The 72,089-nt window shown below is 46.6% G+C and overlaps 1 protein-coding gene across 1 annotated transcript; it reads left to right on the top strand.

The window, feature by feature from the left end:
- The first annotated feature begins 33,373 nt into the window (after positions 1-33,373).
- LOC129385411 (uncharacterized) lies at positions 33,374-56,091 on the top strand. Its single transcript, XM_055072045.1, has 2 exons — positions 33,374-33,739; positions 55,829-56,091. The coding sequence occupies exons 1-2, from the start codon at positions 33,462-33,464 to the stop codon at positions 55,974-55,976; spliced, it is 426 nt and encodes a 141-aa protein (XP_054928020.1). The 5' UTR covers positions 33,374-33,461; the 3' UTR covers positions 55,977-56,091.
- Positions 56,092-72,089: the final 15,998 nt, after the last annotated feature.

Below are 72,089 nucleotides of genomic sequence, written 5' to 3'. Positions count from 1 at the left end.
TGTCTATTTAATGCTTATCACATAGATACCGACTACAGTTGAATCCACGTAAGATACGGGAGAGCGACAAGGGTTGATGCAGTAAACACGCGTTTCTTCAAGTGGCAGCACTCAGAGTACAGAACGCTTGCTGCATTGAAACATTGTTTGTGAACGTGTTCTGGTGCTTATGCTGCGAGTCTGGCACGTTTATATTGAGATACGCTCCTCGACGGTGTGCTTCTGAATGCGGCGTTGCGAAGGGTGAGTAGCGGCATCTGAAGATGAACAGGAGGCGTAGCCGTGGATCTTGTGAACTGCCCTTGCAACCAAATAATCAATGACACTCTCTGTGCGGGCTGTTGGTAACATGGAAAATTTATCAGGTCGACTCTCAGTGGCTCTTCCATGAACGCTAGATTTGTTCGAAATTTTGATGGCAAAGTCACCAGTAAAAATCATCTGCATATTTTTTTAGCTGTTGTATTGTGATGGTATAACAACACCGCATTGCAAACGTCTCGTGTCGGCACAAACGTTTTTACACCCTTGGATATGTTCTGCTTTCAGGGCTCGCTTCGGGGCATTCGGAGCAATTTCGCGTGCCGATATTTTGATGTCACTCTCTCCAAGGCGCAGTTAGTAACCAACTCTGTATACCGCAGTTTTGACGCCTGCTGTAGCACTAAAACCTGCAGAAAATAAAGCGATGTGCTGCTTTGGACAGCGCGCGACAGCTGCTGCCTCTGTCTTTTCTTTTAGTAAGCTGGGAATAACGCGGTTCACTGTAAATCAAACCTATCTGTGCGAAGGTTGTGGGTTCGATCTCCACGGGCGACAAGTTATCTTGTTGTCCACTTTAATTTTCCTTCACTGCATTTTACATTTCTGCAATAAAACGGCAAGTTGGGCCAGTTGGTTGGGATTCATAGTAAGGTTCGTTACAGCGCAACACAAGACAACGACAAAAGAAGGTATAAAACGACGACACGGCGCTTCTTATACCTTCTTATACCTTCTTTTGTACTTGTGTTGTGTTGCGCTGTAACGAACATTACTATGAATTTTACATTTCAACTGCAACGCCTATGCTTTCCATGGCTTCATTGCCTGATGGTTTTATATGGTCGTAGTACAGTCGAAATATTTTCGCTCTTTTATGTCCCGTTAAGCATTGAGAGTGACCAGTTGTTTCCCGAGCAGCGTCCCATCGTTGTTTTGAATTGACCAACTTTTTCATAACACATCAATGAATTCAAAACATGGCATTTGGTTTTACGAGTGAAACTAGTGAAATCTTTGGATTCTTATCGGAATTTGGCATTTGATTAATTTGATTTATTTCTGGAAAGCCTCAATGTGTGTATGTATACCTACGTTCTTTTCTAAATGGCTCTTTTATCGCTGCGGCTGCATGGGAATCCTTTCAACACAACCCATTCTAGCCTGTAAGTTACGCAACACTTACACAATAGATCAAACAATTTAATTGGTACAGCAGTTTGCAAACGTTTCGGAAATACTTTGTCGTTTGAAAAGGCGGTTGTGTTTGCACGTGCTTCGAAAGATATATAATTGTCGACTGTGTGCTAATGTGCCCTATGTGAGCATACCTGCCATCACGGCTCCATTGTCTTCGTAGACGAGGCTAATCTTGAATGAACCCCGGCAAAAGTCAGTCACCACCTCGTCCAGACTCGAGTAGCCAAGCCCAGGCTCTGTGAGAACACAACACTTAGTTTATTAGCCATCTGCGTGCCGTGCTCGAGCCATATCATGCTTACGTTTACACATCACCCTTTCAACGCACGAAATGTGTTTGTACTCACTCGTTGCTCTCCTCCTAGGGTGTCCGAAGGCGTTAACAAAAGCGAAGCAATATAATTGCTCATCACGCTCAGCCAACTACTGGAGCGCAAAAAATAATTTAATACCGAAATCATAAATTTTTAAATAGTATTTTGTATTCAGTTTAATGTCGTCTGTCCTTGAAAAGCGAGAACTGATTTAGGCTGTGCTGAAGTTAGCTTTTTAATAGTACATTTTTCATCAGACTAATTCACTCCGGAGCTGCACGGATGTCAGCTGCGTCGGGGCCGATAGTTATTGCCGGCCTGTGTGTGGATGATGGGAGTGATGACGTCCCATTTCAGAGCTAAAGCGCTACTCCTGTGGTACAACTCCCAAGGTCAATCTCGGCGCGCTTTGGACCTTCAGCCACCGGTGCGCAAGGTGAAGGTGTGACGTCACGTCACGTGATCCGCTGCGGAGAGGCGTCGCAGATGCGCTCGCTCGAGCCTCGCCGCGGTGTACCACGGCGAGGGTTTAACAGCACCTTCGCCGGTGCTAGGCCGCTCGGTCTCGCCATGGATGAAGCACGCGCCGGTGAGAGCACGTCGACTATTCACCGGAGGCGCCAGGATGAGCCTGAATAGTACAGTAACCCAAGTTACAACTGCAAGCAACTATACTTTACAGGCCATAAATCAGACTTTACCTTAGTCAAGCCAAAGCAAGACAGTGATGAAGCCTTTGGTAGGCAATAAAACATTCGAAGAAGCAAAACCATGTCTAACCATGCTTAACGGAGCTTTCGCTCGTGTAATTACGTTCAAACCACGTTGAACCCCAGCCACTATTTTTTAAGCTGCATAACTGCCACGTGTCCTTAGTATACTTACCTTATTATATTTCATTGACTTACACTGTGTTTTACCTTGTGCGGCTTTTATTTTCGTTATTTTTGGTGCTTCGCATGTTTCTGTTTTTTCTACGAGTCCCCATTGTTTCTGTTAAATTTATTGTCTACGTCACGGCCTGGTTTCTACCGTGGTGCACCTGAGTTTGAATGTATTTTCTAGGATTAAGTATTTTCGATGTCAGGCATTCTTTGGACTTTAGCCATAGCCTGCGAGCGAATGTGTGTCTCAAGTGCACTTGCTTCAAATAAAATAGATAATTCGCTATTAAGGAACAATGTTGCTATAGAAATGAATCACTGTACATGCAACTTATTCAACCAGGTACACCTCTTTCCCTGTATATTCATTGTTATATCGACAAACCTTAGCATTTGTATCGTACCTGCGGCCAGTAAGTTGCAAGAGCGCCAGACGTAACCTATCAACGAATACTTAACTACATAAATAGCTATACTAATTTAAAAGCTAGACTTGCTAATTAGCTCAAGTAATTATGACTAGACTTAATGATAGCTCAAAACTGTGGACTAAAATAGCGTAATAACTTATTGGACTTGATAATACCGAACCTAACTTTACTAAATAACATATAACCTAACTAAACCAACGAACGAAGCTAACTGAACTAATTAAGCAATTAATCATTACCTAAGACAACTAAATACTTCACTAGTTAAATAACTAAACTAATTAGTTAAGCTAGTGAACTAATGCCAACCTAGCTTACTAAACTAATAACTAAACTGATTCCATAACTAATAACAAACAGAGCTAACTAGAACAGTTAATGAACTAGCAGATCTTACTAATTCCTGCTCTAACTAGTTAGCTAAACTAAATAATAAAGAACGTAAGTGCCTACAGTAACAAAGCTGATTGAATGAATTAACTAACTAAACTAACTAGAATGAGCTAAAAAGTAATTACTAAAACAGATAACTTGCTCAAGTAACTAATTAACTAGAGTAATAATCAATCATAGCCTCTGACATCGCACGCACTCGCAGGTATTACGCCAGCTGCTCCATTCGGCGCGTTTCCTCCGCAAACGAAATGTAATCCCGTGAGCGTGCCAGGCCACCCCCCGCTTGGCCTCGTTAGCCGAGGGCTCCGGCCCACGTGGAGGTGGCCCTTGAAGGCAGAGCGCCCCAGGTCTGAACGGGCTGATTATTGCCCCTCTTTTAACGTGTTGAGGAACATGTTCACATTATGTACCCCATACAATTTTTTTCAGCTCTGCGTCGAGCATTTTGATGTCCCAGCTATCCAGTTCTCTAGTGCCCTTATTCTTTCCAGTACTTTTCTATATTCTTATCCATTGAATTTGTAGTACTTATGTTTAATAAATTGTTTTTCTAAACAAATCACGTGCGGGTTCGCACATGATTCATTCTTCTTAACTTGTAACTTATCGCAGATGGCAGCGTTTCATTGTTTTCTTTTTTCTTTCTTTATTTGCACTTTCAATTGCGGCGGTTAAGCAGTTGAGGCTATTACCGCGTTCTGCGAGTACTTCGTATTGCGATGACCTTTGCGTAATATTTAACTAGTCTTTTATCATGCGTACTTTTTCCTTCTGTTAGTTTTCATTGCAATTGTACTTTTTCTATTCATTGTATTGATCTTGCACGCCATTACATTGTGCGAATAAACAGTGTTTCGCTGATGCTATTTCTGCATTGTTGCACGACGCTTGTTCTGCACTCATGTAACCGCACCTTGACCTTACGCAATGATTTCCTAAATACATGTAAGGTATTTCACAATCAATAAGTTTTCTGAAATTAGATGAAATAAACATGCTGTAACCGGGACGCGGATGAGATGAGACACGCGCATGAGAGACATGCTGACTTTTGCGTTCGGTGTAAATGACATTTCAATCGTACTGTTAATAACTATAATAATGTCTGCTTAGCGAACAACTATAAATATAATAATAATAAACGCGCAAATAATTGTATAATTTATCATTTCACGCTTCACGCGCAATTTCGGGCTCCATCCAGCGTTAAGACTACGGCAACCAGCACGCAAATGCACGCCCTAACGCGTGCACCAGAACAGAGACTTTCTTTAATCCGCAAAAAAAAGTTTTAAATGATTTATTCGTCTTACGTGCAGCATTAATTGCGTGTTTGCGCTTTAAGTTACCCTTCACGTTAAATATTTGCATTTGAACTGGCACACTTATGTCTGCGAGTTGGGCTTATTCGGACGCAACAAAGCCAAGGCAAGATACGTAGTTCAGTAAGTGGATGAAAGGAGCCTAGCAGGTATCTATTTTTACTCTCTGTGTCATCACGTACTCTTATTGAAGTGTACCACTTCTACATATCTACGTGAGTGTAGTGGGAGTAAATGTGCACACACACAAAAAATATGAACGCATTTGAGAATAAATAGCTGCTGGCACGCTAACCTCATACACTTTAAACCAATATATAGCAACGCAAAATCCTTTTTTTTCTCGCCACATCCAAGCCTACTAAGCAAATATAACTATACAAAACAAACTTAGTAAACCAATCTTACATAACAAACTGATTAACCAACTAGCAAAATGAGACTGTAGTTACTTACCAGGACACGAAAACCACGAGCTAACCAAATAATGTTAACCAACAAACACCTATGCTATAATTAAACGAAATATCCAACCTAGAACTATGTAAATTAACTAAATTATTCACTTGCTCAACCGGTAACTCACATACTAAAATAACTAAGAAAATATAACTAACCCAATAACTAAACTAAATCAACTAAGTAATTAACTAATAATTAACTAACGCATTAAAGTAACCAACCAAACATATTTGAGTTGTCTAACTGTAGAAAAGTGTAAATAGATTCAGTGAATGGGAATGCTACTAGGGGAGACGTCAGTGACATAACGCGGCCGTGTATAGTTTAAGAACAAACACATGCTTTTAAATTCCACACGGCAGCGTTATGCGATTCACAAGACTCCCCCCCCCCCCTTTTCAATTAACCTACGTAAATGATTTTGTTAAAAGTTCTCGTTGTATGTTCATCTGCCAATACGCTAAAATAAATGTGGGAGGGGCGTCTTTCCGGGGGAAATATTTGCATGATCGCGCAGCCCACGCGTCTGCAGTCGCGGATTGACCCTGACCATGATGACCCCGTTCTATATATGCCAGCACCTCTGGTGCCACGTTCTGTCTCTAGATAAAGCTTTCGGGGAAGTTTCGTGACCAGAAGGAAAGTGTAGAAGTACCCTGGTAATACTCATAAACAATGTGAACGTACATGCACAGAATTCTATGTTTTCGGTTTTAAGCTTGAAACAACAAAAAATCATTAAATTCAATCGATAAAGTTTGCCTTCCAGAGAGTAACATTCGGAGTTCATCACCGTAAGTGGCGGCTGAAGTCACGCAGACTCTCACTTAAACCTCTTCTCAGTACCGCCACTACCCACTGTCCTTCACGTAACAGAATCGATAATCGGCGCTCGCATCAACTGAATGGCTGGATATTCGGTGCCACCCTGCACAGTGCATAGCGCAACACTATTAGACCATCCGAGTATTACTGACGTCACGCAATGGGGCTGAAACGTGCAGGTTTTTATAACGCTGGCGAGAGAAAACTGTGGCGCCACCGTGTGCCCAACTCGTAAAAGGCACTTTGACACCGTCCAATGCCGGAAATGGAACGTTCGACTTGTTTTGAACGCGACCTCGCTTAACTGCGCAAATATTCTTGTCTTGGGGTAGGTCCTTCAAGCAAGCGCCGCACATGTCTTATAATACACCCGGCATTTCTTTTCTCACATGCAGCATCTAAAGACATAGAACACGAAACAAACACAGCTGACTTTTCTAAGTGTAGAATCGCACGATTCAAAGAGACCGCAAACTGTCGCAAAGTAAGAGCAGGCTGCCGCGCCCTTGCGTCAAGTTTATCGAAATGGCGTTCATATACAGTTCCTATATGGCATGTAACATTATACCCAAGTGCGAACACTTATTTATAATAGTACTTTCTTGCATACTAAAGGCGATAGCAAACGCCATTTCAGATGCTGCTTTAGGGCACACGTACGCAGTACTGCGATCGATGAACTCCGGTTTACGCATGCGCTTGACACCAGGCATCGGTTAGAACATACTTTATTATTGAGGCGCACGCTTGCAGCCTCAACTCAGCATAAAGAAGGGAACATATTTATTTTATTTTATTTTATTTATTTGCAGGTACTGTTGGCCGATTGGGCCGTTACAGGGGTGGGGTAAAATATGGCACAAAACGCATCATGGCTTGCATAAAGCAGCACTGTATAGCTAATACATAGATTTGCAAACTCACAGTGTGCCGTTATACATAAATGTAATACAATATCTGACTTAACAACTGTCATGTGAAACAAAGCAGCAATGCCTAGCGAAAAAATGCATCACGATACTATGTACTACAACTTACATGATACATATTACATCACATAGATCGTAACATTATGCATAACCATACTACATTCTACAACTTACACGAGGATTGTTAAATCATGAGGATTCATTTACAAAACATTTTGTAACCTCGGTTTCAATATGTTCTACAGTTTGAGAATCACATGGCGTTCGGTAAATCATTTCAGTCTCTTATGGTTCTAGGGAAAAAAAAATAGTATGCGTATGTGTTCACACAATATTGACACACTAGAAAGTTGCTGCGGTGGTCACTTCGTAGGCTCCGGACTTGTCGCGGAATTAGGTACTGCGCGGCATCAAAGTTTAATAAAGTTTGACAAAGGAAAACAAGAATTTTAGTCTGGCTATGCGACGGCGTTCCAAGAGGAGGGTAAATTTAATTCTTGCAACATCTCTGTTACAGAATCAGTACAGGAGTACCTTGAAAGAATAAATCTAGCCGCCGTTCTTTGCACTCGCTCAATTTTATGAATTAATCCTTTTTGGTAGGGGTCCCATATGGTGCTTGCATATTCCTGTGTAGGCCTTACTATTGTTAAATACGCTCTTAACTTTACGGGGCTGGAGCGAGTTCTAATTTGCGACGTAAGAATCATAACTGTTTTTCAGCGGTACAGCAAATATTAGTGATATGTTGAGTCCAGTTCAGGTCTTCAGATATTGTTACTCCTAAGTATTTACATTTGTTAACGGTAGTTAGCACAGTGGAATCTGGTTGATAATCAAAATTTAGGACGTGCTTAACCTTGTTTGTAACACGTAAAACAACAGTTCTTTTCTTTATTTACTTGCATTTTCCAAGTTTTACACCATTCTTCAACAGACGCCAGTGCATCGCTGAGCATTTCTTTTTATCCTTGTGGTTACATATTTCTCGATAAATTAAACAGTCGTCGGCGAACAGTAGCACAGTTACGTTTTCATTAATACCTGAACAAATATCGTTAATATAAGTGAGATATAATACCGGTTCAAGGACAGACCCTTGAGAAACGCCGGAAGTTACATAACGATACCCAGGCACATTATATACGCACACGCTATCTCTCGGTGCATGCGCAGTAAGCATGAGCTTACGCGCACACAAGAATTCCACTGCGAATGACCGATGATGTTACAACGCTTCTTTTACGCACAATTTTAGAACTGATCATAACTTAGGCGATCTGGTGGGTGCCGATCCCTTGTGCTCCTTCGTAAGGGTACCGGGTGCTCGTCACTGCCGCAACGCAGTGAAGTCATTGCGGGCGATGAATCTGGGCTTTGGTCTGTCGTCGGTGTAGTATCGGTGACGTCAGGTGCATGCGACTGTTCAACTTCAACCACTGGCTCACGCCGTATCGTTGGATCTATGCTCGACAGTCGCAGGTGGTCCGTGTGCACTAACCGCACTTTGTTCCGCCCGTTCACTAGATATATTGAACACGAGTTTACACGCGTCACTTCTCCAGGCCACCAGTTCACCGCTTCGCCACGCACAGATTGCACTAGTACACGATCACCCACAGCAAACACTCGCGGCAGACCCCTGCCCATATGAGCAGATGTTTTTTATTTTGGCAGTCTTAGCGCTCATTGCATCTTTTACGTCTGGGCGTAGCAGCGACAATTGGGTCCGCGGCTTCCTTTGTACAAATAATTGCGCAAGTCTTCTTCCTGTGGAGGTGTGAGGCATTGTGCGATAACAGAGCACGAAGTCATCTATATTGTGTTCAAGTGTTCTATTAGTGCCATTTTCTGCATCTTCTAGCACTTGTTTGAGCACTGCTTTTTTAGTTGTCTGAACTGCACGCTCCGCCACGCCGTTAGACTGCGGGTGGTATGGCGGCGTCAGTGTGTGCCTCACACAATTAGCTTGCAGGAGATCTTTGAACTCAGCTACTCGACACTGCGGCCCGTTGTCCGTCACTACCTCCAAGGAAGGCCATGCGCAGGGAACCAAGAACGCACGACTTCAACTGTCTTCGAGGCGGTCGTTTCGTTCACGATCTTAATTTGCAACCATACGTCTCGATAGCCACAAAAGATGTGTTCCATTTTTCTTTGGCGAAATCTAAATGCACTGGTTCTCACGGATTTTGACATACTTGCCACGGCGATAAAGGTAGGGGTGGCGCTGTAGGGAGAACCAGCCCGGCATATTTCACACTTGCGCACAATGTTTTCGAGGGCCTTGTCCATTCCAAGCCACCATACCAGTTATCTTACTAATGCTTTCATTCGGGTTATTCCAAAGTGCTTTTCACGCAGCAATTGCAGCGTTGCAATGACTCCTGTACTACAACTCTGTTTGCCCATATAAGGCACCCATCCTCTACAGTGAAGTCCAACCGGCGTATTCAGAATGAATTTAGCTCACCGGGCACTGCTTTGGGCCATCCATGTCTTACCGTGTCACGCACAGCTCTCAGCACTTCATCGCGCCTTGTTTCCTGGCTCAACATCCTTTGATGTTAACGGCAAGTCGTTTAGGGCTGAAAAGTAAAAGATTTCTTCAGGATTGCTGCATGCCTGTGTCGAGTAGAGGTAAGCGGGACAATGCGTCGGCATACTGGATAGCCCATCCTGGCTTGTGTTTGGTTACGTAGCTGTAGTCGGCCAAAAATGTCAACCAGCGATGCACTCTCACAGTGGACAGTGCACTGCCCGGTGGTTTAGGATCAAACGAAATTGTAAAAGGCCGGTGATGGGTAATTATATCAATGACACGTCCATGGAGCTACTTGTGAAATATTGTTACAGCAAACATAATACTAAGTGTAGCTTTTTTTAATTTCCCCGTAGTTACGTTAGGACACAGACGGCGACCGTGAAGCAAAAGCAAGTGGATTTTCCTCCCCGTTCACCACGTGCGATAGCACAGCGCCTAACCCATAATCAGATGTACCGTATGTGATTGAAATTTCTCTTTTCACGTCCTAGAGTAGCAGCACACTCTTATCAATCAACATTGTTTTTGCATCTGCCGAATTCATTATCACATTCACGTGACCCGTGCCATTTGGTTGCTTCTCGAAGCAAGTAGTGCAATGATTCCAAGACTTAGGCCAAATTTGGCAAAAATTTCCCACAGTAGTCAATCAGACCCAAAAAGGCCTTCAGCTGGGTCACGCTAGTGGGCCATGGTGCTTTTCTAACGGTTTCTACTTTTTCCGCCGTTAAGTGCAAGCCATTCTTGTCGATTTCATGCCCCAAATATGTGGCACGCTCCTGAAAGAAGCTGCACGTCTTAGCGCTCACTTTTATGCCCTGTTCCCTTAGGCGTCGAAGCACTTGCTCCACTCTGTGGCAGCACTCCTCGCAATTTTCGCCTGCAATGACTGCATCATCTAAGTAGCAGGCGGTTCCTGAGATATTGCGAGCATCACTGCTTGAAATATAGCCGGCACGCACGCTACGCCATGAGGCAAGCGGCGGAACCTAAACAGGCCTAAGTCGGTATTAATGGTGAGCACTTTTTGAGCTTTTTGTTCAGTTCAAGTTGCGCGTACGCTTTCGAGAGACCTATGATAGAACACACTGTTCCACCCTGCAGGTTTGAGAACATGTCTTCAGGCAGCGACAAGGGATATTGATCGACCTTGATTAGTGGATTTACCGTGACTCAATAGTCGCTACACAATCGCAGTTCCTGCATCTTCTTTTTTAGGACAGTAACAAGCGGCATTGCCAGTGTCCTGTGTCGGAACCTGTTGGTGACATCAGCTGGTTCCAGCTTGACCGATTCTTGATCGACTCGCTCGCGCAAGCGTATGGCACTGGTCGCGATTTCATGAATACAGGGTACACTTCATCCTTCAATTCGATGCTGCATTCGAACCCTTTATGGTATCATAAGCCGCGTCGAACACTTCGGTCAATTTCTCAGCAATCGATGTCTCCTTATCCAAAGCCTTTACAGACAAGACTTTAGGCCGATTTATTTTGATTTTAGAAAACCAATCTCGGCCAAACAACGTGAGCATTCTTGCCCTCTGCGCTTTTTTCACTGTGGTTAGTGGCAGTTCGAAGCATTGGTCTTTGTATTGTTCCTTTACTTCCATTACGCCTGCCGTAGGGACTTCGGTGCCATTGCACGTGGCTAATTTTACATTCACTTGTCTGCAAGAGGCATGCGGAAAACGTTTAGCGCACTCTACTTCTGACATTATTGACACTGCTGCACTCGTGTCAAATTTCATGCGTGTCACATTACCATTTATCAGAACCTCAAGTAAAATGGTGGGCGTGCCTCCCTTGCGGCTCGTGTGACACAAAGCGGGTAATCCGTTGTCGCATTCCTCACTCTCTACATTATGGACAAGCTTAGATTTGAACATTTTTGGCACCATGGCCCTTTCAGTACGCCTATAACAGGTACTATTCAGAAATGGTCAACTCACAGGCGAATGCTGTCCTCCTCATCGATGACACATTCGTTTCGTTTCGTTTCTTCTTTCGCTGACCCCCTTGCTTTTGTGAGGCTGGACTTGGCCGGCGATTCTCTCCTTGGAGCTCTGCTCTGTTGCGAGACTTTCTGCAGCCAGTGGATATCTTCCGTTTCTGAAAGCGCTCCTTTGGTGTTGGGTTGCAGCATTTCTTTCGTGTCTTGGGTCACCGCTTCCATGGCTATCGCTACGCTGCACTCGCATTCCAATGTCGTTTCGTCGTCTGGCATTGCCAACAGCCTGCACCGTACTCCCTCGGTACGTAGCCCAGCAGCGAGTCTGTCCCGCAGAGCTTCGGTAAAAAAGTGCCAAATTCGCCTGTTGCAGCGAGTTTCTTCAATTCGACTATGAAATCTGCGACGGTCTCATGCGGCTCTTGCTTTCGCTGGTGAAAGAGATTGCGTTCCGTGACTAGGGAGAGCTTAGGAGGGTAATGCTTCTTCAGGGCGCCCATGACTTTCTTGAATGACGCCTTAGCTGGTGTTTTAGGCAGCAAAAAGCTCCGCAGCGTGACCTACGCCTTCTCACCTATAGCTTTAAGACCGGGAACTTCTTGTCTTCGGCTATGTCGTTGGCTGCGGCAAACGTTTCGAACCGCTCCAGGTACACCTCAAAGTTGCCTTCATCTGGTTGTAAATCCGATAGCTTCACAACAGTGGTCACCATGCTTACGTTCGGCCTGGTTTTGGTGGGCATCCTCGAAACCCGGTGCGAATACCATCCTCGTCGCCAGTTGTAGCTTGGCACCAGGCACGGGTCAGAAGATACTTTATCACTGAGGCGCACGCTCGCAGGCTCAACAAGAACACATAAAGATACTTGGACGCGTACATATGCAAACGCTATCTCTCGGCGCATGCGCAGCTAGCAGTAGCTTGCGAGCATACATATATGACACGCGAATGACTGATGACGTTACATCCCCCAGTGCGACCACTTATTTTTAATAGTACTTTCTTATAAACTAAAAGGGACAACAAATGCCATTTCAGATGCCTGTTTTAGGGCACACGTATGCCGTACTGCGATCGATGGAACTCCGGTTTAAGCATGCGCATTCAAGGTGCATTGGCCTTTGAAGAAAGACTCCAAATTGAAGCCCGGCGACCTGATTAGCATACATGCAACAGAACCGTAACCGCACTTTTTATGAGTAGCTGTCACGTACCCTAATGCGGCAGACAATGGCTTGCAAGCGTGTTTTGTTTATACAAGGACATGTTCCAGCACCCAAGAAAAATGAAGAGAGATGCAGAGACACAAGGACCACAGGAAATGTGGAGCGCTGGTCTTCGACCGTAGTAGCATTTAAAAGAAGGGCGCTTCAAGGTTACTGCACTGCTTTCGAAGTTACTAATGTTGAAGACCAGCGCTCTTCCTTTCCTCTCGTTCTTCTGTCTCTGCACCTCTTTTGTAAGTAACATGTCTGTCTAAATTCCAACTGGCCCAACCCCCTGCTCTAAATATGTTAATTTAATCACTTTGGAACCATTGCTCCAGTTTCAATACCCATTCTTTCTTCCTCTCAACTTTTGGGCTCTACTATCTTCTGCCATACTACCTTGTCTTATAAACATATACAATGATCAGGAGATTCGCTCAGAAAGATACTCTGGGATGAACAAGCAAACTGACAGTACGCTTCGAAAGAAATAGGCTGTCATGAACAGCTCTCGGGCAAAAGGTTTTATTCCCAGCATTTCATGTGCTAAGAAATGGACCGGGTCTTCAGCAGGTATTCGCCAGCTGCGATGGCTGTGCCCGGAAATGAAGGCCACACGAGAAAAAGCGCGAGATGCGACCGGATACGGATAGCCGAACTTAAAGACTAATCAATTATTTCAACAGACCACTTGATGTGCCGTGGGGTAACCCCACACGGATAAGAAAGAGAAAATTTTTTAATTGGTAAGCATCGGAGCACACTCTAAAAACAGAGTTTCGGGAACTCTCTACGAGGGTGTATCTGCTTGTCCCATATTTCCCTCCCTTTTCGAGATCGACCCCCTTTGAAAGAGAGTGGAATAACTCCCCCTAACAGTTTTATTACTCCACCGCAAGGGAGTGCTAGTACCCTTCCACAGAGTGCTAATACTCTCCCCACGAGGGTAATAGTACAGTCCCAGACCGAGTGCTTCTAGTCCTGCAAACCAAGTACTTCTACTCCCCCAAACAGAATACTTGTATTCCTAACCGACAGATTGGACTCCTTCAGAAAAGAGTGCAAGTACTCTTCCAAATAGTGTGAAAGCGCTCACGATGTAGAGCCATGGTCACGTTAGAAGCGATTCGCAATAGTTACATTTAGGGAATATTTGATTCCTTCATAAGCAGCTCTTGCACTTATGCTTGCTGAAGTGGGCGTAATGTATAGTCGCTGAGTTACTCAAATCAAAATTGTTTTCTCTTAAAAGATCAAAATATTTATTGATCAGTCACAAGATAAACTGAGCAATAATTTGATAAACATACTGACATACACATAAAATCAGATTACAATGATGCCCATGAACTTTACAACACATCTTGTAATAAAATATACGTATACTCTGAAGTTTTATCAGAATTACAGTGTGGAAATATCCATTATTTTGAATTGGCTCCATCTTTCCGATAATAAAGTATGCGATGGAAAGTTAAACATAGAACAAACATGTGCAAACTCACAAAGTATTGACACTACGATCGAATAGAAATATCCGCCAAATTACTGGTCAGCAAGCGCATATCTAGCACAAAACACATGCACTTATAAGCCAGAGGTTACCAGATGAGCTGCTAATCATGGGGCTCGTAACGTAGATGGACTGTGAAAGAAATGTTTTAATGCCATAGTCTAAGACAGCAGCTCCTTTGATAACGTCGAACCCAACGTATGCATGTTCCTGACTGAGAGTAGAGTGCATTTAGAAATAGGTCGTATATTCTCCTGTGAGGCCGCAGGTCTAGCTTTGGTTATGAATATTTCACATAAAGTTATTCAAGTATGGGCTGCACCCCATTGATTCTAAGCGTGTCTTGTCGTGGTTCTGCAGCACTATCCCGTCCAGTCTCAAAGTCGTACAGAGGCGGATCATATTTCCTATTCGGTTGGCGTGCTTACAAAAGTAGTTTCCTGGTGCTGTTGGGATTGATCCGTTACACTTGCTCACAAGTAAATAAAATTAAATTTACTATATTATCTAGTTTCTAGCAAATGAGTATCAAACTGCAAGGACCATTAACATCAAAATCGTGCGCATCAAATTTCTTGTCATATATGGTAGCTTTTCATTCCGCATTACGGTAAACGCTATACTTCTGAAGAGCAGCTAGCATAATTACATGATAAATTATTGTGACTAGTTGAAAATGCAATCTAACTAAAGTATAGCATGGCTTGAGATGTGAACCGAAAATCAGATGTGACGAATACGATGCAAAGCGTAAGTACAGGCAGGACAGTGCACAAAAAAAGTCATAGAAGCAAATAATAAATTGGGAAATGCACTATCCTGTTTTACATATGCCTTCCACGCACATGGATTTTGCATGCGGCTATGCATATACTTCCACAATGAACCAACTACCTGAAACCAAAGCTATTTTCCCTACTGAAGTGGCTAAGGTACGATGATGTAAGAAAAATTATTGCGCTTCACAGAATCTTATCGTCTCAAAACAAGTATATATGTGTCAGGGAAGACTAATACAGTGCCTCACTGTGCTCTCTATTTTGTCCAGAAACTTACTATGTGCAAAGATCCTTTAATTTTATTTCGCCTTACAAAAATTATGTCTGCAGAAGCCATCAAACTAAGGGGCTTTTGCTTCATTAAGACTATATGTTCAAATTCACCACTGATGAACAAGTATTCCATGCAGATCCTCTCAGTTCTTTGCATAGAAAACATCCCTGCCTCCACTAGCATACTTGGTTGGCTAGTACATTGAGTCACCCTAATAAACATCTCAAATACCTGCCAGAAGTACTCATACGACTCTTTCACAGAAGGAGAAACCACAATTTTACATGTGCAAATTAATTGTTCAATTGCAAGTGACTCTATGGCTTTTAATTAACCCATAAGGTGCGCACCACGGTGTATACAGTTAAAGGCCTTGTCTTTACTATCGCTTCGGGAGCCGCGAGCAGTTCTAATGAACTGGTTTTGTGAGCATGCACGTAGACGATAATGACATCTTAAACCTGAAGAGCTCTGTCCCTAATGCTTCCCCTTTCTGGAACCTAAAAGAAAGCCATACTCTTAAAGTTAATAGATAAAAGCAAAGACATGAACATCTGTCCGCTTTATGTCAGAGTTTAAAATACAGAACGAGTGGTCTGTATTTGCACTCTTGCATTTACGTGCTGTTATTTTATGTGAGCACCTAACCAAGGATGAGCTGTTGCTTTTTATAGTGGACATAGGCACCATGCTAACTGGAAGTATGTCTTGTATCACTAAGCAAGTCTGCAATGTTACTGCACCACTATTTTTTTGTCACATGGATATATCTTTTCAGAGGCAAGAGGAAAAGTGGTCACTTCTCACAAAACTAATGATCTCTTCTTTAAAGCAAATTTTCAACTTTTCAATGACACTTGCTCCTATGTGTTTGTCTCCAGGGAGCATACTTAATCTTCACTTTTCCATCAGAGACATTACAAAAATTCAATGTTAAGATCACTGCCTAGAGCACGTGAGAATTTTCATCTTGGTGTTGCATACTGTATTTTGAAAGTTTTGGCGACATTTAGTCAAATAGTACACCCATATACCCAAATTCTAGTTTTCTCGTCCAAATTGCGTGGCATTGTATTTGATTCTTTGGAGTGCGCTCCTCTGTACCACGTGGAGTCGTGCTGGGCTGGCTCTTTGACATCCTTGTGTGCTTGCAGCTGCCTTCTCGCGTTTTGTAAAGTGGGTGCCTGAAAAATATTGTGTGCAGAAATCAACACGAGGACATGGTGCAAAAACAACAAGACAGTAAAAAAATAAGGTCGTGGCACTAAAAGAAAGTCTTACCTATTAGTCTTACTACTGAAATGTATCCAAAACATCTAAACAACTGCAATAGTCAACTGCTAACTCCAATTTTAGATTTAAAGGAAAATGAAATAACGTACAGTTCATCCTCGTTCAGCACCAATGTTACAATGCCCCTACTAATAAATAGAATATTGGCCATTGTTCGATGTCACAAGTCTGTCATTAGTCTTTCATTAGTCTGGTGTGTCACACACACCACTTGTTACACATCCTAAGTCCGTGCCCAGTGCGCCCCCCGCACCAGCTCTGGTGGCGCCACTGCTCAATCCTTAATTTGAGATAATATCTGCAAACATGATGCTCAGTACGGTTGAAGATATGCTTCTCCAGTTCAATGGATGTTACTGGATGCGCCGATAAGAATGGGCCACAACGCTTCTTATGGCAAGCTTCCCTACATTTCAAGACCAACAAGAAACAGTTGACTGCGGCCTGCATCTAAGCTTATTAAAAGGCATGAACTCATTTTCATTTATGAGGTACGCAATGGAGTTCATTTTTGACAGACTAAACTATTGCTGCAGTTTGACATCTAGCATCTTACATTCTTAAAGGTATGTAAAAGTTGCAGTTAGATCGCAGTTATTAGTTCATTAGAACAACTCTTTGGTTAGTGTATGCCAGACGACTGGTCAGACAGCATTAAAGCAACGTTTTATTTTGATACTTTATTACTCCAGCAAAAATATTGAAGCGATGAACACATTTTGATCTGCCATTCTGTAGCAAAATCCACAGATTACGCTTGTAACCCCAGAGCAAGGGTTATTTAACTGTTCATATGGCATAACTCTGAAGTGCCAGCTCATATTAGCGAATGCACAGCAAATGCGCTTTACAATTCACCGAGTTCATACACATAAGCAGCCTTTCACGTTCGCACCGTGCTCGAAAACCTCAACACGAGACATAGATCAAACATATATTCACACTATTTCAATACATGAGCGAAAACAGGTAAGTCATATTCAGCCTAAAATACGAACTCCTCTTGCATTTTCAATAAGTTCGAGTTAATGCGCCGAGCTGACATCTTGCAACATGCAGCTGGGCCAAAGTTTCCAACTAGTACTGGCACTGTACGCAACTTCAATGGGCGCTGATTACTCATGGGCGAATGACACCGTCAAGCGGGTGGCTTACAACGAAAGCATGCCGCCACCAAAAAGACGCTTCTTTTTATGTGACTCCTTATATCAACTGCATTCCGTATACGGGAGACTGCCAAACTGAATAGATTCAAACACGCAACACGCACGCTAAGCACGCACCCCATAGGCTCGGAATCATGTGCTGGTAAACAAACCATTTGATGCGTTCCCTCGCCTCAGGTCTCATTGAACATACCATGGTTCTGGCAGCATTTGCGATTTTCAAAGCTCTTACGGATAGCGGCCAGTGATAAAATCGCATGCAGTTATCGCAACGATTGACTTTTTCGATTGACATCGAGAGAAACAGCGCGCTTGCCTAGTCCGTTGTCAATCGCGTCGGCTAAACGTCGCGACCACTTCCGGGCGATAGCATGTCATATACACAGAATGTGCACCTAAGTTAGAATTCACTTACCGTGGACGATTTGTTGTTATATCCAACGAATGACGAACAAATTTCCTGTTTTCGCGCCAAAGCGAGATGGCTGACACACGGTATTCCTTGGATGGCCTTCGTTTCTGCTCGCTGGACGGATCACCTTTCTGCGGTGCTGTGGTGTTCCGCAATGTTGTGCGCTCGCGCAGTGGGGCAACTCCAAGAGAAAAAGCCGAGCGCTGGCTCTACTTGCCTTTGCACTGTGGCGGCTGCCTGTTGTCTTAGAAGTAAAACGGTAGGCTCTTTGCTCAGCGTTCGTGAGTCATACATCGCCATGTTCGGGGCCAGCCTCCTACAGTTTAAGCAGTACCTTACGGTACGTTTTGTTTTCTGTTGCTGCAAAAGTAGAACGGGGGTATTCTACTTTCTCTCAGAAGGGCAGAATGAAAAGCACATTTCCCTCTCTTCTTGCTAACGTAGTGAACAATGCATTTCACTCCACTTGACATTTTGAGAGAGTAAAACAATGCTTTCAAGAGTAAATCGGCCCCTTTACTTCCGCGATATTCTCCCTAATATTTACAGTACATAACCACCTATTTACCTCTAAAAAAGCAGCTTCTTTTTCTTTCCTGTTCTTTTTTTTTTATATCGCCTGCAAAGCAATGAACGGCTGATTGCTTTTGTTGTTCTTCATTGACCTCTCCCCGTTCTTTTCTTTGTCTATTTTCGCTCCTTCCCAATATCGCTCCTGTTCACCGTTCACAATTCCTTTTCTATGTAGCTTTACTGTTTAGAGCTGGCAGGTGTTGTGACCCTCCTCATGACAGTTGCAAGCTAGCTCTCTTTTTCTCTGCAGTTCTTTTTACGCATGTTTTTCAGTGGAACGCCAGAGGGCTTAAGTCACGCATGTCTAACTTTAGACAGTTTGTCTTTACGCACTAATTCCCCATTATCGTGATTTGCGAGCCCAATTTGTCAACCCACATCAGACTGTCCGGGTTTGAGTGCTTTATGTCCTCTACCCACGGAAAGTGCAGCAAGGTTGTTGTGTTTATACGCCGTGACTTGACTTAAGTATATCACCCAGTGCCTCCTCACGAAGCAAATCAATACGTTTGCTTAACAGTGAAGAAGAAAAAGCTCACGTTCACAATTCTTGGAGCCTTTTTATCTCCAAGAAGCCGTTTAGATTGTGAGAGCCTAGGGGGAATTTTGACATCAACTCCACAGCCGTGGGTGCTCACTGGTGACTTTAACGCCCACCATTACTTATGGGGAAGCTGCAAAGTGAACTCTAGAGGCAGAAGGTTGGTGTTCTTTGCCTCTGAACGGGAATTTTCTCTGTCAAATGACGGAAGCCCTACTTATCTGCGTGGACCAGCGTTAGCAGCTGCTTGGACCTTACCTGCATTTCACGTACGCTTTCGAGAAGAGTGCACTGGTTTTCGAATTTAGAAACACGGGGTAGCGACCACATCCCAACCTATTTAAAGATCGAAGGTTTGACTAGCTCCAAGTCCTCCAGAACCGTCCAGTGCACCGAGTGGCCTAAATACAAAATAATAATGGAAGACTGTTGTCGTGACGGCACCTCCTATAACCTACAGGGCGCGATAAACGATGCCATACAAACAACCACGCATTTGCTTTCGAAGAGCCCTTCCCGCACCGATTTCGACATCGAACTAGCGAAACATCGAGCAATTCGCCGTCGTGCGGAGCGAAGATATAAACGCACGAAGTCCAATCATGATTTGAGATTGGCTAGACGAACACAAAAGAAAATACAGCGTCACATGAGCAAGCAGGTTTCGCGACAATGGGTATCCTTTTGCGAGTCGCTGGATCCGCGAAAACTTTTGTCGCTTATATGGAGGACTGTTCGTGGCCTTCGCACAACCTTTGGTCAGCGCCACCCGCTTAAATCTCTGGCACTTTATCTACAATGTAGAGATATTGACGTCGCTGAATCTTTCTGCAGAAAGATTGCTGGCGAAGCAAATTCCCATGGAACGGGTACCGGAACGCACGACCACCCACTGTTCTCACGCGATCCCCGCATGGAATGTCCTTTTTCTATGGAAGAACTAGAAGCTGCGCTGGCTTTGTGCAGGCGTTTTTCAGCGCCAGGACCTGACGGCATTACACCATGCCCTGTGTCACCTATAAGACCAAGCTCGGAAGGCACTCTTGCTCCTCTACAACGACTCCTAGCAGACGGGTCCGGTTCCGCAAGAATGGAAGTCAACTCGCCTCATTCCACTTCTAAAAGATGGCAAGCTGCCTTTGGACATTTCCTCATACCATCCGATCGCACTTGCCAGCTGTGTCGGAAAAACAATGGAAAGAATGATTTTAACACGTCTGGAATCGTACTTAAGTACTATGAAATATATCCAGATGCTATGGCCGGATTCAGACGTGGGCACGTTCCGAAATCAGAAACCTTAAAATGTCATCAGAAAAGTAACATTTAAATGTGCACTCTCATGCACCCGAGATTGCACTTTGGAAAGGTCACCCGAAGAAGACTGTATAAACACGCGTTTGCTCGTGCATGGCCGAGAACCTCATCAGCAAGCTATAAACATCTGAGCTGGCATAACCGAGAATGTGACATGTTGAAATGCCAGTGCTAGGAAACATCAGCGACCACGGTCATAAGAGCAAGGTGCAGCCTTAAAATTCCTTCGGAATCCAACCGCACAAACGTGTGCTCGTGTGTCTGAGAACCTACTATCTTGTAATGTCCCAAGAAGCTTCCCACAATTTACCGCCGCGTATACGGATGCTACAGTTTAAAAAGCTTCGCGTGAAACATGAATCTTCGCGTGAAAGCCACAAAACTAGCTTAGAAGACTTGCGGAACCTTGCACAATGCCAGCCAAATTTCTAATAACAGCTGCAAGATGCGTCCGAGTATTTGCGTAGTAATTTATTACAAATGCCCCAATTAACTGACACACGCTCAACTTTTCACTCGCAACCCTTAATGACCGCACCCCCTATTATTGCTAAACATGAACTCGGTGGCAGTTATACTTCTCCCAGGGCAGCGTAAAAGCACTCTATGGGGTTCGCCCGACACCTTCATCATTCATTCATGAGCTTGAATACGCGATTTATTTAAATGGCTGTAAATACACCAGAAAAATAAATATTTGCTTCTTTATCACCTATAATTTGCTCAATATATACACAAAATATTGTTACGAAGAGAAAGCGCAGAGCAAGGACGCATGTACAGCTATTTACACGTGAACGGTTAGTGGAAAACGCGCGAGACGGTGCACAGGCCACACAGCTTGCTTGCTGCTAGCTTGTTCCTCCACTTGTGGCGCTCACCCACCACGGAGGATCGGCCAAGAAGCTGGTGGTGAAAATGTTAAAGGGAAGTGCTGAAGAGCAAAACCGAAACGAAACAGTAAGTGTGGGTGAGGTAAAATCTTTGTGATAATTATAAAATGCATTTACTTGGCAGATACAGTAAGATACTTTACTGTGATTACAAATAAACAGCAAATTTTGCGGTATTTTTTTGTGGTGTTAGAACAATTCCGAACACACGATCAGCCAATCAATGAGCTCTCCAATTAATGATTTGGACAGCTCCCGTTGACAATCTGCCACGTATTCTTCGTCTCTGTCTTGCGCGCACGGTCCTGCCCAAATGCGCCATAGCAATACAAACTTCGTGCCAATAGGTCACAAAGTACAAATTAGGTGACTTCAGTGACACAAGGCCGGCTTTCTATGTGCTTTTTATTACGCATACATATTTGGAGAAATTTGGTGTTGTACCTATCAGCCAAGTCCATAACTAACTCAGAAATTTGAAATTTTGGCTACCAGCTCTTCCTAACACGCCCTCTATTTTCGTTACATGTAACCTCTGTGGTACATTCAGTTCTTCCAGGATACGGGAGCATACGCCTTATGACCGTGAGAGATAGATAGAAAGAAATAATCTACAGAAATGGAGTGATGCTAGCCAGAGGTTAGTTTCGGCTGACTACCCCGAACGAAAGGACCGGGTATCAACCCTCCTTCACACCTACACTCATGAAACTTTGTTCGCGCATCACCCATAATACGTGTCATAGTACACACAAACAAATTTATTTTGTTGCCACGTTTAGTTCTTCTTAAACAGTGGATAAAGTACGCCGCCTAACGCATCTAAAACAAAAGAGAAGACAATAATTTTTTTTTGCGCAGCGTCTAAATAAAATAAATATTTACATCGTATTAGTATGAGCATTAAAGGATGTGTTTATAATTGCAGATTTCGGCTACTCATTAGGCTATACATACCCTTTTGAAAGCAATATTGTGTCTTGTATAATTTTGAGAAATGCGCATTAAGTAAGCGTTGCGAAGTACCTCTCTGTTCCAGTAACCATCCTTAGGCAATGTGAAAGAATACAATGCACGGTTTCCCACTACGGCATGCCTCATATTCGGATCATGGTTTTGGCACGTAAATCCATAGAATTTAGTGAAATTTTTTAGTGTTCCCACTGGGCCCCTAATAAATTGCATGTGCTGATCATTTGAAAGTTTGTACTCACACCTATGACAAGTTGTCTTGAATTACGCAATTATTTGCCGCTTTACCGTTTGGACCACGCACTCACTCAAGCTTTTATCAGCATCTACAGAACATCTACTCAGTTCATGGAAATATTCCTACTCGTTACGTAGTTTCGCTTTACCGTGGCGATTTATCGGTGATCGCTAACACGGACGAGATAGTGCTGATTTTGGAGGGAGCAGGTCAACAAATTTACATCAGTTTCTCGCCACAGACGCCGTAAAACTCTGCGCCTTGCACCAGTTTCCACCGATAATTACCTAAATATTGCAACAGAAAGCGCTGCTTTAGTGTGTATTACGTTTGTGAACTGTGGAAAGAAAATTGCCATACGGAACAAAAAGTTTACTGCCAACACCGCACTTAAGAGCATGTTTTTAAGTCCGGATTCCTCGAAACTTGTACACGATAGGCGCAAGGTTTATATCGAAGCGATATGCTTTAACTGCCTGCTGACTTTAGTATTACGACTAAAGAATACAATGGTTTTGTTGTTTTTTTTTTCAAAACTTCTAAAGGGAATTATTAGAGCTTAGTGGTAAGGCAATAGATCTACTTAGGGCAGGTAGTGACCGCGGATCCGGATCATGAGACGGAAATAATCAGAATAAGAATGAGCTGGGGTGCGCTTAGCAGGCATTCTACGATCATGAATAGCAGGTTGCCATTATTCCTCAAAATTAAAGTGTATTACAGCTGTGTGTTACCAGTACTCACGTACGGGGCAGAAACCTGGAGGCTTACGAAAAGGGTTTTACTTAAATTAAGGACGGTGCAACGAGCTATGGAAAGAATAATGATGGGTATAACGTTAAGGGATAAGAAAGGAGCAGACAGGTTGAGGGAACAAACGCGAGTTAATGACATGTTAGTTGAAATCAAGAAAAAGAAATGGGCATGGGCAGGACATGTAATGAGGAAGGAAGATAACCGATGGTCTTTAAGGGTTATGGACTGGATTCCAAGAGAAGGCAAGCGTAGCAGGGGGCGGCAGAAAGTTAGGTGGGCGGATGAGATTAAGAAGCTTGCAGAGACAATATCACCACAATTAGTACATGACCGGGGTAGTTGGAGAAGTATCGGAGAGGCCTTTGCCCTGCAGTGAGCGTAACCAGGCTGATGATGCTGATGATGAAATAATTATCGCATTGGCAGTTATTGTGTAACATGTGATTTGCGTTACATCTACGAAACTACGTGAGCGGAAATTGTGATTACATTACGAGTAGTTATGATGAAATTATAAATCCCATGGTGCTTCGTGAACCATGTGTCATTGGGACACATTCCGAAGCTTAAGCGAGAGATAGTCGATCTCTCATGAACTTCTTTTGCGTTGGATAGACAGATGAGTGTTTCTGGAAACGAAATCGCAAACTCGCTTTTCCAATGCTGGTCCAGTAGCATCGCACACTTTACCTGCGTCTCCAGCAAGCGAAGTCGAGCGAACGGGCACTGCCAGCTGAAGAGCCGTCGCCAACAGCAGAATCCGTGACACCGTCATCGCGATCAGGAATAACGGGCGGCTTGAGCGATAAAGCGCGCCGTTCCTTACGGCTCCTAAGATCCTCTCTCCGGCGGCTGCACACTCCGGCACGTTCTTCCATCCGACGAGACAAAAGGTCCAGCGCCCTTCAACCGAGGCACGCGAAGGATGTTGCTGAACAGCGAGAAGCAGTCGTGTCGCATTGTGCGGGAGCGCGACATTGCGCGCAACATTGCCGCCCCGCCGTCGCAAGGCGCCGTCAAACCGGCAATTACGACTCGATTTCGCGTCGATGCGACGCGACGTAAACCGCATGTCGCGTTCCCACTTTTGAAAGGCTGCTTTGTTTGCGCGGCGACTTGCGTGACGAGTTGACGGCTGACAGGGCGAAATTAAAAAGCCACTGCCGAACGCGCAGTAGGCGCCCTGCTGCGCGCGAATGCTCTCCGCGTATGCGGTCCCGCGGAAAGTATATTGATTTATGGTTCTTTGCAACGTTGCCCTAGGTCCACCTTTCGCACGCAGCCTCTCCCCTGCCCGCTTACCAGCGCAACCTCCTCTTTTTTTTTTTTTCACGCGAGCCTTGATGCCAATGGGTTTCCGTCATCAATGGACAAGCAGGGTGTTTCATTTCACTCGAAGCGACGATTTTAAAAATGTGGTTGACTGTAGCTGGATGAACCCAACGCCATATGGTTTGACATCGTGTGACGCTCCTCGAGATACTTTTTTTATATATATCCGCTCACTCATTTGACTGAGATCAATGATTCATTTTTTTTAATATTCGCTTTAGGGCGAAGTGCGTTTCCATAGGTTGTAAAAGGGGTTCTGAAACGACCAGTCCAATTTTTGTGGCAACGTACATGCTGCGAGGTGATATGTTTAGGCGTTAAAGAAATCCCGCGAAATACGAAATAAAACCGCATGACTACGCTCACGCGCTATCGTTATGCAGCGCTCTCAAGCGTGCTTCGAGCCCATCGCTTATCAGGGACGACGGCGCTTCCTCTCCCCGTGCCACCGCCAAAGATGCTGACGCCGAAGTGAAGCCGAAGCCTAGAGTCGCGGCCACTCACTTCACTACGGTCTGTTGGCTCGGTTCCTTTGCTGGAAGCTTCTTGATGTTTCTGGCCTCAGAAAGGGGGGAGGGGGGGGGAAGGACTGTTTAACGGTCTTCCGCAAGTTACGCATCAAGGGCTCTATTCTCGACACGCATGGCGGCTGCTTGGCGGCGATTATCCGCCATGTTGACTCTCTCATTGGCTCTCTAGAGGTCACGTGTTTTAAAATTTGTCGGATCATCCCTACCGACTCCCCTCCCGTAATAATTGTGGGTCATTTGAACATAGACGTGTCTCGGCCCGACAAAAAATGGAAAGGTTCGGCATTCAGTGTTAGACAAAGATCAGTGTACCCATGGCTCGTCATTGGTCGTGCAAAGACCTCACATTAGCCAAGAACCTTCCCAGTGTCACCACAGTGCCGTACATCATAGCGATCACAAAGCCATAGTTACCTTGGCGACCAAATATTAAATCCAAGAAAGCCAACAAAAGCAGGGTAAAAATCAAAACAAGAATTGGGCATGGAGTTTAATAAAACAACAAAAAGACCGTGGAAAAACAAAATTTATTGCGAATGTCTCTTTTATATCTAATTAGGCCATTTATTTCAACATTTTTATCACCATATATACAACTCCGATGGCCACCCACCTTCACAGAGCGGAATGTCTCGGAATTATTAATCAGTGGAACCGCTGCACACGAAAACAAGCTATAACTCGGGCAGACCTATAGTGACGAGCGCATCGGCTATTTACACATCGCGGGTGTTCGTGTCGGTTCTCTAATGTGCACCGCCATTCGCGTCGTGCCCGCGATCTCACTAACCCAGGCTCGGCGACAACATAGGCAACAGATAGAAACAGCGACAGCACTGGAGAAACATCCGATACAGAAACGCGCGTCTTGCGCCGAGCGATGACCCTCAACATTTCATAGCCGTTGAAATACGGCCACCGCAAAAGAAAAATAGTTACGCGTGGCAATATAAATTAGAATATATGCTGCGCACGTTCACTCTCTTCAGTTACGACTTTTATTCCTGATTGCTCTTGTGTTCCCCTATATAGACAGGAAAATATTTTGCACCTAGCTCTTTAAATACGAAAGTTAAATAGCCCCAAAATGTTTACATTATGTCTAATTGTGCAAAACACGTCAAGAATAAGCATAATCAACGAAAAGAAAAAAAAAATGTTTTGCACAAACTGTTTTAGTATTAGGAGGGAAAACTCAGGCAGAAAAATGGAAGTGGGCTTCACCCTAAGCCGACTATAGTCTCCATTTGAAATTGCGCTGACAGCCGTCGAGACATGTGTATAATAGGTGTACATTTCATTCGGTTCACATCACGGGTGCGACACTACTGCAGCCGGATATGTTAAATTGGTCTGCCTCCTCCGACCCTGCATCAAACAAAAAGCGAGTCACGTGCCATACGTCTTCTGCCTCGTCTTGTATTCCTGTTCTAAGCCAACAAATGATGATGCTGGCTGTCTGTCATTCAGTGTTCGCCGAAGATGTTCAGTCAGACGCTTTGTACTCAATACGGAAACTCGGTAAAAAAAAAGAATTTCTGGTTTGTTGCCTGTTCGCAACATTCGTCAATGAAGCGTTAAGGGCAATGGGTTTTCACACGGCTAACAAACACCCTTCCCTTCAGCTATAAAATTCATTATGTATACTCAACAGCTTAAACTGTACCTGCGTTGAAGAAAAGGCGTAGTTGCGAACTGTATATTGATTTTGACCACATTGGGCACACATAAATTTCTAGTAATGCAGCTTCACCGCGATAACTCTTAAACTTTACATTACACGTTTATAGTGTCGTCTGCCGCAGCTATCATCATGTTTACCTGCTAGAAATAGCCGGCAAGAAGGAAAACTTCGTTTGTTACGATGGAATGTTTGATTTTTCCCCTTAAATGTAAGGCATTACGCGCAGTAGAAAGGAGCATGCTTGGTACACCCATAATAGTGTTAAAAATCGTCAGTGCGTAAATAGTACTTGCCCCATAATCCGGGACTTAATCTGTTTGATGAAGGCTACAGTGGGAGAAACTGCACTTGACAGCATTGTGTTTACCTAATTTTTCGTTTGCCATCCTTCAGACAGCGAAGACAAATCGTTAAAGACCTTTCTAGTTTAGGCACTCAAGAAAATCTTCTCAACTCTTCTTTTGTTCTTCTTGGTGACTTCAAAGTCGTTTCAATTCGCCGGCCTGTCCTTTCGCATAATGGCGAGACTTCTATAAGCAAGACGATTATTCATTTTACTACGCTGAGCAGTGTTCTCGACAGATCCTTGTAACATTGCGCTGGAATACCCTGAAAGAAGAATAAAACTTAGAATGATTTCGCCCGCTTACCAGAGGCACAAGTTCACCACAATGTGCAGCGTCGGTCAACTGAAGACTAATCATGAGCATTCCTTATGTTAACATCCGTTCGGTTTCATTGCCGTTCTTTAGAGCTCAGGCATTGCAATCGAGGTGCTTAGAGCAGCCATTAACTCGGGGCTGCTGATTCTGCATCTCTTTTCACTGTCTTTCGCTTGATTTCAAGTAGCCCAGACGCCTAAACGACTAAACACCCTCTTAGACTTCGTATTTCTCGGTGGTAACTTCTCCAATTTAGGAAACAAATTTCAGTCGTTGCCAAAGTGTCACCAATGGCAATTTTCGAATTTGCGAGCACCTAAAGGAAGACTAAAGAATTCTTGGCATATAGGCGTATTCAGCGCCTGTTCGGCGAAAAGAAAATGAGACAGACGACCAACTGTTTTCGTGAAACGTTTTTCGTGCCTGAACTTGTTCCTTCACCAAAGCAAAAAAAAAATACAAACCGGCAGGCAGCAGTTAAAATCCCCGTTAAAATTGGCTGGTGACCCTGCCGTCGTGTGCGAGTTCCCAAAGAACTTCAGCAACTCCGAAGGTCAAAATATACTAGGCCAGGACTTTTAGTTCTCTATGCACGCGATAACGTTCCCAGGTCACCCGGCAGTCTCGTTTTAGCAAAGTGACGTTTCTATACCTCGAAGCTCCTTCATACTTACGATTTCGTGAACACTGTAACGCACTCAATACGCATCGTGTTTTCTGCTGCCACCTCCCAAGTGGGTGAAGCACGCCTGTAACACTATAAAGAAATGCTTGAGCGATGGTGGGGTCGAACCCATGTCTCCCAACACAGAAGATAAATGCTCTAATCATCGGACCATGAACGCAAGCAGGCTTCTCTAATGCCAAGGCAGCTCTTCGAAGCTACTCTCGCGTGCCAGTTTTTCGAATTCTCTGCTTGTTACACCTAGCGCTTTGCAACGATGCGTTAGGCTGCACTGTGCTTGAGATCGGCCCATGTTTTCAGGCCAGAAGATTACACCACCAAAGTGGGTGATGTTCGCCTATAACGAAAAATGCGCCCAATAGGGCACCTTTGCCGCATCTGCGAATTCACAATTGCGAAATCGCAAGTGCGAAAAATCACAAGCAAGATCTCGCGATTCAAGCTTCAGCTAGATTGGGTGGTCAACACCTCGACGTGCCGTACTTCTCGGGTGCCGAGTACATGATTTTGCGGCTTATATTGGGTTAGCCTCGATGTTTTATTACTCTTTCGACTACTGCTACCTCACTGCTGGTAGCCACATACTTTTTTCCTATTACAAAAATGCGTCTGTATATTGCTCGTCGACAATTTCACATCATCAGTATGTGTCATGCATAGAACGAAGAAGAAGAAGCTCACAGCGAATGGATGGTGCACCTCGCCTGTCTCTCAGCTGAAATTATCAACAGGTTTGTTCCTTTCTTTCTTAAGCTATCTATTCATACATTAAAATTAAGTACGGCACACTTTAGCTTACTATTGCACCCCTGGCGTTTTCAGAATGACCGCGACCAGATCACTTAGCTGCTGTTGACGCGCACTGTCAGTTTACAGGCTGGTCATCTTTTCGCAGTTATTGGAAACAAATTACTTTCACTTGTATCTGATTCCACTAATACAAACCATACGGCGAGACATGTGAAACGGACGCTGCGTATCAATAGCTCATTTGACAGTCACATCGTGAACGGACAGGCATTTCTTTTCTGCTTTCGCCAGCCAGGTTGCTGCAATTGCATGGCGTACGATAATAACCATATGGGAATAAGAACGCAGTTCGACTGCGTCTTATTTTGTCATACTGTATCTGACAACTTCGCGAAGACTTAAGTCGTAACATAGGGACTCTCTAGATATTCTCCAGCTTCATATCACTGCAATAGTGAAAACACGTGCAGAAAAAATTGGAAATTTAACAGTCCGCTGCATATGCAGATGCTCTCACATGAAGGCACCATTTCAAGTCACTTCCAGTATTTACAAAAAAAAAACCTACAAGAAGCTTTGGCTCGGGTGGTCCCATCTAATTACATGGAAACAGAGAAATTATTTTTCTACACAGCCACTGCACCAATTTTGATGAGCTGCGTTGAACTTTAAAAAAAAAAGAAAGCTACCATCCACTGACTGTATAAAGCTGATATGTTTTGTAAAAAGTTGAAATTCGCCAAGTTTAAAAACACAAGTACGAAGTTTACAATTTAAGACAGGTAAGGCGCAAATAAAACAAGGACAGCGGAAAGAATGAATTTCTGCTGCAGTGCTTCCTTTAGCAGCACTAAACTATGTCTTCATTGCAGATGATGCAAGGCCAGAGGAAGGAACCACCTCTTCCTTTTTGCAAGCTCTACACTAGGAAGAAAAAGGAGCAGCAACTGAATGAAGTATCGGGTAAAGGCTTCCACTTGCTAGCGTAGTAAACTCATCCCGATGCCATAAACGTTATTTTCTTCTGAATATGTGGGACAAGAACTCGCACGTATTGCTATAATGCTTCCTACGAGGCATACCTGTGCATTACCGTAAGTCCGTGCGTGTCTTGCAATACCTATGCAGAAATAACACTGTCTGCATAAACACTTCTTATTTTTCACGTCGCAATACACTGGCAGACACCAGAAATTCCGAGAATGCTGAAATTTTCTTTTGTATATTACAGTCGGGCAAAACCCTACCACGAGTATTATGGGCTTACCTAAGGAGAACTCTTTTAGAACTTCATCACTGTGAAAAATATCCAACTTGTTTTGTTGACATATTACGCTGGGACAATCCCTGTCAACGACGCGGCTAGGCAAAAAAAAAATACCACTAAACTTCCACTGCCCTTAACAAATCACATATAGTCGCAGCGTGTTTGCCGAACATAAGGCTTGGTTTTGAAGTTAGTTAAGCGTTCTGGCTTGATATAGCCCGGCCTTAAATCCTAAAAAAAATAATTATGGGCTTTTACGTGCCCAAACCACTTTCTGATTAAGAGGCACGCCGTAGTGGAGGACTCCGGAAATTTTGACCACCTGGGGTTCTTTAACGAGCACCTAAATCTAAGTACACGGGTGTTTTCGCATTTCGCCCCCATCGAAATGCGGCCGCCGTGGCCGGGATTCAATCCCGCGACCTCGTGCTCAGCAGCCCAACACCATAGCCACTGAGCAACCACGGCGGGTCTTAAATCCTAAATTGAACGTTCCTATGCTTCGGCACGCGAGAAGTGTGCGCCTTAGAAGATTGCTTCCATTGCTTTCTCACTACGCATTGCTCCGGCCACACAAGAATTCGCCAGTGATGTCTTGCTTTGTGTTCTTCACTGCACCGGTATGTTCGATCCGTATTTGTTAATGCGGCAGACTCCTGTTAGATCTGATTGACTTTTAAAGCCACGAGACAACTAAAAACAAATTGTGGAAAATTCTTCCAGAGACCTGATAAACCATCACTGATGTAGCGTCTCTGTAAATTACTTTCGCTAGAATTATCTGCTAAAAACCAGTTTCGTTTCCGAAACACACTGACGAGCATATAATATCAGGAGGCGGACAGTTGTGTGGAAGCTGAATATTGGATAGCTACGTCATATTGCGACATCTTAAATTCACGTCTGCCTCGAGTTTGTTAATGGACTACGCAATAGTCTCACACGAACTAATATCAGTTTGATCAAAAGTGGGTGGCTACACCATATTTGAACCATTGATATATGCTGCTCTATGCACATTACATTGCATCCTTCAAATCCAGACGGCTTCTTTTCACCTTTCCTTTGTAATTAAATTTTGTTAGCTAATAAAAACGGCGCTACACAGTGCACAATGGGGACAAGGAGGATACATTGGAGAAAACCTAGCCATGCTCACTCCAAGGGTAGCAGCTGGCTGCGCGCAACCCACGTGACTACTCGTACCAATAGGAAGGTAATAGGAATTTAAGTGATCATTAAGTTCTTTTAATGTTTCACTGAGATTCAACTCTTACTGTGAAGATCACTACGAGACGTTAAACGCCGTATCATGGGAGCAACGTTCAGCAGGGCCAGAACAGGACCAGCAGTACGAAGCCGAAACGACGCAGTTATAATAATGCACCTACCCTCGCATCCGCCTTATGCATTGTTCTCCTCCCAGGTACACTGTTGCATATGCCGATATTTAAAGAAGTATGAGCGCCTTTTAAACATTTTCTTTTTTGAGCTTCTGTTATAACTTGCGCTTCGTCGCTTTACGTCTCTTTTCAGTATTGGAATGGGCATTCGTAGATATTGAGCCTTTTCAGATAGCATTGCGCGCTGTCCATTGCCGCAGCCATGTCAAATCGTGCCTTGAAAATGCCCTAGAAGAAAACCTAAAAGAAGCACGAAATACAAGCATTGAATCAACCCAGATTGTGAGCTTACCCTTCTAGAACGTATACAGCGTTCTTTCATGCAAAGAGACAACACGTACAAGGTTATCGGAACAAAAGAAAGATCAGTTCAGAACGCTATGAGACAGAATCTTCTCTAGCTGTGGAATAATGTCGCTTACTTGCTAGCGAATTTCGTATAGCCTTGATAAACCAGCCCTCGCACCACCAGGATATTTTTGAGTAATCCCGTGAAAACTTGATTCCTGGCATCGATTTGACAAGCGTCTGTTCGATTCGGTTTTATATCTCCTGGCTTGCAGTTTTGGAAAGAAATGCCTCGATTATCGTAGTCTTTTCACTTTTGCAGAAAAAACATGAAACAATGATGAGACAAGGTTCAGTTAAATCTTCGCTTTAGCTCGATGCTCAACGAGTTCATAGCCACACATCATGATACCTCACAAAAGAAGAACACAATGTAGACTCTTATGAAGATCAAAAGTAAACATGGGGGCAGAAGTACGCGCTTAACTATTGTCATAGTTAAATCTGGCAGTTAAATATTTCTCAAGACATTGCACCATCTTTACGCTCTAAAGCCTGACCAACAAACACAATAAAATTCCCCTGTAGTTCGAGAACATAGCATCAAAGAAGTTATCCTAAAGACAAGGCAACAAATCGGATGCACACCCATCACACCGAGTAGACCAAGTAGTGCCAAGTCAATGACTGTGCTAAGCAACTCAACTGCAATGTATCCCTTCATATATCTCAACAACTGTGGTCACAGAGTTGAAGGAAAATTTACAACCGCAATGATCAAGTTTGGTAGTTGAACGCCCCTGTGCACAGTTCTCACTATGTGCCCCTGTAAAGGGGCGAATTCATTTTAAGCTTTATTGTCATGTCCGAGACTTCATGCGCTATTCTACGGGAAACGCGATCCTAAATGGATACCCCTATACCTGACTCAAACCTCATACTACTAATGATGGTCGTAAAACTTTAGAAATCGCCAGCGCAATAACTTGCAACATCTCTCTAATGTTGGTGCAAGTTACCACTATTAATAAGTTACCACTTATTATGCTTGTTCTAATTATTAGTTACCTTTTATGCTTGCTCTAAATATTATTGTTCTTTAGCATACTTGCCATCGATTCTTTTCCATGCTGTTGAAATCGTTGGGAACCTTTTAACAATGTTGTGTTTAACAGTGTAAAGTGTCTACATTTTATATGTACTGTATAATCAAGTCTACGACAAACTTCAAGATTGGAACTCGACCACAAAGCGCAGAAAAAGCACAGGGCTCATTGAGGCGCAACGCTTTTGTTCAACGTGCAGGACGAGCGGCCCTTCAGCCAGCGCCCGCGGCAGCTCCTACCTCAGGCGCAGCCCAAGCAGGCGCGATTCCCGCAACATCCGGGGCTGCGCATGTTGCTGGCATGCGCTGCACCAGCAATAAGGCTCCCAATGTGTCCCACCGTGCGCCGCCTCCTCAGGCACCCGCGATGCCTACTGCACTGAAGGAGAAACAGCTCGCCAACGAGCACTCGACCGCGCCGCTCACAGATGACCAGGGGGCGCAGAGCGAGCGGCTGATGATCGCCCTGCTGGCCGTCTGCACGCTCATCGCCGTCCTGGTCATAGTCTATCTCCTGCTCGTGCTGTCCAGGGACACCTGGCATCACAACGTTTTCCCAACGCGGAGTGATCCCGGAATGTGAGCAACCAACGATCGATCGAAGCTGTCGTAACTTTGCGAATATCTCTTTTAGCGCGAACCGTACTTTTCCTCAGCTTAGCGCTTTGCAGATATATATTTGCTACCCGTTACGTCTAAATTTCTAGTGCACCTTGTTCGAGTTTCGGCCAGTTTACTCCGCTTTCAGGATTAGCCCATGCAGCTTCACACCCTGGGAGTGAGCACGACGCAAGCGTCCTTATCAAGCCGCGATGTCGCTCGCTTCATAATGGTCGGGCGGTGTTGCGTTATCAGTCACGTCTGTTAAGGGCGTTGCGCACTATGGCAGTTCGATTCCGGTTCATGGGTGACAGTGTATGGCATGTCTTACTCGACAGGAATTAGGAGCGTCAGCTTTTTAAGTGTCTGGAACCACCTATGAACTTCACCTACGTGTCCACGAGACCGCAACCGGTCTGTTTTTGAGGTATGCTGGGACCGCGCCACGTCGTAATAACCTGAGACAAATACCTGGGTACTATGCGATTCGCTAACAGAAAGCATTGCAAGATATTCACAGTCACCTACCCACCCGCCGGGGTTGCTTAGTGGCTATGGTGTTGGGTTGCTGAGCATGAAGTCGCGGGGCTAAGTCCTAGCCACGGCGGCCACATCTCGATGGGGGTGAAATGCGAAAACACTCGTGTTTTTAGATTTAGCTGCACGTGAAACAACCCCCGGTGGACCATATTTCCGGTATCCCCCACTACGGCGTGCCTCATAATCAGAAAGTGGTTTTGGCACGTAAAACCCCATAATTAAAAAAAAAATTGAAATCTGGGGATGGATCAACTTGAAGTTCGAGGATGGACCAACTTGCGTGTTAAACCCCATAATTTATTTTAATTTAGTAGTCACCGGGCCCCGTGACAGGCGTTGATTTCGCATCATTTTGAATCTTACTGCGAAAATTCATGCGCTGGCTCCTTATGAGAGTTTGCAACTTGAGCTCTGTGAATGAGGGCTCTCACAATGTGGGCGCCGCATGTACCACAATCGCAAAGGCGGCGGTTGTATCGGCCGTAAAGCCGTGCGATCCTCTGTCAAGGTGCTTACGACAGAGATTGTGCGCTCAAGGAGTCGGAACTGCACAGCTCCCGCTCTGGTTTCCGCAGTGTTGGCTTCGTCATCGCGCATGAAATGAGCACCATGTGCTGCAACATACTCGCCTGGTTCGACGATAGCAGTCACCGTATCGCGCTCAACTACAGCGTGTGTACAACTACAACGAGCCGTTCAAACGTGCGATCGACGAGGTTCGCGCAAACCTGCGACAGTTGCTTCCTGTTCGCGCCACCGACGTGTAGGAGAGCGGCAAGCTTCGAGACAGCGTCTTCAACCTAGAGGTCACCTGGAACCATTCGCACTACTTCTCTTTGACTTGGATCGTGCGGCGAAAGGATATCAGGTACATTTGCAACCATCCTCAACAAACTCGGTGATCATGCGGGGTTGAACGACGAACAGGTGCATCTAGTAGAGGCGGGGTTTGTAACCATGGAGGACGCCTTCTCATTTGTCCATCTGGCGTGTGCACGTCTACTCTCATAGGAAAGCCGATGAATTCAACTGCAAGGCCCGGCTGGCTGGAGTGACGACGCCATGAGGACTTGTGCCGGTGACCTCTTTACCGAAACACGCAACGTGAGCGAAGAGGAGGCTGAAATCTTCAAGCTGCATCGCATGCCCACCATTAAGATTAGCGTATTCCAAATGCGTATCTTGTTTTCGCTAGCACGCTTTATAAGATTTGTTTGAACGTGCACGTTTGAACGTGCTTGAGGTTGCCGACGGCACCGTTTTGCCGTCGGCAACCTCAGGTACATGAAGTACAATTAGTTTGGACACGTGCCCATAGTGATTGGCGTTCTCACTTTCACGTGACGTGGCGTGTCCCCATAACCAAAAGAAACACCTCAGCGGCAAGAAACCAGAAATAATGTTGCACTGAGTCCTGATCTAGCTTCTCGTTGTGTCTGTGAAGTTATATTGGCGGAGCTGCGTCACTAGCAGCGAGCACGAAGTTTTTGCGGGTCCAGGCGAGCGACACCACCGCCCTCAACCCTTACAGCAATCAATACAGATATGCTGTTTTAATTTTGTTGGTTTTCGTTTACTCGGGAATGAATGTCTGATGAGATGCAATTGATTGGGGAGCCTCAAAGGGGCTCTTACGGCAAGCTCGTCTAGAAGTGCGTACGCGGAGACATGGGTAGCGTTGTGTACGTGCCACTTAGCCAAGTTACGAGTATTGAAGAACTAAACCAGCGATCGCCGACAACATTACATGTTCACGAAAATCCGTACAGTGACCTGCCGGAATATTTTCGCAGGTTGCCGTGCCACAATTTCACGACTGCGACTTCAACGTCTCATCAGCTTCTCGATATCCACAGAACCTGCACAGAGCGTGCACATAACGGACGTGGAGCTCAGTGCTCAAACAGGTTCCCACTTTGTGCTTGTCGGGAAGTTGCTGACATGTACGAGGTCATCCTTGATTTCTACCCGTGCGTCAGCCTGCATAAGCAACACGGCGGGAAAGAATCACGTCACTCGCTCCATGCACCGCTTTACTAAAACGTGCTCGTCCGCAGACAAAGTCATATTGAGGTGCGATTGTAACGGCAATATGTCCCATGCCGGCTGCATTTGGTCACTCCCCTTTCTGGAATAACCCTGCTAGATCCTTATCAATACCCTAAGGATGCCCGCTAAGCGTTGGTAGATATGCGTGGACTTTGCGTTTGTGCGTCGTGGGACCGACGTTTAAGATGGCCAGCAGGTACACTTCATACATTACGGTATTCTGTTCTTGCAAAGCATTTCGTAAAATGTTACTGTGTACGTAACAAATCGACTGGCAAAGCGCGCTGACCTTTACTGGGACGCGCGGGTTCCACGTGGGACTGCAGACCTTGTATACTTGTGTACAAGGCCTTTGCAATTCGTATAATTTTTGAACAGCCTAGATATTACCACAACGCTTTGAAAAGCCCGTAAAGAAAGCAATCATCAAGAACAACGATAGCGGCGAGCACAGTCGGCGATCGTTGAAAACTGATCAGCGGGTCAACTGCGTCAGCATTTTTACATGACTCGGCGAGAGTTCCAGCGTAATCGCTGGCGCCAGCGTGCCTTCAAGAAAGTTCAACTTTCGCGTCGCGCATACAATCAGATTACACAAGGTTCAGTGACAACAACAGAAAAGAAATAGAACCAGAGATGCCATTCCCGAGACTTCAAATATACACGCTGGGGCGCCGAGCGACAACGTTCAACATTTATTATCGGATAAGAGAGTACCCGTGACAATGCCCTCCTTTTAAAAAGCATGTCTCATGCTGCAAACATAAGATCGAAAAATAGAAGTACCCTTAGTAAACAAAAAGCAACAACGAAACAGCAAAGAAACAAAGCCTCGAAATTCGTCCGCGGGCGTAGAAAGGCTTAACGCTCACCAAGTATACGACTTCCGGTCGTGCGCTGCACCGCTCTCATTGCGAAATGCCACCTGGCACAACCTGATAGTTGAGTGCGCCAATACCTCGGATGATCTTATAAGGTCCGAAATAGCGTCGAAAAATTTGCCACTAGTCTCGATGGCATGTTGGGGTCCAAACCAAAACACAGTAGCAGACACACGTAGCGTCGTCGAAGATTGCCCCCCAGGGCTGACTGTCCGTCCTTTGCTGGTTCTTCACGCGCAGGTCGGCAAGCCATCGTGCTTCTTCGGCACGTTGTAGATTGGCGGTGACGTCTAGGTCCTCTTCTTCGGTCACGTGCGGTAGCATGGTGCCGAGTGTCGTCGTCGGGTTTCTTCCGTAAACCAGCTTGAACGGCGGCATGTGCGCTGGTTTTTTTTTTGTATTGCCGTGTTGTAAGCGAAGGTTGCATATCGAAGAACGGCACCCCACCTCTTGATTTCGACATCGACGTACATTGCCAACATGTCGGCGAGGGCCTTGTTCAGCCTCTCCGTAAGACCATTCGTCCGCGGGTGGTAGGCAGTTGTCCTCCTGTGGCTTGTTCGGCTGTGTTGCAGGATCACTTTCGTAAACTCCTCTGTAAAAGCCGGTGATGACCATTCGTTTCCGGGGCCTCATGTCGTAGCAGGACATTCTCGGCGAAGGATTTCTCCACTGCGGCTGCACTGCCCTTAGGCAAGGATTTAGCTTCAGCGTAGCGGGTAAGGTAGTCGCTAGTCACGACGATACATTATTCCCGGTTGTTGACGTCGGAAACGGCCCAAACAAGTCTCTTCCGATCTGCTAGAATGGTCGTCAATGTGGCTTGATTGCCTTCAGCAATCCCGCTGGCCTTATGTGTGGTGTCTTGCGTCGCTGGAATCTGGGCATGTCCTCATGTAGTGGGCAACATCGGCGGTCAGTCGCAAACAGTAACACTTCTATCCAGGAAAGTCTATGAGAGAATCCGAGCTGCCCAGCCATTCGACCGTCATGTAGAGCATGCGGGACCTCTGAACGAGGTACTGAGGGCACAAGAAGAAGGCAGTTGGCGCGGACTGGTGAGAAGTTCTTATTTACGAGGACAACATTTTCCAGACAAAACAAACACTATCCTGGCCTAAATACCATAGGGACGATGTCGGTGTTCCCTTCCAAGTAATCGACGAGGTATTTTAGCTTCAGGTCTGCTCGTTGCTGTTCAGCGAACTCTTCCACCCTTGTTGTTCCCAGCAAGGTGTCGTCATCCTCGTCGTCTTGCCGCGGTGCCACAATGGGGGCGCGCGATAGGCAGTCGGCATCAGGGTGTTTCCGTTCATAGTTGTAGACGATGATGACAAATTCCTGAAGCTTGACGCTTCATCGTAAGAGGCACCTTGAAAGGTACTTTATGTTTGCGAACCAACGCAAGCCATGGTTGTCGCTTACGACATTCAAGGGCCTCGCCTTGTAGGTAGGGGCGGAATTTCGTGGTATCCCAAATGATGGTAAGACATTGTTTCTCCGTCGTAGAATAATTAGCTTCCGCCTTCGACAGTGACCGGTTAGCGTAAGCAATGATCCTTTCAAATCCCTCTTTCTTTCTCACTAGAATGGCGCCGAGGGCTAGGCTACTTGTGTCAGTGTGGATTTCGGCGTCAGTGTCTTCATCGACGTGGGCGAGTACTGGTGGGCTCGGCACGCGTCATTTAAGCTCTTCGAATGCTTCTATTTGTGGTGGTTCCTACTTGAACTCAACGTTGGATTTTTCGAGATATGTCAATGGCATGGTGATGCGGGAAAAGTATTTTAGGAAGCGCCTGTAATCGGCACACAGGTCAACACCCTTATACAAATGTACACCCTTTGGTGTGCATATTTGTCCCACAACAATAATCGTCATCTGCCTTGCTTGCGTTTCCTTTCTAGAAAAGTCGGCGCTCGCTACTTTCCTTTCGCGTTTTTGAGGAAGGAAACGCAAGCAAGACAGCCAACGATTATTGACGTGGGCCAAGATACGACCCAAAGGGTGCACATTCGTTTAAGAGTGTACGACCCAACGGGTGTAATTTTGTTTAAGAGTGACGGAACCTGCGTACGCCTTTCTTGTCGGCTGGCTGTGCAAAGTCAGCGATGGAAGATGTCTTCTGCAAGTCAGGACAAACTCCAGATTTGCTGATGGCGTGGCCCAAGAAAAGAAATTAATCGTAATCGAAGCGGCACTTTTCGGCTTCAGAGACTGGTGACTTGATGGCCTCTGGTACTGTCCCAAGTTGCCTAAGGTGATCATTGAAATTCGAGACGAAAACAGCGAGGTTATGCAAGTAGAAGAGACAGGTCTGCTACTTCAACCTGCTAATACCGTGTCCATCACGCGCTTGAACGTCGCAGGTCCTGAGCACAGTTCGAATGGCATGACGAACTCGTGGAGGCCATCTGGCGTGCTGAAGGCGATCTTCTCGCGATTCCTACCGTCGACTTCTACTTGCCAGTAGCCAGTCTTGAGATCCATGAATGAGAAATAATTAGCGTTGCAGAGCCGGTCCATTCCGCTATCTAGTCGATGGACCGGTTTTATGTACTTCTTCGTAGTATTGTTCAACCAACGATAATTCATGCAGAAAGGCTGGGCTACGTCTTTTTTCTTAACCAAGACATCCACGGCCTCTTCAAAGTCTGGATGATTTCGTGGCGTAACATTTTCTCGGCTTGTTGCTATATGGCTTCTCGTTCCCGCGTCGAAACTCGATACGGACTCTGCCAAAGTGACCGAGCGCATTCTTCGGTTATTATGCGATGCTTAGCAACTGCTGTTTGCGAAATCCTCGATAATATCAAAAAAGTAGTATTTGTGTCGTCAGAGAAAAGTTTTGAGCTGTTGCTGCTTACTCATGGGGAGATTCTGATTGATGGCTAAGGCTGGTTCAGGAACTATGACCGTCGAGGTAAATGCAGCAGAATCCGAGAGGACAAATGCTTTGCTACTTTCTGCAATTTCCACGATCTATGTGATCAGCGTGCCCAAGCGCAGTTATTTGTATTCCTGGGTTAAGGTTGTCAGCATTACTCTCGCTTTTCCTGCATGCAGTCGAGAGATTCCTCTTGCGAAGAAAATTTCGCGGTCCTGCCGTGGATTTTGGTCGCTGTCGAGGACGCCTCCTATGTCTGCCGGTGTTCTGGTGCCAACGGAAATGATGATACTGGAGCTAGGCGGGATGCTGATTCGATCTTCAAGCACAATCAAGGCTTAGTGACCCAGAAGAGAGTTCTCCGGCGATATCACATGGTCTTCGGATATCGTTATCGACTTGGACTTCATGTCGATGGTTGCGCCGTGTTGGCTCACGAAGTCCATGCCGAGAATCGCGTCTCGCGAGCACTATTGGAGGGTAATGAAGGTCACAGTGTAAGTCCAGTCATGGACGATAATTGTTGCCGTGCAGATTACAGTCGGCGTTATCAGGTGTCCTCCTGCTGTCCAGATTTGGAGGCCTTTCCATACAGGATTTGACTTCCTTCAAGTTGGCGGCAAAGGATCTAATCACGACGGAGTAGTGAGCTCCTCCGTCCACTAAAGCGGTGACTGCGTGAGACTGACGAGAAGCACGTCGAGGTTTGTCATTCTTTGTCTTGTCTTGCGATTAGGTCGGGCGTTGGATCATGGCTGCGTCCCATTGTGCGTCCTTGTTACTTCTCACCGTCAGGTCTTCTGTAGGCGGCGTAGTCATTGTTTCGAGGCGTCGTCGTGATGAGAGTGTATTGTTTCTACGTCGTCGAGCAGGATGTTGAAGCGTCGTCGGCAGCGGAGGATCTTCGACATTTTGAAGAACAACAACCGCACCTTCATCGGTTGGTGCTGTTAATTTTCCGCATATGGGCTAACCGACCGGCCGGGCATGGACCCAGTGCTGTGGCGGCAGATGGCGGCCTCGTAACGACGAACGTCCCGGAAGGGTCGTCGAAGACTCCACTGAGTGGCGGTGATGTAGTCGGCGATATCATGAGGCTGTCCACGTTGCTATTGGCGCGGCGCGTTCTCAGCAAACCCTCAGAGCGCCTGGTCGCGGTATAGGTATCGGTGGTAGACATGGCCGGCTTCCCCGCAGTGATGGAAGAGCGAGCAGTGGTTTGGAGCACGCCATACGCTTGTCTTTCCGGGGTAGATGGGCTTGGCGACGGGTGGGTGAGCTCGCGCTGGCGGTGGTGGCTGGCGACGGAACTGCGGCGTTACCGGGCTCTGGCGCGGGCGCGGAAGAGGGACTTGATGCCGGGAGACGTTTGCGTAGCTCATTGCTGCGGGTGGAGGCTGCGGTGATTCTGGCGCTCCTAGTGACTGCTGAATTTCTTCCCGAATAATATAATCAATCGATGCAACCTTGGACAGCGACACTGACAACATCTTTAGTAGTTCTTCGCGCGCAACTGCTTCTGTGGACACGTTGCAAGTGCTAGGCGGCGCCTTGTCTTTCCGACCCCTAGCGCCATCTGACGAATAGTTGCGCGAATGTGGTAGGATTACTCACGGCGTCAGCAGCCCGCGCTGCGTGTTTGGCGCCCAGTCAAACGGTAGCGATGGTGCGAAAGAGCGTGCCGATATTAATTTTAACTGGGTTTCGGGAATCACAAGATCTTCATAGCTTTTTTCGTGAAAAGAATTTAGAGAGAGGAAGTCGTCTATTTGAAGTGGGGCACGTCTACGACGTGAGGGAAGTGTTGAATTCGCACTGATCGGAAGTGACTGCTAGGTTTATTCCGCAAACGAAAAATAATGCACCAGCGAGATGCGTGAAGCTCAGCGTAAGTTACTTCGTTATCTACGGTGTGGACGCATGAAATTATAGGCGACATTGATTCTCGAAGATCGGCGACAGCAGACAAATCCTAGCGGGGAGCTGCGATTACCGTGCTGGCATCGCAGGGAAGTGCAAGAACGCCGCGGTAGTTTCCCTGTACATACAGGACGGCAAATACGAATCCAAAACATCTCATCCAAGAACGTGGGGCGTACGAACGACTTGTAAGACCTATCAGAGGTATTCTAACGTTGCTCTCCCCAAACAGAAAAAAAGGGGCTGAACTTACCAGTTTGTGTTAGACTACGCTGGGAAAATATTTTCGCCCAAGTTACTGGAAGTGCGATACTTTTATGTTGCGATTTTTCAATGCGTGCAAAGGAGGTTCCAATAAACCAGGTTGTGAAAAATTTTGGTGATCTCAACTGCCCCTTAGTTGATATGCTGGGCGCAGAAGTGTATTCCAGCTCAGCCGGCTGCAAGCCCTAGCGCTGTTTGAATGGGAGAGGATTGGGAAATAGTTCCACAGCTTTACTGCGGTACAGTGTGGGAACAAACTACTTTGTTTGCTGCATATCCTGGTACTCACTGCAGGCAGTGGCGTAGCAACGGGGACAGTGGAGGGGGGGGGGGGGTTATATACGTCTGAAGACACACGGAAATTGTTGATATCCTCGCCTTCCTCGAATAAACCCGGGGGGGGGGGAGGGGAGGTGACAGAAGACCTATGGGCGTCGGGTGCCAGACGACTTAGCTACGCCACTGACTGCAGGTGTCCCGTTGCTGACATCATTGCTGTAAAAGCAAAGAATTCAACGTTATAACGCACTTGGCATAACGCCGGAACATAAAACAGCTTATGCCGTCGGACGAGTGCTATCCAGTGTTGACGCCGTTCTGCTTCATAAGGTCGACTTGGAAACCTGTAAAACTTTGTTCCTCGTGAGTTGGTGTACGTGCTGTTGCAGCCCACTACTCAAGAGCTCGGGTTGCACTTCGGCATTGCTCAGAAAAGGCAACAGCTACGCGCGAAACAGTGCACAGACAGGCTTTCCGAACGCAAGCGGGCCGGTCGTATCCTGCCGGTTCCGCGCTCGCCGCCGCGAGGGGCGCCCTAGTAGGCGCGAGAACTACGTTCGCAACCTGCCTATAGTCTTCCGCTGGTCATTGGGCCGCAGTGCTTGAACTTCAGCGCAGTTTGTTGTGAGCGTGTGGCGGTTGTATTGCCTGTTTCACATTTTCCGCGTTTTGCTGGGCTCCATATCATTTTCCGGTGAAAAGATCTGGCTTGACACCACGCTTGAGTAGGCGAACTTTTTTCTCCTCGGAAATTTCCTGGTCCGCGTGGTACCGTGGCATGCTAACACTCTCGTTGTAGCTGCAGAATTTCGGCCCTTTCTTTTCGGACAATGCTCGTGAAGGTCCTAAGGAAGCTATTACGGAACGGGTCCAAGGGTGTTAGCGTAGACTCACGGTTCTTGAAACATGTCTTCAGGGCATCCTCCAAGAAGAAGTACACACGGCGCATCTTGACTTCAGTGTTCAATTTGTTGAAGGTTGAAACCCTTTCGAATGTGTCGAGCCACGTTTCTGCGTCGTCGAATGAAGCTTCACGGACCCGCAGTGGTTGCTTAGTGGCTATGGTGTTGGGCTGCTAAGCGCCAGGTCGCGGTATCGGATCTCCATCAGGATGGCTGCATTGCGATGAGGCAAAATGCGACAACACCAGTGTACTAATATTTAGGCGCAGGTTAAAGCACCCCTGGTGCTCCGAATTTCCGGAGTCCCCCACAAGGCCGTGCCTCATAATCAAATCACGGTTTTGGCTCGTAAAACCCTAAAAATATTTTTAAATCTCCATGGAAGATAGGTGGTTCCCTGGGTTGTTGCTCTACGGTAGCTGCAGGCGATGCTCGGTCAGACATCTTGGTAGTTGACTTGGCCACAATTTTCTGGTCGTTTCAGGTTCAAGTCCATGCACCAAGGGTAGCTTTTACAGCCTGAGGCTTGCTGAATGATCCGGGACGACACTGGTGTTGTCTTCGTGGTGTGGATTATCGCTGGCGTCCGGTATACATGAACGCGAAAGCACCTTCGTCAGATGTCACGTTGCACTGATGGTGAACAACACAGTAGCGAAAACTGAGAATGACGAAAGTAACTCTTTATTGGGAACGGCTGTGCCCAGCAAAAACAAGCAACAGTCAAGCACAGCGATAGCGGCGAGTGCAGTGGGCGATCGTCAAAAACTGATCTGCGGGTCAAGGGCATTGGTTTTTTTATACATCGTTTTTTTTAAGTTCTTGCGTAACCGATGGTTCCTGCGTACCTTCCAGAAAGTACTACACAGTTCGCTTCCCGTATACAATGCAATTACCCAAGGTTCACTGGCAATAGACAACACATCGGGAAACGTCCCATGCATGTAGGCCCGTTTTTCACCGAGCGATAATGCTTAAGATTTCTTAGCCGGTGAACAGCAGTCACAGGATAAAAATTAACAGGTACGTGTATAAATATATAGATATTTTGTCACGAGCCACCTCCTTCGACTAGCGAAGAATACGATGGCCGGGACATCCTTCGCCATCCCTGTAAATGGTCTCTGTTTATAAATTGTGCTTCGCTTTCATAGATTTGACCCCCCGTCACAAATTGGTGCAGTTGCAGGGTACTCTGGCCACACGATGGAGCTTCGAAGTGGTCGGCACTGCGCTGCGACCACCATGGCGCACCAGCCACAGTCTGATTTTGCGACGCCGACCACGATTGTTTTATCGCACCCTCGACATCCTGGCACGTTCAGAGGTACCAATGACATCGACATTGAGGAGTGGCTGTAACAATACGGACGGGTAAGTGATCATAATCACTGGGACCTGACGGTCATGCTGACCAATGTGGTATTTTATCTGAGTGGAACGGCAAAGTTGTGGTATGACAATCATAAGCCCGAACTTAGGAGCTGGCATACATTTAAGCAAAAGCTCCGTGACCTGTTCGGTAAGGTCTCCAGTAGGAAAATCACCGCGAAGAAAGAGCTGTCAACTCAAGCCCAAGCGTCCACAGAGTCGTACCTGTCGTACATACAGGATGTGCTGCGCTGTGCCTTAAAGCTGACAGCGGCATGACAGAGTCTGCGAAGGCTGGCCACGTCCTGAAAGCGATAGTGGACGACGCATTCAACCTGCTCATGGGCAGAAATAGCGCTACCGTTGATGCCATGATCAAGGAGTGTCTGCGCTTCGAGCAGGCCAAGAGCCGCCGTAATGAACAACCATACGCCCGGCTTCTCAACACCGCCGCGTTGCCTTTGTGTGCAGAGCGGCCGCCATCTCACCTTCCATCGCCTTAGGCCGAACTGACGAGGACTGTCCGCCGCGAGATCGAAGTGATCGCTCCAGCTTGCCTCTTTGCCAACTCTAACGCCGGCGACTCGAACGCACCAGTGGTTTCACTCGTCCATGCCATCGTGCGAAGCGAACTAGCGATTCTCGGCGTTCACGCTGCTTGGGCCGTGGACAGTCATACGTCCACTTCTGGGACCCCGACATGGTTCCCCATTATCAAAGGTTCACTCCACGAACTCCGAACCCTGCTGGTTGGGGAAGTGAAGACGATCGACCTATCTGCTCTAATTGCCGCGGTGTCGGGCTCGTTGCTCGCATCTGTAACAGCTGGTACATCCCGCCACGTACTCAATCCTTTGTACATGCACCCTTCCTTGGTGACGGCCCTTTTGAGCCACCATCTGCTGCACACCCTTACAATCCTGACGTTGCAACAACATGGTCCAGCCGCTCGCCGTCACCTAGAGGTCACCAGTCGCGTTCGCAACCTTTCCGCCGTCCGTCCTCCCCCTCCCGCCACCTCGCCGCGCGACTTCGCCGAGCAACCGTGGCCCATTCCATCCGGAAACTAAAGAACGACAGATTGAGCGAGTTGGTGGATTTTTATTATGTTTAAAAACAGCGCAAGGACGTACCCCGTGCAACAGAGTAGAGGATGAGACACGCATGGCGCTGACTTACAACTGCGTTTATTGGAAAAAGCACAATGGCTTTTTAAAGCCTTACGTCAAGCGTGCGCGCATGCTCGACGTGAATAAAAGCACTTGTCCCTCCGAAAACATTGCCTTGTGGAAGCGGGTGAGACTAACACCGTTGTTCACCCCTGTTCAGCAAGCCAATTTCCTTCAAAAATGAGGATACGGAAGGTTTACTAATACCTTTCCTCATTATGTGAAAACTAGACGATGCAGCGCCCGGAGATAACGCTGCGTCCACGACTCCGCCCCAAAACCCTCTAGTTACTCTGCCGACTCGGCGATGTATGCTGGACGTTGACGTGGATGGCGTGACCATCTCTGAACTTGCCGACACCGGGGTTCATATTTCTGTCATGAGCTCTGGTCTTCACCGTCGCCTAAAGAAGGAGGTCACACGTGCTGTATTCAGGGTTGTAAGAGTAGCGAAACTCCCGCCATCCTTGGAATGTGCACTGCCCGCATCACCATTCCGGGTCACCCAACTTCTGTTTATTTGCCGTTCTTGAGCGATGTCATTATGATGTTATACTTGGTATGGTCTTTCTCACAACTTATTCTGCCCTACCTGATTGTGCGACTGGCCTCCTGCAGCTCGAACTGCCTCTCCTAGCCGATGCTCCAACCACGTCTTTGCGCCGTCTTTGCTCCCTTGACTATGTGCGCATACCCTCGCCCCCTCCAAGCCGTCATGTATATCTCCATGACCTCGAGCCTTCCTGTAGCTAATAGTAATTACGTGCTTTCCCCCGTAACAAATGTTCTGCTCGCCAAAAACGTCGCCGTGCCTAACACCCTCATGACTGTGACTGGCAATCGCGTCTGCATTCTCGTTTTAAACTTCAGTGCCACTCAAATGTTTCCAGCAGGCATTTTCTAGCAGCTGCCGAAGACTGCGAAATTTGCGCGTTGGTTCCCTCCAGTCCCTGCAGTTCATCCTTCATCTGTAGCACAACCAGTTCGACGTGCGTTGTCTTTGACGGCATGATCCATGCTGACCTATCTCCTGCTCAAGCTGCCGACCTTCGCCTCCTCCTGGAGTCGTACCATTACATTTTCGACTTCAGCAATCGTTCCTTGAGCCAGACGTCTGTTGTCCAGCAGCAAATTGACACAGGGGACGCGATCCATATCCGCTGCCATTCCTACGCGTCTACCACGCCGAACGTTGGGTGATCCAAGGCGAAGTTGACAAAATGCTCACAAAAGGCGTTGTCGAAGCTTCTTCCAGTCCATGGGGTTCCCCTGTGGTGCTTGTCAAAAAGAAAGAGGACAGCTGGCGCTTTTGCGTTGACTACCGACACTTGAACAACCCCACGCGCAAGGACGTATACCCGCTGCCTCGAATCGATGACACCTTGGACTGCCTCCACCGTGCCATGTATTTTTCCTCTATCGACCTGCGATAGGGATACTGGCAGATTACCGTTGATGCCATGGACCGCGAGAAGACTGCGTTCGCCAAACCTTGTGGACTTTACCGGTTTAAGGTTATGCCTTTTGGATTCTCTAATGCCCCTAAAACCTTCGAGCGAATTATAGATTCTCTCCTTAGGGGCTATAAGTAGTCTACGTGTCTTAACTTCTTAGGTGATGGGATTGTCTTTTCACTTACTTTTGAGAGCCACCTGACCCACCTGTCGGCCATTCTCAGTGCGTTTCACCGCGCTGGCCTTGGACTTAACTCCTCTAAGTGTCGTTTCACTCGGCGTCACATCGCCATTCTTAGTCACCTTGTTGGTGCTAGAGGTGTCCAACCTAACCCCGACAAGGTGCGTGCCGTCCAAGACTTTCCTGTTCTTCGCTCAGAGATGTCCGCAGCTTTGTCGGCTTGTGCTCTTACTTCCGCCGCTTTGTACGAAATCTTCCCGACATTTCCCGGCCGCTTACTGAGTTACCTGCTGCGCTTACCCAGCGTTACCTGCAGGCCTTCTACAGCCCATTGACATACCCAAGGAGCCGTCCTACCACATCGGTCTCGACTTTCTAGGCCCACTCCCTAGGTATACTTCAGGGAACAAGTGAGTTGCAGTTGCTGCCGACTATGCTAATGCCATCACGCGAGCTTTGCCTCTAGTTGCGCCACTGACGTCGCCGATTTTCTACTTCATGACGGTATCCCTCATCATGTTGGTCCTTGGCAACTGCTGACATACCGAGGCCGCTACTTCTTGTCCAAAGTTGTTGTTGACGTCCTTCATTCCTGTTTTGTGGAGCACAAGCTCACTACGGCGTACCACCTGCAGACCAACGCGCTCACGGAGAAGCTCACCGGCACCTTAACCGAAATGTTAGCGATGTACGTGTCTAACTTTCGAGTACAACTCATCCCGTAAAGCGCCCGTTTTGGCCAGTCTACCTACTTTTTGGGACGCAGCATTGCCTTTCGACACGTTACTACCTCCTGTCGTACAAAATAGCACAGAGTATGGCCGCGATGCTGCCGCGCGAGCCCATCTGGCACGTCAGATCGCTTATGAGCATCCGACTCACAGTTACATCAGAAGGGCTGCTATGACCGCAACCACCGACACCTTTGCTTTATCCGGGGTGTCTTGTACTCTTTGGACTCCATCTCTTCGTGTAGGTCTTTCCGAGAAGCTTTTGTTGCGTTACACCGGACTTTACAAGGTTTTACGGCAACCTGGTGACGTGAACTATCAGATCATGCCATTGCACAGTTCTTCACAATCTACCCCGTCATCTTGTAACGCCAGGCACGTATCCCGGTTGAAGCCATGCTTTTCTGCTGCTTCCTGGTTGTGAAATTAGCCTGCGCTGACACGGCGCTCCACCCGCCAGTGAGGTTACATGTTACGAGCCACCTTCTTCGACTAACGAAGAAGACGACGATGGCAGGGACGTTGCGCCTGTTCAGCTATCTTGGCCGTCTCAGTAAATATCCTCCGTTTAGAAATCGGGCTTCGCTTTCATCTGTTTGATACCCTCTTACTATATATATATATATATATATATATATGTGTGTGTGTGTGTGTGTGTGTGTGTGTGTGTGTGTGTGTGTGTGTGTGTGTGTGTGTGTGTGTGTGTGTGAGTGTGTGAGTGTGTGTGTGTGTGTGTGTTGTGTGTACGCGCGTGCGTGCGTGCGTGTGTACGTGTGTGTGTTTGTGTGTGTGTGATGGCAACGTTGTTAACAGGCGTTCTCGTTTCATTGAAACCCTCTGAGAGTAGAGCACCACAGCGAGAGGTCACACAGCTGAGGCAACACAGGCACAAGGCTTCGTACAATTTGTCGTTGTGTTTCTTGAAGCAGTGCATGCTGCTCGTTCTTCAGTACACCTTTCTCCCCTGAGAAGAGGAGGCGTCGCGGCGACCTACGGACAGGATAGCACAGGTGAAACAAAGTACTGCTTTAGCCGATGAACGTGCTCGATTTCGGGCCCTCGGCGGCGCTTATCCGAAGGCGGTTCATGGGGTTCGACCAAATAGTTCGCAGGAGACGTTTGACTGACGACACGGTAGGGACCCTGGTACTTGGAAACGAGTTTGGGTGAAAGTCTAGAGCTGGTAGCGAGAGCCCAAAGCCAGGTTGGTAAGTCAGAGGCATATGGTGCAGGAGAGACGGGAATATCCCGAAGATGCTTCTGTCGCTGCTTGTGTTCCGAAGTAAACGTGCGGGCGAGCTTTCGGCGCTCTTCCACATGTGCTGCAGCTTCCGACAGGGTAGAAGTCTTCGTTGTGTCAGGGCGATACGGAAGAATGGTATTCATTGTGCAGGAAGGCTCGCGTCCGTAAAGAAGAAAGAATGGGGAAAATCCCGTTGTGGTCTGTGTGGCCAAATTAAAAGCGTACGTCACGTAGGGTAGAACGTGGTCCCTATTGGTCTCGTCAGATTCGACGTACATGGCTAACATGTCGCCAAGAGTGCGGTTAAAGTGCTCAGTCATCCCATTAGTTTGCGGGTGGTATGCAGTAGTGGTAGGACCAATTACGTGGCACTCTTCGAGTAGGGATTCTATAACGTCAGAGGGAAAGGCGCGGCCTCTGTCGCTCAGCAATTCTCTGGGGGCTCCATGGCGACCTATGATGTTACACAGAAGGAATGAGAGCACATCCCGCGGACATACGTTGGGCAGATGCGAAGTTTCCGCGTAGTGCTTAAGACGGTCAATCACTGCAATCACCCAGTGCGTGCCGTCTCAAGTACTCGGAAGGGGCCCATTGAGATCAACACCGACGCGGTGAAAGGTGCGTCCTCGGCAAGGCAGTTGTTGCAGTGGAGCAGCTGAGGCGCGACAGGTATTCTTGCGGCGTTGGCAAGCGCGGCAGGAGCGGGCATATCGGCGCACGAATCGGTGCATCCCGCACCAGTAATAACGGAGTCCCAGGCGTGCGTATGTTTTTATTACTGCTGCATGTGAGCATTGCGGGTCATCGTGAAATGCTGCACATATGTCCGAACGTAGAAGCCGAGGAACCACGAGTAACCATTTGCGGCCGTCCGAGAAGTAGTTACGCCGGTATAGGAGCTCGTCCCTAAGACCGAAGTGGTGTGCTTCGCGACGCAATGCACGGGCCAGGAGAATGCGCTGATGAGTGTGACAGAAAAGCCAACATAGCAACAATTCTTGGATCCTCTTGCTCCGAAAGCATATCCGTGGCGGTGAGGGAAGACTCGCATATTCGTACTGTCTGATAATTTGGCTGGCCTGACACTGCGGAGCAAGGCATCAGCTTCCAAATGTTTGCGACCAGAGTGGTACAGCACTCGAATATCGTACCCTCGGAGGCAGAGCGCCCATCGAGCGAGGCGACCTGAAGGATCTTTCAAGGACGACAGCGAGCAGAATACAAAGCAGTGAATTATGACGTCGAACGGGCGACCGTAGAGGTAATGAAGAAATTTAGTTATGGCCCAATGGATAGCCAAGCATTTTTTTTTTCTTTTTTTTTTTTTTGCTTTGACGGAATCATTTGCTTCCGCTTTCGTGAGTGGGCAGCTAGCGAAAGCAATGACGTACTCATCGAAGCCAGTCTTTCGTTGTGCAAGAACAGCGCGAATGCCGACGCCACTGGTATCCGTGTGTAATTCTGCCAGAGCGGTCAAAATGTCGGAGGATGGCGGTGAGGTCAAAAGACGACGCAGCATCGTGAATGCGGCATCACAAACTGGCGGCCAGGCCAAGGAGTCGTGGTTACCTGCGCGAAGCTGCGTCAAAGGCGCGTTATGGTGGCGAAGTTGCGGATGAAACGACGAATGTATGAACATAATCCGATGAAGCTGCGGAGTTCTTTTGTAGTCTTTGGTGGTGAAAAATTCCGTGACGGCTTGGAGTTTGGTTGGATCTGCGACCGCACCATCATTCGAAACAGCATAGCCAAGGATGACTAGCTGCCGGGCAGCGGAGCGACACCTCTTTAGGTTGAATTGGAGTCCAGCATCGACGAGGCAAGTGAGCACGCGTTCGAGTCGGAGCAGGTGAGAAAAGAATCCGGGTGCGGGATAAAGATGACAATGTCATCGAGATAACAAAGACATGTCCGCCATTTGAGGCCCCAAAGCATGTTATTCATCATTCTTTCAAACGTTGCAGGTGCATTACACAAGTCAAAGCGCATCACGGTAAATACATATAAGCCGTCTGGCGTAACAAATGCCATATTGGGGTGATCTGCCTGAGACACCGGGATTTGCCAATAACCGGATCATAAGTCTAAGGACGAAAAGAATTCAGCGCCTTGGAGGCAGTCCAGTGCGTCGTTGATACGGGGAGGAGGATATACATCTTTCCGGGTAATCTTGTTGAGTCGTCGATAGTCCACACAAAAAGGAGTTGTCCCATCTTTCTTTTTGACCAGCACTACCGGAGAGGCCCAGGGACTGTGTGATGGCTGTATCATGCCGCGTTGGAGCATGTCTCCTACGTGCTGATCAATGACACGGTGCTCCGTCGCAGACACATGGTATGGACGTTGGCGTAGAGACGCATGGTTGCTGGTTGGTGGTTGCTGGGGCATGGTTGCTGGTACGTCCTAAACATTGTCGTTGGAGGTAAAGGAGTTCGAAATCAGTTGAGGAAATCTGCGCGCGCTCACTCTGAATGAGGTTGGGATCAATAAATGGAGCAAATGTTCTGTCACGTGCAGGCGCAGACAAGACAGGAAGAGCCATTGTTTCAACCTGAAGAGGAGTCGAATCATCAGGCACATCGTAAACAGTGCTCTTGTCGAGTTCTTCATGAAAACCGAGAAGAACGGGGGTTAACTGACAGGTTTGATTTTTACTAATCATATTTTGAGAAGCAAACAACCAAAGACACCAAAGAAAACGCAGGGGAAGCACGGAGCATCGCACGCGTAATGCGAAGACGTGGGATCATTCCCCACATGCGGCAAGTTGTTTTTTCATCCACTTTCATGACCATTAATTTATCATTTCTTTAATTCAATGAGTAAGTACAAGTAATTTCTATGTGTTTTCCTTGGTTTATTTGTTTGTGGGCTTCTCATGATATGATTAATGAAAACCGAGGCACTCGCCATGATGCAAGCTTGATGGACACGAAAACGGATTTGAAAGCTAAAGTCCGCTGGAGCCGTGGCGAAAGGAAGTGAAGGCAAAGGGAAGCAAGAAGGGATGAAGGCGCGTAGCAAGTTGAGATGGCGAGAATGTTAATTGGGAAATCGTAGAAAGCAGCACAGGAAACGGGTACGAGGGCGGAAGAGAAATGAGAGACATCAGTATCGGTGGCGACTAACACTCGAGCAGAAGATACTGGCAAATCTTCAGAAAAACTGCCACAAAATGGGGTCAGCGCAAGTTCCGCACAGGTACAATTAATAACTTCATGATGACATGCGAGGAAGTCCCATCCTAGAATGACGGCATGAGAGCAGCAGGGAAAAACAAGCTCAATGCGGTGTAAACTGTCTTGTTTGGCGACATGGACGGTTCATATTCCTAAAGGCTCAATTGGCACCGCCCTTGCTGTACGTAGCGAAATAGCAGAAAATGGCGGCACCAGTTTTCGGAGTGTATACGCCAAAGCTAGTCGGCAATTACAGACACTGCGGCACCCGTGTCGACAAGCGCGTGAACGGCGATACCTTCAGCATAAATTCCAATGACGTTCTCAGAGAATGAACGAAGGCTTCAGCAGTTCGAAGAGATCGCAGTTCTTGCCTCCGGAACTGCGCTTTTTAGTTTTCCTCCACAGCTGGAGGGCGGTGGACGATGGGGGACAGTGAACGTCGACGGGTAGAAGGGGACGGGCGAGTGTTGAAGCTTTGGGGAAGGGGAGACAAGGGAGCGAAATGCCGAACTGGTGGAGCATAGCGGGACTGGGAGTTAGGAGCATTCCCGTGTAGTCTTCCAGTATCGGGAGGATGCCAACCCTGTCCGCGGCAGAACCGTACCACGTGGCCAACAAAGCCACATGCGAAGCAGCTCGGCCGGTTGTCTTGTGTACACCAGATTGCGAACAGGGGGCCTAGGATGGGGTGCATAATGCTGAGCTCGGCGTAGGGGCTGCGCAGGTGCGCAGAAGCTGCTTCTGGGCAAGCAGTTCGCAGCAGCAGAAGGCGAGGCGTAGAAGCCGCTTGTGGGCCTGTAGTGCGCAACGTCAGGCGGAGGTCTTGGACTGGCGACGACGGCAGCGTAAGTGAGCGGATCCGGTACTGAAGGGGGCTGATTAGCGAGAGTTAGTACGTCGCTGACTTGTTCGTGTATGACCCGTCGGAGGTCCTGGGGACAAACAGGACTCAGACGACTGGGTAGCAGGCAGCAGTGACAGTTGGCTCGCGACTTCCTCACGAACGAATTGTTTGATTCGCTCGAGGACCGAAAAGTGGGCGGGAGAAGCACCGGAACTGTCGATTAGGGCCGAAACCGTGTCGTTCGGCGTGACAGCTCGGCGCGTAGTGAGGCGTTGTTTGCGGAGCTCGTCGTAGCTCTGCTACAGGGTAATAACCTCGTATACCATTTGAGGGTTTTTCACCAAGAGCATTTGGAATGCCCGTCATCCTCTGTACCCTCCATTACATTATTTATCTTTTCAATGTCGGGCATAGCGGGATTATTGCGCACAAAAAGGTGAACTACATCTTCAATGTAGCTTGTGACGTTGTCACCCTTTTGCTCAGCGCGACCCCGCAAGCGTTCTTCCGCGGGAAGCTTGCGCATAGCAAGGGGACCGAAGAAGTCTTTAAAACAATTCGTAAATGCTGTCGAGGTGGAAAGGTTGGATTCATGATTCCGGAACCAGAGATTAGCGACTCCAGAAAGATAGAAGGCGTTAGTGAGTTTAGCTGTGTTATCCCATTTATTATGCACACTTACGTGGTCGTATGACGATGGCCAATCCTCCACGTCATAGTCATCGCTGCCGCTGAAAACTGGAGTATCTCGTTGGTGTAGAGCACCGGAGCAGATGACCGGCGATGCATGGGAGGATCGGGCTGCGCGGCGTCCTGAGGCATGGCAGAAGCGGCAGGAAGCGTCCGTCTGCGGAGTTCGAGGTTTATAAAGGGTCCAGCACGTCAACCAAATGTCAAGAGGCGTTCTGGTTTAATTGATGAAGCACCGCAGCGAGGTCACACGGCTGAGACAACACAGGCACAAGGCTTCGAACAACTATATATATATATATATATATATATATATATATATATATGGGATGCATCTACCAGGCGGTTCCCCATGCTCGCATGATGAGGGGTGCTACCGGTGGTGCTGCAGGCGTCACATAACGATTGTGGACGAGATGAAACGGGCAGAAAGCCGTCGGCATTTCTTAATGTATATTTTATTTGTCTGTGCCTGTCAAATGTTCATGGCGCGTGACTGTTCTTTATTGTACGAAACTTGCGTCATTGTAGCATTTAGATACGCACCTGTAAGCTGGTTTGCTAAGAGATCACTACGAAAAATTGGCGTATAAGCGATGCTTTCGTTGATATATACTGAAATGTCTTTCGCTTCTTCTTTTCTTTTGTGTAACCCAACGCTCCTCCTTCAATGCACGCTTTGGTTTGATCTTTCTCCCCTTCCATTCTGTCTACACTCGGCTGCTTCTGTTCCTTACTTCTTCACTTTTTTCTTCGTGCTCTGCTTCCCTATATGGGCAGAAAAAGTATTAAAAGCTCATTGTTTTAAGACCAACTAAGGGCCGTCCAGGGGGCCCATGATGTCGCTGAAGGGCTTGGCCTGACCGTGCCAACGTGGGAGCATATTGATAGCGAGCTTCCGTGCTCATCGATTGAGACGTCTTCATGTTTAATTGTGTGCGCGTGACACCGCTCCCGTTAATTTAGTTAAAACGAGCTGGTGGGCTAGTTTGTTTGTATACATGACATAATACGGAAGCGCGACTGAATGAGGACATAGGAAGAAACAGACACACAGAGACAGCGCTGTGCCTGTGTGTCTCTTTCTTTCTACATCCTCATTCATTCGCAGTTACACAGTCTATGATTGTTAATTTAGTTAATAAACGAATGTTTACAAGTTTATACAGCCGTTAAAAACCACTATCCTTACTTCGTATGGCAATCTACTAATTTGCTCTCGGAATCGTTGTTTGGCCTTTCGGGCGCAACTACGACTTTTTTTGTCATTACAACAAAACAAATTTAATCAAAACGGCGGTTGTTAGCGCAGAACAAATTTCTCCGTACCCTGGTAGTTAGGTGCGTCCTGCCTCGGTAAAGCTTCCCATTACGCATCTTTATTTTCGCGAAGGAGTCGTTTTAGCCTACCACAGATCCAGAACAGTGAATGCACGGTGGGCTGTGTGACACTTCTCTCTTTTCTTTCCTTTCCATCCAGCAATGCCACTGTCACCAGAAAACAAGGGCTCTCGAAACGTCGCATATTGAACAGTACCGACGAAGATGATCCGCACAGCCTCACGTACGACGGGTATGAAATTGAGCCTACTGTTGACGACGTGGACGAGACAACTGGAACCCGATAGCTGATGACGCAGTAGTGCGTGAAGAGCACAGGTGTATGACTCACAACGTCGTCCCCGCCACCTGCAGAACAAAGAAATATTTTTGTTTCCCATGCGAGCTTATGGTATCACTAAACGCCACTTCATATACTGACATCTCGTCTCATTCGAACTTTCAAAAGTTATCGAAGTTTTGCTGGAGCAGCTGCTGAAGAACACAAACCGTTCTCAAGCATAATTTTTCAAAAGTGTTTGATTGCATTTGATGCAGAAGAAATTCCCTATGCTGAGATAAGTTGCGGTTTCAGGCCCAAGCTACACGTGGCCCGCAGATTAACGAAACTCATCAACGCTGATTACCCGCAATGAACAAACGCTTATAGAACAGGAGCCAGCCAAGGATTATCACACTTTCAAGACTACAATATTAGAAGCCTGCAATTCAGTAAAAATTGGCTGATTTTATTCTTCTTTGGAGAGCTCGACATTTCTGGTTCTATTCGGGAACACAGTAGCCACGTTGGCACACGGTCTCAATGTTTAAAACACCGAGATGTCGCTTCACGGATCCGAAAGCCCAAGCAGCTTATCTCAGCTTCTTTCGCATGTCGAAAATGAAAATCTGCTTTAGCAAGAAGAGAATAATTTCCTGCTTAAAAGTATGTAATTCTATCCTGCTACATACTCAAATAGCAAGAAAAGCCAAAGCATTAAAAAGAATATGCGATGTCGGCATAGTCCACGGCTTGTTATTGTTCCCTAACAGAGAGCAACGAAAGTAGCGTATCTCATGCTATGTTGAGCGGCCTGAATGTGGCTGTCTAAATGACAGGATCATCTCAGATGCAACTTACTGTCGTGAGCCTAATTTGACATCAACTCAGTACTGATTAACTGAAAACTTGGAGAGGATACTGAGTCATACTGCGGGTTGTGTTGTATGATAATACACACGGACGACAAAGAAGGAATTGACGACACGCTGCGGGATCAACTGATAGAAACTTCCAGCCAGAGTCTGTTTGCATGTTTAGCTAATTTCTTTATTTTGTGACGCTCGTTTTGCAACCAGCTGGCACTTTTAAAGGTTTTACAAATTAACGTCCCTTGAATAAAAGCACCAGTTGAGAGCTTGGGCTCGTGTCGTCTATTCCTTTCATATCGTCCATGTTTTTGTGCGCAGCCCCCAGTATGATGGTGCAGATGTCTAATAAAACGAGATTGGAAAGAGAAGAATCCTTATGTAGTTAGCGTTGTCAAATTTGACATCAATGCATAGTTGGTGGCGTTGGTGTTTGATGTTGTTTAATATATACTCTCCCCTTTTTCTATTGAATAAAAATTTATGACAAGCTCTTGTAGTAAAGATACGCATGCCTTCTCATCTGATCAAGCCAAAATTTCAAATGGAAAATAGATTTACTCCACAAATACCGTTTTTACCACAGAATTTCTCTGCGATTTATTTTTAGCTGTAGCCTCCGCAGGAGTAAGCATAACATTTGCAAGCGTACTTAAGACTCAGTTACGGTAAAGCGTCCTCTATGAAGCTAAATGAAATGCGGTACCCAAGAAATTAAGTGTATGACTGAGTTGACATCTGACTCTCCATTTTTTAGGATACATTTCTTGATACCGTTACCTGAGGTGCCAGGAGAACTGACCACCAGGATAAAATGCTCTTATAAAACGTTTATTGAACGATTGAACATGAACTATGCACATTTGTCTCCCGTTTCTTCTTTCTTCTTTTAGGATAACCGTTTTAACACAAAATATAGTATTCTTCTTTAGCATGATGAACAGAGCGCTTTAGTAGAGCCGGGTTAAATGACAATTCCATCTGGCCGGTCACTGTTTATGTACGCAGAAGTTAACTTAAAGTGGATTTTACTCGTTGGTAAGGAAGTCCACATTAAGCACTGTACCAAACAAGCAGGGTTTATCGATGATCCAGTATGCAAGCGGGAGGGGGGAGGAGGAGTGAGGGTACAAGAAGCTGCAACTGGTAGTCTTTTGCCTATGGCATTGTCTGGTGATGAAATGGAAACGTGCAGGTAAGTTTGAAAGTTACTGCATCTCGCACAAGTATGCGCTTTGTCATATAAAGTTGTTAGAGGATAATTTGACTCTGAGATTTGCAAAGAAAAGACAATCATTGCTGGTTGCCCTCTTAACCTCGAACAGACACGAAACATCTGAACCGGCAATGGAAAATGCTTCAGTCAAATGTAAACGATCAAGAACAGTCTTAGATATCCCGTAATAATGCATGCCAGAATATTGTCAATGTATTACTCCTGCAGCTGATTAGTGCAGGAATAATGAATTTTAGGAGTCGCATCGGCAGGTGCAGATTATTTGCAAAAGAAAATACTACAAAGGTGGCACATATTATTCACACCAATCGATGGGAACGTGATAAGTGATTGTTATTGTAAGCAGGGTGACTTGGATACAAACTGCTAAAGCTTTGCAGTCAGAAAGCATGATTTCAATGGAGCTCTTTGCACTGTGTCAAATTGTGCTCTTAAGAAGTGCTGTTCAAGCACCGGCGATGCAGTGTCCTGACGCGAGAACGTCGAAACCTTGTAAACGCCGCCAGAAGTGGAGGACAATTCCGTGTGTTCTGAATGACGCTTCTATAGTTATCATTCGAGCCTCCTAACGTAGCCACTTCTCTGCTGTGCATATGTAGGTGTTTTTCTAACTTCCGCGGTAGGCGCAGTACGTATAGAATCGCAGCTTCCTGCGGCATACGCGGTTTTACGCGACTGGCGGCCACGCATCGTTACGTAACTTCCCAAATAATACGAGTCGGTTGTGGTACTTGTTAGAGCAGCAAACGAGGGATCCAAAAAAACTGTGACTGTTCCGCAAATATATATTTCTGTATATTTCCTCCAGAGCTAATTTAAAGAACGCTACTATAGCCGGATACAACATTAGTCTGCAATGAAGCCCTGTCCACGCCCTCATAACCGCCAGCCACTGTTCCTCTGCGAGGCTGCAAATAATCCGTACTTCAAACATTTTCTGTTACCCAAATAAGGCGGCAGCTACAAAAATAAAATATTAGCGCGTAATTTTATACACTTTCCCTCGCCTATTATAGTGGAATGGCGAATGACTAATTCTTTATTGAACTGAAATAACATGCTTCCTTCGCTACAACTATTAGCTGTGAAGTTTCACTTCAGTTGGCAGTGAAGTTTCATGAGTAAAATGGGTTTAGCAGTGAAATGAACTGCACCGCATACTTTTGAAGAGTTAAATGCTCAGACTCCATACATTTTGTCCATGTCTGTTGTACGCCTCATTGCTTCCGCCGATGAAAAGACTCTTCAAGAACAGCAGGCGCTCCGGCGGTATCAAGTACGACGCCATTTTGAAAAGGCCGAATGACGACGATTTTGTTTGCTTCTGTGATTGGCTGGCGGAGTAACACAACTCCGCGCAGTCCGTGTGCCTTTGTTTCCAACTGCTCTTTTTTAAGTTGCATTCCACTAAAGTAATCTTTATTTTACACTTTCGCTTCTTTACTTGTTATTGGCAGTGTTCTTCCTGCGCTTCCTTCCTGCGCGAGTCCATTTGACGTGGTTATTCGTTCGTCAAGTAATGGAGAGGTGTATCGGACAGGCGTACCTGTAAAATACACCTTATTTCATTTCTCTTTTGTGAGTTTACGCGTTATTATGGCGAATGGTGGGCGTTATTCGAATTTGTACTAGTAAAGATACCCCCCTCATTTGCATAGAAAAGTTAGCTTGGGTTGCTCCCCCCCACCGGAAGGAAATCCTGGGTACCTGCCTGATCTGGAAGTAAGCCGAATTTCGTCAAGCCTATATCATAATTAAACTGAGCAGAAGGGAAATGCAAATCTCTTGAAGCTGATAATTGAGAACTGCTGTTTTAGGGCAGTTTTTTCAATGACTCACTGGTGAAAAATGCGCATAAGGGGCGGCTAGTCCGAACCTTGTTTACTGTCTTTAGGGCTTCAAGTGGAACGCCTCTTTGATATGGCCTTCTTACCGGAGAAAGCCAGCAATCCATGGATTTGTAATACTGAAGATCAACGTACGCATTCGTGATATCCTGAGAGCCAGATTAGAGAACCAACCATGACTTCGTCGGACGAACGATGTGCCCGGGCGTGTTTTCCGGTTTTCAGATACCATAGGTATTTTTACGACGACACTGGCCATTGACGATAGCAATGCTGCAGCACCTGATGTGGTTTCTTAGTTGCTATGGTGGTTGCTTAGAGGCTTTTCACGAGGTCGCGGTATTGAATCCAGACCACGATGGTCGCATGTCGATGGGGGCGAAATGGGAAAACACCCGTGTTCTCAGATTTAGGTGCACGTCAATGAACCTTAGGTAGTCCAAATTTCCGGAGTACCCCCTACGGCGTGCCTCATAATCATACCGTAGTTTTGGCACGTAAAGCCTCATAATGTTTATTTATTTTAGCAGTGATGCAGCGGCGGCCTGCAGTGACTGCGATGATTTATACACGTGTAGGATCGATTTGTATAAAGCATTCAGAAAGAAAAGAAAATAAGTGTTATGCACTATGAAACATTACTAGCTTGCATACACAATCCAACTTCTTAGTGTGCAATCAATGAGAGAAGAGGCGCCGGGCCCAAAGAAAACGAAACTCGAAGGGCAACGTCTTCACTACGTCTATACATATATATAGGGTCAGTGGCAAATTTTTTCTAGAGCCTGCTCATCTCTAAAACGAGCTGTACAATACGAATAGTCTGCGCGATGAAACCTTTCAAAAAGGCAAAACGTCTCAGTTTGCATAGAACAGTTAGAAAAAGACGAAACTCATCCCGTGTGCGCAGACACAAGCTTGGCTTGACTTGCAGCACCCTCGAGCTGTGCCCAAATTTCCGCACATTTGGCATTGAGCCGAATTGGGCCAAGAAGCTTTAGGCGAAGATCACAGGCCACATTTTTGTTCTGACGATCACGTAATGCCAACAAGCGAGAAAATTGCCGAATAAGTCTGGATTGTCCCATCGGTAGCGGGGCAGTTACAAAAAGCTACTGTATAGTTTCTGTATAATTTCAACCAGACTTATATGGACTTCTACGCCTCGAGCGAGGCTTTCGGTGCAGGGCTCAGTGATTTACAGTACATATCCTCGACCAAACTGATGTGCGTCGGTGCGTCAAAAGGAAAGTATCAAAAGCGTCAACGCCAGAAACGAGGCTTACATGACAGGCATCAAAGGCGTCGCTGCCAACAACGACGTCACGACGACGTAGTTTGCAGTGGTGTCCCGACGACGACGCAACGATTTTTTTGCCCATCAGTTTAGATGACGCCCTGTGGCCACGTCCCCCCCCCCAGTCAGTGTACTACAAGCAACACACCCACGCTTCAAAGAAAAACCCTTTTAGCGAAGAAATTCATGAGCCTTACCGCGCACGCTAGGCATTCTTACGTTAAGTACTACCGTATACAGCGGAATATACGTCGAGATATATTTTGAAAGAAAATAGGCTGAAGCTACCCATCGTCCTGTACTGCAGTCTTTAGCAGAATGAGTACCGTCGTCTAGCCACTTAAGACGTGCTTTTTCGCAAACAAATAGACAAAAGCCATGTCCATGTGCAAATGCGATTGCTGCCATTTTAAGGCGAAAACCTTAGATCTCTCTTTCAAGGACACGTTGTGAGGTACAGAAAATCGGAACGCTCGTGCCACTGCTCGCGCGTTCCTCGTCGTTTTCTTCGACATCGCTTCTTCCACATCGCTGCCATATCGATGCCATACTGCGTTATTCATCGACGGCGGTGCCCGGCCATATTTCATTGGTGGCGGCGGCGTGGAAACCGAAACCGAAAAATTAAAAAGCCGTTTCACTACGTCCTTCTTCGCTAAACTAGTTGAAATGTTGGCCTGTTCATACTAAGGGCTGAGAGGACCGAATACAGACGTGTTGAAAATTAGAGAAATACAAAACGTTTTGAAAGTCTCCTGGTCTTCGGCCGACATATTTGAAAAAAGATTGTGCACATATCTGTAAGCGTCTGTGTTGAGTGTGCTTGTATATTCCTTTATCCACGAATATGCAGAGCCTTGCTGTTGCGTCGTAGTCGCAATCTGTTTCTTTTTTGCTATGGCTCGGTTTATATCTCATATTCTTTAATTGAGCAAAGAATCAGTGAATTCGCCTAAAATTCCTATGCCTGCACCAACACCCGTGATATTTTATAGGTATGTTAACTTTGCTTCCACTTGTTCTGAACGAGATTGTGGTTATACAAGATATTTTCAATTCGCCTGCACCACTGTGAACCAGTTCACGGCGGTTCACGAGAAGTTCAGAAACTGTGCAGCTCGATTTCTGAGGCGCAGGCAAAGCGAGACACTCGAAACGGGTGTCTCGCTGAACAGGCATCGCTTCTGTACCGGCTGTGGCTGGGAGTGGCTTTCACGAAGGCGTGCACTACTTTGATTGGAATGACCGACGGTGCTGCATGCGACGTCCGGAGCGTGAAAGAGAACATCGAACATTTATTGTGCCATTGTCATCGATTTCAGCCGGAAAGACAAACATTATCTATAGCATTGTGACGACTGCACGAGCGAACGTTGTCTGTGCAGGTGCTACTGGAAAATCGTTCCCATCGCACGTCGGCCCACAAAGCTATGAAGGCACTTTTGTCTTTCTTGAGGGCAACTGGCCTATGTGAACGCATTTAACTCGCTCAAGCCCTCCGCGTGCGTACGCGAGTTCCCCGCGGCTTACCTCCTCGTCCTCTTCCTCTATCTTGTCTTTCTATTCCTTCTTTCCCCTACCCCAGAGTAGGGTAGCCAGCCAGATGCATCTCTGGTTAACAACCCTGTCTTCTCTCTTTATTTCCTCCTCCTCCTCGAAACGAATGCGAACATGCGGACGTGGTGCTGGCGTTATGTCAGACTAATTTGCGCGGAGTGTGTAAGTTCGGAAGGTCAACTGCAGCTGGGATCGGCTTCTGGGGCGTAAATGCATACGTATAGACATATCTTACGTGCGTAAGCGGAGTTTAAACATTGCTCGCGCCCGTGTGCTGCGTCATCTGGGACGCCCCTGCTTCGCACCTGTACGCCTGCACCAAGTCGGCACCTACAGCGGAGTGGGTGCAGCAAAACCACGAACCAGCCCTGCACCTTTCCTGCACTTTTTGAAACGAACGTCGTGGTTCCGCGGGCGCCATTGCTGCAGCACTGAAACGAATGGCAGGACGCAGCACCAAGTGAACTGGTTCAGGTGGTGCAGGTGAATCGAACGTACCTACATTATGCTATAGGTAAAAAAAAATTTCCTCTTCTATTACCAACTTTTGCTGGGTTCAGCCCTTAAGTAGTCAACCAATCAGCAGGTGTTATAACGTACCTTCCTGACTGGACACTAAGGTAGATGACTTGTTCTGAATATTAATCACCCTTTGCTTATGTAGCTTTTCTTATAGCGTCATTTTTCCCTGAAGAAAAAAGAATCAAGATACTTTTTTTGTGCAACAGGAGAACTTTTTTTTTATCAGCTGAGACATGTTACGATGCGATGGAAAACAAATTGCTAACTCGCATTACCAGGTTCAATGAACCGAAGTGTGGATTAGTAGAAATGCAGATATTGCTTGGATGCACAATCATTCCCGAAAAAAATAGTTCTTTTTTATCCTGCACATTGAAAGTGTTGTATAGTTCATTGTAGCTATCGGTGTCAGTTGCATTCAATTTTTTTTATATGAATGCAACAAAGAAACATCACGATGCAGTAGATACGCAAAAATATTTTTTTTGCATGTAGAAAAACTCCTTTGAATGCAATGGCCGGAATAATGCGAAACTTCTAACCGGTATCTTAAAAATATCGGGGTCAGAAATTTTTATCTTGTTACAAGTTGCACCTCTCGCGTTGATGCCGCTACCAGACATATACTGTCGATTCTACCCGCAACTACAGTGCCCACGACCCTGAAGCCGTGATTCCGACGTTCCGAGGCAGCTGTTTCATCTCGTTGCTCCATATTACGCTTTTGGAGGAGAAGTTTCGAAATCCAATGTTGCGCTGACTCGTGACGACAACCATGCGCAGACGCGTGGAGAGCAGGGTTATTTTTGTCTGTATTATGTTATTCATTGCTTCCCTGCTTGTCATGATTCTAAGCTTGAGACAGGCAAAACAATTAGATAAGACAGTACAAAATCTCGAACGAAGCTGGATTGACTTAAAAAAGGAATCTCTATACCTATTTAAATGGCGCGCCGATCTCACCGACAAGAAACAACGGCGGCGGCTCAGCGAGAACAGTCGGCGGCAGCGCGCCGACGTCTCGGCGCGCACCTCTAGGAATAGCTCGCACTCAGCTGCGGGACGGTGGTGCCATCTACGAGCGGTGGCTCACACTACTTCGCCCACAGCATGACGTCCGATATTTCTGCCTACCGGCTAGTTTGTTCCAGCCGTCCCATTCGGCGCGCTCCCGAGCGAAACAGCGTAATGCTGAGCGCGCGCCCTGCCACCCGGAGAGTGCGCTCTTGGCAGAGGCGTTTCACAGGAAAAAACAATAACAGTAAAGGGGAAGAGAAATGCAGTCATAATGAAGCACAGAGCGCTATGGGGATATAATAGGTACGAGGTGCTCCGAAGTGTATGGAAGGGCGTAATGGTTTCAGGACTTCCATTTGGAAATGCGGTTGTTTGCTTTAAATCAGAGGTACAATCAGGACTCGACGGGAACCAAAGGTCAGTGGGTCGCCTCGCATTGGGCGCTCACGGGAAGACTACAAATGAAGCTGTGCAGGGTGATATGGGCTGGACTAGTTTTGAAGTGAGGGAAGCTCACAGTAAAATTGATTATGAAGAACGTCCGAGGAATATGGTAGAAAGTAAATGGGCTGGGAGAGTGTTCTGGTACCGGTAGAAGAAAAACATTGATTCGCAGTGGAGGAAAAGAACTAGGAAGCTTACCAGAAAGTATGCGGCCTGTAGGGTGGGCAACACAGCAACAAAGAACGTCAAGTGGGAAGTCAGAGAGGCCGAAATAATCTCATGGGTGGCTGCAATGGAAAAGAAACCTGCCATAAGTAACTACGTAAGAGGAAAGAACGAAATCAAGGAAGAAGAAGCATGTGCTTGCTGCGGTAACGCTAGAGAAACGATGGAACATGTTTTATGTCCGGAGGCTCATCGAGCCCACACATGGACATTGCAGTGTTCGTGTACACGCGCATTCTGATGTCCTTGGGTCTGCGCCCTCACCTGTTGTCGTTAGGCACCCGGAACAACCTTGCAGGGCTTGTTTTTGATGTATCCGTCCACCACTGCACGATGCACGAGCGGTGCAAGTCGTGAACGGGTGAAACATCGCGGAGCACAAGCACACAGCTATAGAGCACCACGAAACGACTAAACTACCCACGCCGGTCAACGCACAGCAGCGCACGCTTCCCGATAACAGCAGATAACGAAACATGAAACTTCGTGTAGTGGGCTAAAGGGCCGGAGGGCCGCCGGGTGCGCGCGGAGGCAGTCGAAGGTGAGGGAGTTACGAGGGAGTGATAAGGGAAGGCGAGGGGACCGGAGTTTGGGGGAAAGGGCTCGGCCAGCTGGATCGGCGCGCGGGCGTGCGACGATCTACGAGGCCATCCAAAAGAAGCCGATTTTCTGTTCCGCCCTCCTCATAGATGGCGCCAATTACCTCTGGCACTTAAAGCCCCTTGATACTGAAAGTAGCGCCATTCTGTGAACTTTGCCGCCGCGCCGCCAACCCTCGCACATCCTCCTCGCCCGCCTCTCCACTCAGCGCTTTTCTGACCGATGATTGGCCGCTCCGGCCGGCCCCAGCCGTCGCCTTGGAAACGCGCGCGAAAGCGTCGCTTTGCTTGTGTTGTTGTTTTTCTTCGGCGCCATGGGCAGGCCGTGTTCCTTTATTCAGCTAATTCGAACTCTGCATTTCGCACCGCGTTATGCCGGGTTGCTGCGCATTTCAGTGCACAGGCCGGCGTGAAAAAATAGCTTCATGCTTTTCACGATTCCTCGAGGGAAGAACGACATCAGCCGCAGAATAAAGTGGATTCACAACATCGGACGCATATCGTCTGGAGAATAACACCATGCAATGTTTCATGTTACTGGGTTCGAGCTTATGCTACTTCTAACCGGCGGTTTATATAAATATTTTTATTTTCCGAAGTGTGTGCCATCCTGGATGTTTTGTGTGTTTTCCGTGTAACGTTTCAGGAGTCACCTGCAATAAAAATTGCATCTGGCCAGATATGTGCTGGTGTGTCACAGTGGCTGTGTATTCTATGCTCCAGACCTGTACTCTGCGTCTGAAATTTGTGTTGGGGTGGCACGATGTTTTCAGTAAGTAGCTGAAAAAACTGGCAAAACCCTGGATGCCGCCCTCTCAGATCTATGGTAATGGCTGCGGCTGGCAGCTTTTCCAGCTCTTACGAAACAGCTTTATTGGCAAATTGCAAAAAGAATGACATCTGGGAGAGTCATTAATGCCACAGATTGGAAGAATAATGTGCAAAGGAGGACCAAAACTTCGCGCAAATAAGCTTTGAGCATCTTCTTGCCTGCTATGGATCTTTAGAGCGATGAAGGCCTTTGTGTGACCGCCGCGACTGTGAAAGTCTACCGCGATTCCGAGGTCTAGCGGCACGTGAGGAGCGAGTCAGCAGAGATGCCTTTTAAGGCTGACTTTCATTCGCCATAGGTGAAATCTTTACAATTTATATTTAGTTATGCTATCAAAATAACGTCAGATTCTTAAGCTCTGTGTTTCTAAAATAGTACGAATTGTTTCCTTGAAACCGACCCAGTCACAGAAGGGCTAAATCCTTTCTTATCGTCCTTTACAGCGCTGAATATTGCATCACCACGGGCGTCTGAGGCACTAATTGAATGCATTCGATGGGCTACACTGAATAAGTCACAGAGACAGCATCCCCTTCCCATCTTTTAATCTAGTCGTCCGTTGCCGTCAGCAATCATTCATAAATTTCAAGCCAACCCTTGGCTACGCTCACTTCTACAGTAGTCAATAAAAATATATCTCTCTTGAGAGCACGAAAAACTAGAAAAAAAATTGTTCTCTTTCAAGCAGGAATGAAATTTCTATAGACCAGGTATTAAATGCGCGGCATACGCATTACACCGAGGCCCCAAGCCTTTTAGGACTGAACCCCTCCCACCCTACCCCCCCCCCCAAAAAAAAAAAAGATCCATAATCACGTTATAGCAAATTTCGCATCATTTTTGCGGCCACTGTCCTGCTTCTGAAGCTTCACGCACGCAATGACGTCCAACTAAATTACCGCAATCTCTGCCTGGCTCGACTGCAAAAATATAGTGTCATAAAAAGTACTTCCGCGAAAATGCAGCGCTAGATGAAATTGCATTTAACGGAGCGTCACTGTGTCGAAAAATATTAAAGAATGTACAAATTTAAATTAAATACTGTGCTAATTAAAGCTCTGCCCTGTTGAAGTGACCAGTATAAAGATATCAAAGCCAATGTGGGCTATATACAGTACGCTGCGATTGTTAATTCATGCCGCAAACGCGCACGTTTAGCGCTTTCATTGCTCAAACGAGAAGGTGATAAATGTGGGTCATGGTAGAGTCAAGCACATTGCATCCCTTTCTAGTGCTTTCGTTTAATAATAGAGCGAGAGAAAAATCCCGAAGTTAGGTGCGATCACGGGTGCCAGCTGATGCATCGGGCGGGCGAGCGCGCGATGGCCTGCGAAGCGTGCCGTGCGCAGCGCGCACAGCCGGCGGGCGAGGAGAATTGAGGAGGAAAGCGCGGGAGTGGAGGAGAGTGTCGCTACTTTCAAATTATTAAGGGGCTTTACTGGCACTGAAGCCGGGGAGTTTCCCAGGCCGGCACTAGGCACCAGGCTCCATGCAGTGAGCAGGCGGCGCCACTGAGTAGCAGTAGTGCCGTAGAGTCACTGGGAAAATTTTCAGAGTACCGCAAAGGTCGGGATTTGACTGGCAACACTGAGCGGCCACCGCCATATATCTTCCAAGCCGACTGCGTCGCTGGAAGGCCGCCGTGTTGGAAGAGCTTGATATTCGGTGACACATCGGGTTGAGTGTTTACTGAACTACTAATACTTTGTACCCTGAGATAATGGTTGCTAAGAACGAAAATAAAATATTATTTTGTGCGAAATAATGCAGCCGGTGGTTGCTTTGCACGCCGATCGTGTTTACTGCTGGAACTGTGCTACGATTGTAGGCAGAACCTTAGCGCTGCTATCGGGAGCTTATGCACGCGTTTTTTTTTTTTTCCTTCCGCGGAACGAGCTACGAAGGAAACATTTCGTCACTTCGAGCCGGAATGAGGCAAGCTTGTGCTTTTGGGCATGAATATCATGGACCGCCGTCGACTTCTATTGAATGTTTCCAAGTATAACGAAACTAACACCTGACAGTGTCACAGACACGTACGTTCATTGTATAATTTCACAAGCTAAATCCGATACATTTAATTTAGTTTGTAAACGGATACCGCGCGTTCTCGACTCTGCCGGGCGACTTCGTCCGCCGTATACGCACGACACACTGCGACTGCCGTGTGCGCACCGCTGTTTGGCCGTGATCGTAAGACGATCTGTGCACAGCAGGCGTAAAAACCAACTTCGATGACCATTTTTCGTACTAAATCTTGTGGAAGGTCAATATGAGCCATTTGCATAATTACAGCAACCTATATGTACTTCTGTACACTGATAATGAGTGAGAGTTTGCTACATTGCGATTTATGAACGCGGCTGTCTAGTGAATCCATGAGCGGCTACTCTTCTAAACTTATTTATGACTGTTTTCTTAGACCGCCAAGATTTGCTGCCTGTGTAAAAAAAAAAGCAGGAACACCCGCTGGTGACGCAGCACTTTTCTTTCTCTAAGTTACATAGGCGATGTATAAAATTATTGTGCTTTTAGAGCGGTTTATGTAACATGCATAGTGACAGAGTGAAACTAAAGCTACTGGGTGTTCTGTTGTTTTGTATTTCTTCTTATGCATCAAGCACAACCTTATTTGGGTATGCACCGTAGTATTTCAACATAAAACATGATATGTATGCTGACTTCACTTCATTGCATGTGCTCGGCTTACAAGCTGTGTCGTGAATATCACCTGGCCATTGGTTTCAAGCTCGAAATGCGTATGTATAAATGAGCAAAGGATAAGTGGAAGAAAGGAAGTATCATGGGCCTCGTATTGACCATGTTTTTATTGACTGCGATCGTCACGATCTGCGAAAAACAAGTGCCATATGGGTCGAGTGACTCGAGGCGAGAGCGCGCTCACGTGCGCGGAGAAATGCGAGTACCTGGTGCACGTGAGGACGCGGAATTCTCGCGCGACAAGTGTGCCTTCGCGTGCCACGAGCACGGAATAACCACGTGTGTTAAGCAACAAACGCGTACACTTGTACCCGCGTCAAGCGTGCAAGACGCGAACGATCCCTGCAATGAACTCCTAGTTTCGTAGCATCGCTAACGCCACGTGCACTTCGCTTAAATATCTTCTAAAACAGTGCCGAAAAGCACAAGCAAGGTGTACACGCGGTTCTTTTTGTAGGCTTGAAGTTCCCCCAGCCGATTCTGCGTAACCACGCAGAACGACGCTCTCGGTCATTTTTTCCGGTCGGAATCTAGAAAAAGGTATTTCCAGACTCAGTTCAGTTGCTGCATCCGAAGTCGCACCAGCCAGGCATGATTTCCTTGCAGTCAAACGCGAGTGCTACAATTGTAACACACGCACAAAAAAAAAAAAAAAAAAACGTGGAGAACCTGCGCTGCCTGCGCTCTAACTCAGCCGGTCCGTGCGGCGCTTGGAAGGTATATGACATTCCAAAGTCACGTGGTACGGTTGGGCCAATGAACGCGTCGGCGGCGCGGGGAAAACGAATGCGGTACTCTGAAAATTTTTTCCAGTGATTCTAGTAGTACCGGGCTGCTCTGTGCCGCCTGTGGCGAGCGGCGCGGCACTGGGAAGGTGGAAGGACCGCGAAATTTAAACTGGTGCGCATGTCGCCGAAAGCCACACGCACATCCGTGATTCAAGGTACAATTAATCGTGGTCCTCGGTGACCTCTCAATTACTTTTTGCGGGTTTCAGGATAATAAAGAAATAGGAGAGTACTTTCGTGCTGCTGCGTCAACCAGCGGAGACAAGCTCTACGCTACTTCACATGTTCTCTTCGCGAAAGTGGCCGGCCTAGACGTTCACGCCAAATGCCGTTTGCAGCAGGGAAGACAACTGCACAAGGTCATCCTGCACGTTAATAAAGCCTGCTGTGACGCTAACATTGAAGTCACTTAGCTAGCACCCTCAAAACGTGTGTTTCTATTAGGTGGACCGATTTTTAATCGACTCCTCGCTGTTGGCGATGCATGCCTCATTGCGCTCTGGTGCGTTGTAAACCGCGACCTATCATTTGATGTCCATGTCACATTGTTGCTTTAGATCACCATACAGCTCGACCTGGACCGGGTACACGGTCACTTTGGGTCGCGATTTCGCTCGATATGCGCTCAGTTAAACGCGATCCGCGCATCAAGTTCGAGCTTCGCAATCGCGATCGTATGGTGTCGTCAGCATCGTCATGCCGAGTGAGCACTCGATTCGAATTGTTGGACGGTGTAGCAGTGACCATGCTTGATCGAAATTAAGAAATTTGATCCGACCGGGCGCGATCGTCATTGAAACTGTTTATGTGACACCACAGTACTCTAACGTTCTCTGTGCTTCGTCATCTGGTACGGCGCCAAACCAAAACCTTTGCGGTTTTGAAGCAGTTGTAACTGGTTTGTCATTGCTCACTGCTGAACACAGAACCGGACCCAACTTGCCGACGTAATCGGCACGACTACAAGTCGCTTTGCGCGGCTATTGAGACAAATGAGCCCTTATTTATCAGGTCTTTTCATTCGTCAAATTATTCTCGTCAGCTTGCCGCACATTGTAAACGTCCGGAAAAAGCGTCGGGTTGTTGTCAGGATGACTTTCGATTGTGCTTTTTTCACCACTGACGAAATGATTAGAGCATATTCTGGTTGATTCGTTTGGCACCCATCAGGAGCAATCTGCAGCTGAGAAATTAGATTTATTAACCACGATATTAGAATTTATTTGATGTGAATGTTCGTTTTTCATGATGTACAATGATCGATGTTCATTATGTCCTTTTCACAACGTCTGATTTCGCTTGCGAATTCGTTTGCTTGCATATGCGCTTTGCTTTTGCAAGGCAATTAAGCAAAAGTAAGTCCCAAGGAAAATTGCAGCATGTGAAATGGCGGCTCTGACTCTAGAAACCGAAACGAGTATCGTCTATGAATTAGCACTCACCAACATGAAACAAGCTTTTGCTGCATAATATATTGCTCATCACATACGCCAGTGTTATCCTGACCATACCAAATGCTAAGGCTACACTAAGCAGTCGTCAAATCAGCCGAGTCGTGACAAATGTCTTTTATATGTTGAGCAGCTGACCCGGCCATGAGCGCTGGCATCGCACTAGCTGCGAAACGCGCACCTGTAGCACGATTTGCAAAAAAATACCCATCTCACAAATACGATGACAGAAAATGAGTTACTTCACTCCCCTCACAGCTGCGATTCATTTCATTCGCCGCCCTAGTTCGTAAGGCCTACCAGGAAACAAGCACAAATTTATTCCGGGCTGGCCCTCGTGGTTGTGCGTCTCACGCAGCAGTATTGCCGGTTGTTCTCATTCGCACCTCCGTAATTTTGACGTTTGTCCATGAAGCGCATGCCATTGCACTGTCGCAAGGCATATCAGAACAAATGGGGAAGGCTAATGAACAAACAAAAGTGGCCCCAACAGTGGCCGACACGCAGTGCAGGGCGCGTGAACTAATGTGCGTCGAGCCGGCCGAGCCGCAGAGCCACCTTCCCAGTACTGTCGCACCGCTGTGGCAGATGGCGCGACAGTAGCCGCAAACTCCACTCTACGGAGCACGCGGGGAGGGAGGCCGGCGTTCTTTGCGGCTACAAATGCCCATGTGGCGATAGCGCGCCGTCGCGCGGCTCTATCTTAAGAGCGACCTGCGGTGGGGCCAGTCTAGG

The sequence above is a fragment of the Dermacentor andersoni genome, chromosome 7 (assembly GCF_023375885.2).
Source record: "Dermacentor andersoni chromosome 7, qqDerAnde1_hic_scaffold, whole genome shotgun sequence".
Lineage (NCBI taxonomy): Eukaryota > Metazoa > Arthropoda > Arachnida > Ixodida > Ixodidae > Dermacentor > Dermacentor andersoni.
This window is presented reverse-complemented; position numbering and strand designations above follow the sequence as displayed.

Excerpts from the sequence above, each read along its gene's own strand:
- LOC129385411 (XM_055072045.1), top strand. The coding sequence starts at position 33,462 with ATGCGCTGCACCAGCAATAAGGCTCCCAATGTGTCCCACCGTGCGCCG. Across the intron at positions 33,740-55,828 it reads ACGCGGAGTGATCCCGGAAT|CAATGCCACTGTCACCAGAA; the intron begins GTGAGCAACCAA and ends CTTTCCATCCAG.